The 72,089-nt window shown below is 44.0% G+C and overlaps 2 protein-coding genes across 3 annotated transcripts; one reads left to right on the top strand and one right to left on the bottom strand.

Moving 5' to 3' along the window:
• Positions 1 to 22,317: 22,317 nt before the first annotated feature.
• On the bottom strand, positions 22,318 to 38,674 carry LOC115469403 (DNA-directed RNA polymerase III subunit RPC4-like). Its single transcript, XM_030202006.1, has 9 exons — positions 38,595 to 38,674; positions 37,982 to 38,162; positions 34,302 to 34,345; positions 33,336 to 33,484; positions 33,114 to 33,238; positions 32,771 to 32,939; positions 28,982 to 29,253; positions 23,240 to 23,392; positions 22,318 to 22,440 (listed from the first exon to the last, which is right to left on the bottom strand). The coding sequence occupies exons 2-9, from the start codon at positions 38,147 to 38,149 to the stop codon at positions 22,318 to 22,320; spliced, it is 1,203 nt and encodes a 400-aa protein (XP_030057866.1). The 5' UTR covers positions 38,150 to 38,162; positions 38,595 to 38,674.
• An 8,451-nt stretch (positions 38,675 to 47,125) lies between these two features.
• Positions 47,126 to 61,164, top strand: LOC115469405 (phytanoyl-CoA hydroxylase-interacting protein-like). Of its 2 annotated transcripts, XM_030202011.1 has the most exons (6): positions 47,126 to 47,201; positions 48,679 to 48,768; positions 56,709 to 56,892; positions 58,037 to 58,211; positions 59,492 to 59,609; positions 60,585 to 61,164. In XM_030202011.1, the coding sequence occupies exons 3-6, from the start codon at positions 56,728 to 56,730 to the stop codon at positions 61,117 to 61,119; spliced, it is 993 nt and encodes a 330-aa protein (XP_030057871.1). In that variant the 5' UTR covers positions 47,126 to 47,201; positions 48,679 to 48,768; positions 56,709 to 56,727; the 3' UTR covers positions 61,120 to 61,164. The 2 variants fall into 2 exon arrangements, with proteins under 2 accessions (XP_030057871.1, XP_030057872.1); XM_030202012.1 differs by lacking the exons at positions 47,126 to 47,201; positions 48,679 to 48,768 and adding an exon at positions 51,123 to 51,138.
• Positions 61,165 to 72,089: the final 10,925 nt, after the last annotated feature.

Here is a 72,089-nt window from a genome sequence, read left to right as displayed (position 1 = left end):
TGGAAAGCATGGTAATCAAACAACTTACAGATTGCATAAACAAATTCTCAATATTACACGAATCAGAGTCAGGCTTTCGCCCCTCCACAGCATGGAAACAATATTACTCACTCTTCTAGCCAAATTCAAGCAGGAAATAGCAACAGGCAAAAACATCCTTCTCTTCCAATTCGACATGTCTAGTGCATTTGAAATGGTAAACCATAATATATTAATAGATTACTAGATAAGTTCGGGATTGGTGGAAACATACTCAACTGGATTAAGGGCTTCCTAACCAAAAGAGCATATCAAGTAAAATCAAATTCAAACATATCATCACCGTGGAAAGCAGACTGTGGAGTACTGCAAGGATCACTGATATCACTGATCCTATTCAACTTAATGATGACCCCACTTGCCAAGTCCTTATCCAACCATAGCTTTAACCCTTTCATATATGCAGACGATGTCACAATATACATTCCTTACAAACCAAACTGACAGAAATCACCAATGAAATCAAGCTCGGCCTGAACATCATGGATTCATGGGCAAATGCATTTCAACTAAAACTCAAAGAAAAAAACTCATTGTTTCATCCTCTCATCCCAACACAGCAAAGACATCCCCACAAGTATCAACACCCCAGATTACACCCTTCCTATCTCAGACAGCTTGAAAATCCTCGGCGTTACAATGGACCATAACTTAACACTAGAGAGCCAAGTGGCATCCACAACAAAGAAAATGTTCCACTCAATGTGGAAACAAACGTGTGAAGCAATTCTTCCCGAGGGAAACATTTTGCAACCTGATACAATCAATGGTACAAGCGACTTAGATTACTGCAATGGCATATTTGCGGATGTAAAGAACAAACCTTAAAGAAACTTCAGACCACTCAAAACACGGCAGCTAGGCTTATATTTGGTAAAACGCGATTTCAAAGCGCAAAACCCGTCCGCAAAAAACTACACTGGATCCCAATCAAAGAATGCATCACCTTCAAAATCTGCACCCTGGTTCACAAAATCATCTACGGAGAAGCCCCGAGTTACATGACAAACTTGATGACTTACCAATTAGAAATACATCTGAATCAACACGATCTTATCTAAATCTGCACTACCCAAGCTGCAAAGGACTTAAATACAAACAACTTGCGCATCTAGTTTTTCCTACATAAGGACACAACTGTGGAACGCATTACCAAAAGCCTTGAAAAAGACGTACGACCACCTAAAATTCCGGAAATCACTAAAAACCAACCTCTTTAAAAAGGCATACCCTACCGATCCAACTTAAATGCCTAACGTCTGCAACGCAACCAAACTAAAGCATGTAATGGACATAACTCTTCTGTTCTCCGATTCCCTAATGTGGCTGTGCCACATGAACTTGATCTTACCACAACATCACCCTGTATTTGTTCACACCAGAGCCTGCAAAGGCCTCTCCGGTACTATGTAAGCCACACTGAGCCTACAAACAGGTGGGAAAATGTGGGATAAAAATGTAACAAATAAATAATTTTTTTAGGATATATAGTGATGACCAAAAAGGTGATGGAGAAGCAATATATGTGAAAATCTATTAAAAAGGCTAAAACACGGAGGGGCCTGGGGAAAGAAGGAAGCAATATGGATTGCCTTGATGGAGAATATGGAACCTCTATACACACAGGTGTAGTTTACAGACACAAAGAGAAGGGGGAGGGGTGATGGGACTCGATATACCACCTTTCTGTGGTTACAATCAAAGTGGTTTACATATCATATACAGGCACTCATTTTGTATGCAGCAATGGAAGGTTAAATGTCTAGTAATGTGTAAAAAGTGGGAGTACGACCAAGGATACCAGAAACTGGAAGATGTTCTTAAATAAAAACTTTGTTTTTCTATTCATGTGGTTTGCATTAAATCATTGACTAATATTATCAAATTGACTAATATTCTCCATATGTATGTGATTTTAACGTTGTAATATATGTATGTATATACATCACAGCATTATGATATTATTATTAATTTTATTTTCAAAATTCATAATTTTAAATGGTCATTTGCTCTTTTTATTATATGTATGTGCACCCTGTATTATTTCACTCTTACTGTTTAAATTTATATGTGCATATACATTTTTTATTATTTACTGTTTTTATTCATATAAGACATGGATGGTTTTTTGTATTGCATTATTATTTCACAAATTTATACACAGTATTTTTTCGTGATAAGTTTATCATATGTATGTGTTTTATTTTTAATTATTATTATTATTTTTTATCTTACAAAATTGCCATATATACTTTTAAAGTCTATGAGTTCATATAATTTATTACATTTATTGTTTTTAACTTTTTCTGTAGATAAATGTTTTATCATACATATCATATATAATGTACTTTTTATAGACTCCTGATGCAGGCCTGACGGCGAAACACGACGTGTCGAGTCTTCAAACCTTTAATGAATTTTCAAACCTTTAATAAAGTTTTTTATTTAAGAACATCTTCCAGTTTCTGGTATCCTTGGTCGTACTCCCACTTTTTACACATTATTGTTTTTACCGTGGGGTGCTTGAGTTTTCCGCTTGCTGGTGGATCTTCTCTCAGGTTAAATGTCTAGCCCAGAGTCACTAGTGGGAATCAAACCCAGTTCCACAGGTTTTCAGGCTGCTGCACTAACCAGTAGGCCACAATGGTTAAATTTATTGCCTACAGTTATGATAATGGAACATCACAAGGTTAGGTGGAATCATCCTGCACAGTAGAAGCATTTTCAAAGGATTTGGGAACCTTTGTGGAGTGTAATACCACATAAATTCGTAGTTGAATTTTAAATTGTTAATTGTGATAGTTATTTTGTAACTCACACACTTATCCCTAGCAGAATTTTCTGTTTACGTTCCTCCATGGTGTGGATAAAAATAAACCAGGCTTGGGGAGATTTGGTAAATTGGGTGGGGGGTTATAACATATAATTTTTGAAAAAAAAGTATATTGTTTTTTCACTGTTGATATTGTTTTTCTTTTCTTAATAAAAATGATTTAAATAAAAATTGGTAAATCAGTGCCCAGTCTAGCAGAATAGCATAACTGCCCCCACCTGTTATTCCTAAACATCACATTACCAAGCATGTTCTGCATCTTGGTAGGAACATGGTTCTAGTTCCCAATGAGAAAGGGGGATTTAGCTTCCTATAGCTTATGTAGCCCCTTCCTACCCAGATTAGTCTTAGGAAGGTTACATTACTTAGAATATGAATTTTAGGTTGGCGAGTCCAGTTCAGGAGCTGTATCACTGGGGTGGGGGCAGGGGGCACTGGCAAAACAATAAATACTCTCCACTGGCACTCTAACTCCATCCAGGCCAGAATTGGGGGTCTGAACCAAAATAATTTACTCAAAGATAGTCTTTAAGCAAAAAATACCAGAACCACCACCACCAATAACAGATTAAGCAGGGAGCAAAAACAACAACAAAACACTTCCAGTCACTTATTTCTCTTTCAGGACTTTCCAGATTCTAATAGACACCTCTTTCTTTCTTTTTTTTTTTTTTTACTTCTGTACGTTTCCAGAGTTGTGTTAAACCCAAATGCGGCCACTGCTGTTGTTTGTCTTCATTACTTAGCTCTTTGCTTCTAGCCCTTTCCTGTATACTCAGGGGCCCATGTAGAAAGGCCCGTGGTAGAGCCCTGTACGGAAGTCTGAGCATGTGGCTTTCTACCATGAGAGTAATACCATGCCATGCGAAAGGCTACTGCCATTCAAATTTTATGAGCGGAAAATATCAGCACTTGTTCTTCTGCACCTAAATATGAGCCTCAGAAAAACTGCTTTAACATGAAATTTTTGCAAGACTCTTATTTGGGGACAGGAGATCAGGCAGGCACTGACGGGTGCTTTCACTTTTGGTTCCATTTGGACATGCACCTTTGTCACCTTGTCTGCCTTTGAAACTTGAAGGGGCTTTCTTCTCTTGCAAAACAAGATAAAACTAGCAGTTAATCTCATAAACTGACAATAAATCCTCTCCACAAACCCTTCTATTCTGCCAGGCCCTGGTGAAACATGTCTCATGTTCTGCGTGTCAAAGGCTCTCTGCATCCCATAGAATACTCTCAGCATTGCACAGAATACTTAAATAAGCTCACTACTAATATTTTTAATACAGCGCTCAATCCCTCTCTGCATTTTGCACCCAATAATAGGCGTGCACACTCTGTAGTGATCGCGCAGTTTGGTTTGTGGTGGCTTTGTACACCGGCCCTCAGTGTCCCCTGCTGTTTTCCAGTTTATCCAATGGCTCAACTCCTCTTCCTTCTTAGAAACAGTGGTATGTTGGTTCCCTGTTCCAGATCACACACACCGAAACAAATGCAGAAGCTTCAGCAACCCAGTCACATTTCACTACTTCTGTACTCCTGGTAATATGGTTGAGTTAGACAAAGTTTTTGATTCCCTCATAGAACCATGTCCAGTGGCCAGGGTATCAAAGACAAAGAATGCAAAACAGGGCTGGGGTTTTATACCCTCACCAACAAGGTCTCCTCCTAAACATTACTCACCAGTGAGGAGAACCCTCTCTCCTTCTGGACACTAGGGCGTATTCATCACAAGTACACTATTATAGAACACCCACCAGAGGTCTCTGTTATCCTGACAATGAGAAGCTTTGAGGTCTCTACACCTGTTTAAAATGTATTTAGTTCAGCAAAAAAAAAAAAAGGCTATCACGTCACATTCTTTATTTTATTTATTTACCTCTAATTTATAGTCCCCACATTGTAACTAAATTGTCTGTCAAATGTTGGCCAATTCACACCAAGGCACTACAATGTACCAAAAAAAAAATCTACTTATTACAGCAGTTATTTCCCAGAATCGCCAGTTTCACCCAACCAGAAAAGCCTGGGAATGGATTCACTGCCCTCCAGTGTCTAAGCGGAGCAATAGGAACAATCCAGAAAGAGCACCTGCAACCATGCGCGCGCACATTCAGCAAATAATTACAGCCTGAGACACACTTGCATACAAAACAAAGAACTGGTGTGGCTTGAAAAGATCTTACACTATTATTAGCACACGTTCACCCATCAAGAAGGAAATCAAATGGAGAAAGAGCACATTGTATTGTTATTTATCTGAGCTGTGTGATTTCTGTCCCGACTACCTCAGCAATGGCACATACCAGAAAGTGAGAGAAGCAGGAGAAAGATAAGAGGGTTGTAAGACTTTTTTGGCCTGCCCCGGCGAGTCCTGCACCCTTCCTCTCACTCCCCTACTTACTTTTTTTTTTTTACGGACTCGGCAGGCAGGCAGCGCAGTGATTGAAAGAGGCTGGCATGGCAGCGTCACAGCTTCCCTCTGCGAGTCCCGCCTATGCGGAAACAGGAAGTTGAAACAAAGTAGGCGGGACTCGCAGAGGGAAGCTCTGACGACTGACGCTGCCAGCCTTTCGTTTCAATCACTGCCTCAGCGTTCGCGCAGCCGAGCGAGTCTGACACTGGCAGCCTTTCTTTATCGCTTCGCTGGCAGGCAGTGGAGGAGGATGGGCAGGGGAAAGAAGAATGGCTGGACAGATGAGAGTAGGGTTACCATATGGCTCCAAAAAAAGGAGGACAGATTGAGCCAGTCTGGGTTTTACTTCCATTGCTTTCAATGGAAGCAAAACCTGGACTGGATCAATGTGTCCTCCTTTTTCTGGAGCCATATGGTAACCTTAGATGAGAGGGGAGGGCAGGGGGGAAAGGAGAATCGCTGGGCATGGATGGAGGGCAGGGAAGAGAGAATTGCTGGACATGGAGGCAGAGCCGTAGCGAGGGGAGCTGACACCCGGGGCGGGTCGCCGCTGCGCCCCCCCCCCCCCCCGGGTGCAGCACGGCGCACCCTCCTCCCGCTGGAGCGCACCCCCCCCCGGAGCGCATACCTGCGGCGAGGGACGGGCGGGAGGGCCAATCTGTCCCGACTGCACGTTGCTGGGGTGTGTCGGCTCCGCGCTGGTTCACTGCTCTCTCTGTCCCGGAACAGGAAATAACCTGTTCCGGGCAGAAAGGGCAGTGCACCAGCGCGGAGCCAACACCCCCCAGCGGCGTGCCTCCGGGGTGGACCATGCCCCCTTTCCTACGCCACTGCATGGAGGGAGAGAGGTGAATCGCTGGACATGGATGGGAGGAGAGGGCAGGGAACAGAATTGCTGGACATGGAGGAGAGAGGAGAATCGCTGGATGTGGAGGGGAGGGAAGAGAGAATTGCTGGACATGGATGGGAGGGGAGGGCAGGGGAGACAGGAGAATTGCTGGATGGAGGGGAGGGAAGAGAGAATTGCTGGATGTGGAGGGAGGGCAGGGGAGAGAGAAGTATTGCTAGACATGAATGGCAGGGGAGGACGGGACAATCGCTGGACATGGGAGGGGAGGGCAGGGAGAGAGGAGACATGCTGGACATGGATGGAGGGGAGGGAAGACAGGAAGGAGATGCACATGATGGGAGGGCAGGGAGAGGGAGAAATGCTGGAATGGATGGAGAGGAGAGCGGGAGATAGAGAGAATTGCTGGACATGGATGGATGGCGGGAGAGAGGAGAAATGCTGGACTTGGATGGAGGAGAGGGGAGAGACAATTATTGCTTTATATGGATACAGGGGAGGGAAGAGAGGAGAAAAGCTGGACATGGATGGAGGAGAGAGGAGAATGCTGGACATGGATGGAGGGAAGGAAAGAAAAAGAAGATGCACATGGATGGAGATGAGGGAAAGGGAAGAGAGGAGAAAAACTGCACGTGGATGGAGAAAATAGGCAAAAGCTGGATCCACGTTATACCTCCTCCAGTCAATTCCACGAAGGAGGACCCAACTTTTACTTATGGATGTAGAGCAAGAAATGAAGAAGAAAGGAGGAAAGTAAAGAATAAATGGAAAGGAAGCCCTGGAAATGGAGTTAAAAAAACAGATAGAGCAGCAGAATCAGAGACAGGGACCAATATGGATAGAAAAACAAAGTCACCAGACAACAAAGGTTGAAAAAAATCATTTTATTTTATTTTAGTGTTTGGAATATGTCCAGTTTGAGAATTTACATCTGCTGTCTTATTTTGCACTGGGTATACTAGAGCTGTAACAGCTTACAGAAAGTATTTAATGAAAAAAATCACGTTATTTTTTTCACCTATGCTAGTATAACATTTTCAGTGATGTCTCTTTATATGCGTGTAAGGGGTGTGGCTAATATGGGTGTGGCTATCACAGGGGTGGGGCCATGTGTGGTGACCCCGCCCATAATGAGTATGCACCTTTTTTTCCACAAAAAAGCACTGGTTGTACCTCAGCATTTCAAACCCCTCCTGCCTCTGTTTCAAAGCTCAGCTTACTGAAGCAGAACAAATGAGAAAACTCACATCTGGAATTAGCACATTGCCCTGCTCCCACTTCCCAAACTTTGATTCTGAATTTGGTTCCCGTGTCCCCAGATTTGCTCATATCATAGTTTATAAACCTGTCCAGTTAATCCCAAGTCAAGTTTTCAGGCTATCCTCAATGTATGCAAGAGATACGTCTGCATATATTACTTCAACAATGCATATTACTACATCTCATGTATATTCATTTTGTCCCCCAGAATGCCTTAGTTCGACACCTGACACTCAATTAGGGTTACTTTCTTGGTCACAAAGGATCCTGGGAAGCACTATTCCTATGCACATTTCCCTGCACTGAAAACCTCAAACCCGCAACTGGGTTCTCACTTATCTGTAATTAAATACTTCCCGGGTGAAAGGAAGGATCTTATTAAAATTTGTAACAAATTATAGTGGATTAAGAAACAGACTGATTTTTGTTGGCCCATTAAAGGATCCTTGATCCTAAATATTATTTAAATTAAGTGAATACAACGCGACCAAGAAAATGGCAAATCTCGTCTTAAACATTTACAGGCAGTTAACAAATGGATCCTAGTCGGAGACAAGGAAGGAGAATCCAAATCCTTGCCCAACCTTTCTAAATTTCCTCCACCGGAGACTTCAGCTCCTCCCCCTATAACGACCCGATTTGCCCTGAATCCCAGACACAACTAAACTGTTACCCTGTGGCACAGCAGTCGGTTATAAAAGTTTATATCCCGATTTACAGCTGGAGTCAAATTTTCCTGTTGCTTTTGAAATAAATCAACTACAGTCAACATTAATGGCGTTGTTGATATTACACCGTTAAACAATTCTGGACAATCCAAAATTCCTGAAACCATATACGATCGAGAAACCAAACTGACAATATCCTCTCTAAGGATCTTGCACATATGTCACAGGTGTTAGCAGATCTAGAAAATAGCCTTAAATTATCCTCCTCTCAACCTTCAATGGGTGATGAGGAGATACACGAGGGTCCAATATCTGATCGTACTAGATCCCATACCCTTAAACCTGAGACTGGCGCTGATACTCAAAAAGACGTCAGATGGTCTGTCTGGTATACTTAAAAATAAAGGTTTACCTACTATGTATTGTGGCTCCGCACCAACCACACCAAATGAATACGTAGCCCAAAAAGAGCGCTCTTGGTACTTTGTGGTACCATGGGTCGATACCTTAGCCACATGGTCTGACTCCTTGTGGCCACAAGCTGATAACTTTCCCCATGAGGGATCCTTGACCACCAATAAACTTAAGCTCCCTAGGGACCTAATACATTCATACCCCGACCCCGGCTGGGGTCCTAGGGTTAAAACATATATGTTAGAAGGACTCAAGATTTGGGAAAAATATGAGAACAAATTTCCCCAAACAAAATCAACATTTTTCCCTTACTAAATAACAAACCGGTGGTGTCCCCTATACTGAATATACCCCATACTCTGATGTTGAATTAACTAGCCTAGCACAGCAATTACCAGACCTATTTAGGGTGGGAGTAAATGGATAAAGAATTGACCATGGCGAGAACCTTAGCCATAGGCGATGTTAAGGCATTACTAGGGCGTATTCCTCAAGCTAATGTATCAGATCTTTTTGCAGCCGCCAGTTTCGGCCGAGCTGCTACAGAAGATATTTTTGATGGCTCTGAATTTTCCATTATTAAAGGTAGTATCTTCACAGCTATCCGTACTCGATTCCCCATGTGTAAGGATTTAAGTCCTTACCTCCCAACGCTGTGAACCCACTGAGCCTATTGAAAAATACATGCTGAAATTACAACAGTTATATAGAGAAGAGACAGAGGAGCGCTTCGATGCCCCTAATAGCCTCCCTATCTTTTACCATCTATTTAAAGGAACCTTACTTTACAAGATTAAGGACACTCTTGACAATACCGTAGGGATTTCTCAGAAACCTTGGCCAGAATGAAAGAACATATTTTACACCAATGTAGAACTTTCTTGAAAAACACCCAAAGCAGAATAGGGAAATGCAGAAGTTACAGACTCACTTGATGTCCCTTCAAATTAAACAAATTGAGACACAGAAAAAAAAGGTTAAACCTACCACACGACAAATCACAAGTCACAATGAGTCCTCCTTGGATGAGGAGGAGGATTTCTCTAAGGAGCCTTCTCACTGGGATGACCCCAATGCTGTCTGGTCACCCATAGATAGTCAGAATGTTCTTTATATGAATAACAGAGGTAGAGGATTTTCCAGAGGAACTTTCCGTGGTAGACAGAGAGCCTTTGGGCGTGGTAGAGAGTCACAACCTAGCCCTTCACGCTGATATAATCCAGTGTTGGTAGTGCCACATTATGGGCCATTATGCCTTTGATAATTATCACTCGCCAAGACAGCCTTTCCCTGTATGGAATCCCGAGAACCAAGGACCCCCACAATGACTAGGTGTGGTACATACACAAGCAGGATACAATGATCCTATGGTAACTGTACAAATCCAAGGCATTCCAGTTGACACCGGTGCATCACGTTCGGTGCTAGCCAGCGCCCCCTTCTCAGTTACTGAAACGACTAAAATTGTCCAAGGACAGTATTACCACAATGGGTTTTAATGGAATTCCTACTGATACTCCTATGTTAAAACCCATGCAAATTGAATTTGCAGGTCAAGAAATACTTGCTCCTGTGTTATATGCCCCATTGTGCCCCGTGAATTTGTTAGGAAGGGATTTATTGACATGATTTAAATTTCGAATTCATTTTGATATCCCCGAGCCAACTCAGAACAGCTCTTTGATATTTGCTGTGACAATCTATGTTGAACAACAGGTATCAAGCACGTTACAAAAGCTACCGCACTACCTTTGGGCATCCCCTGATGCACCATACGGAGAGGTTAAAACGAAAGCTCACTGTATTGAATTACTGCCTCAATGCGATGGACCTAAAATAGGACAATACCCACTTAAACCAGAGGTGATTCAGGGTGCGAAGGAACAAATTCAGCTATTATTAGATCAGGGAATTATAGAAGTGTCTCATTCCCCTAGATCAGGAAATTATAGAAGTGTCTCATCCACACAACACGCCGTTGTTTCCTGTAAAGAAAAAAGCCAGGACAATGGAGAATTGTACAGGACTTACGTGAGTTAAATACCGTGGTGAAGCATATTTTCCTCAATGTAGAAAACCCTACTACTCTGTTACATGGAGGGGCATAATTGAACGTCACCGGCGATCTATTTTGGCGGCAGCGCAACAGCTGGCCGGAACTGTATTTTCAAAAGATGGACGGCCATCTTTTTTTTTTCGATAATACGGTTTAGCCCAGCCAAATGCCAGAGTTTGCCGGGTTTGTTTTTCAGTGATAATGGAAAAAAATGCCGGCCATCTCAAACCCGGCAAAATCCAAGGCATTTGGTCATGGGAGGAGCCAGCATTGTAGTGCACTGGTCCCCATGGCATGCCAGGACACCAACCGAGCACCCTAGGGGGCATTTCTAAAATGTTTTTAAAAATACACAAATAGCTCCCAGGTGCATAGCCTCCTTACCTTGGGTGCTGAGCCCCCCCAAATCCCCCCCCCAAACCCATTCCCCACAACTCTACACCATTACCATAGCCCTTATGGGTGAAGGGGGGCACCTACCTGTGAGTACAGTGGGTTTTGGGGGGGGGGGGTTGGAGGGCTCAACACTTAGCACCACAAGTGTAACAGGTAGGGGGGGATGGACCTGGGTCTGCCTGCCTGAAGTGCACTGCACCCATTAAAAACTGCTCCAGGGACTTGCATACTGCTGTCAGGGAGCTGGGTATGACATTTGAGTCTCACATACAGGCTGACAAAAAAGTGTTTTATTTTTATTTTTTTAGTGTGGGAGGAGGTTGGTGACCACTGGGGGAGTATGGGGAGGTCATCCCCCATTCCCTTTGGTGGTCATCTGGTCAATTGGGGCACCTTTTTGAGGCTTGGTCGTGAAAATTAAAAGATCAAGTAAACCCGGCGAAATACTGATTAACGCCACTTTTTTTCCATTATCCGCAAAAGCCAGCCATCTGGTAGCCACGCCCATGCTCGCCCATGTCCCACCTTCGCTTCGCCGCCGACACGCCCCCTTGAACTTTCGCTGGCGTGGCAACGGAAAAGCGGCAATGGTGTCAAAAACGCCGCTTTCGATTATACCGACTTCGCCGGCCATATCCCGATTTATGTCGGAAGATTGCCAGCGATCACTTTTGAAAATAAGCCTGAAAGTGTAACTTTGCAAACGTATCATTCCACAATTGATTTGTCTAATGCCTTTTTCAGTATCCCACTTCATCCAGACAGCAGCCCTTGACAGCTTTTCAATTTGATAACGTTACTTACCAGTGGACACGATTACCACAAGGTTTTACTGATAACCCCACTATCTTCTCACAGACCTTGGCCAAATCATACACATTTGCTACAATATGTGGATGATATGTTGATCACTTCTCACGATTTTGACACTTGTGTACAGGTTACCTGTGATTTTCTAGCCTTTTTAGCCGACAAAGGGTACAGAGTTAATAGGAAAAAAAAACTAAAGGTAGCACAGACCGAGGTTACGTTTCTTGGACACGAGATTGGTGCCCAGAAACGAAGTCTTGGTCCTGATGCGTTAAAACATATCTCTAAATTATGTATGCCTTGCAATGTTACTGAACTTAGAGCTGTGCTAGGTATGCTTAACTTTTGTCGTTTGTGGATACCTAATTATTCAGAAAGAACTAAACCCTTTTACCAAAATTTGCTGGGTAAGCATAATCATAAGCGAGATCCCATAGACCTCACAGACTGTGATAAATTAGCCCTGAGTCTTGTAAAAGATGTAATGAAAAGTTCCCCACTTGCTACGGTTGACGTGTCCCATGAAGTGCATTTGTGGATAACTCATGATGAAAATTCTTCGGCAGCCCTGATAACTCAGCATGATGATGATATAGTTTGTGGGTATTTGTCTGGCACTTTTTCCCCAGTTAAATTAGGATTTGTATCCTGTGAGAAAGGACTGGTGGCTACTGCTATTGCTGTTTTGAAATTATACAGCTATATACCTCATCTTCCAGTAGTTATTCATAGCTCACATGATGTTAAATACCTTTTGAACAAACAGATTAGTCACATGACTCCGAGACTGCAAAATATCAAGTGGTATTACTTAGTATAGTACACCGTATACAGCCCCTCACCTCAGCAGAATTACAACGTTTAGACCCACTGATCTCCATTACCGAAGGAAAGTGGGTGCTATTTCCTCACCAGTGTACTGCCTAATTACCCTCGCCTGCTTCTTTGAGCATTCAATTTGAAGTTTTGCAAACCGGACCTGTTTGGTTTACAGACGGTTCTTGCCAAAACGGCAATGTTGGCTTTACTGCTGTTCATTACACTCCTGATGAAATTCCCATTGAAGTAATACAATACAGGCTCCCTGATACTTACACGGCTCAGACCGCTGAATTGACAGCCGTATTATATGTCTTGCAGTTTAAAGCATTGCAAGAGGACTTATCTATTGTCACTGATTCTAGTTACGTTTTTTCCTCACTGCACTCACATATTAAAAAAAATGGAACCAGAGAGGACTTATTTCCTCTACTGGACACCCCCTGAGCCATATTACTTTATGGAATAAAGTCTTTGAAGCAATACAGGAATTTAGATTGTAAGCTCTTTGAGCAGGGACTGTCTCTTTGTATCAGGTGTTCAGCACTGCGTGCGTCTGGTAGCGCTATACAAATGCTAATAATAATAAGACCATAGAAAAAAGTTACTACAGCTATTAAATGGATTAAAGCTCATCAGGAAACTGTGTTTTCATTTGAAACTTCTACTGATAATATTAAAGAAGCGATATTGTCTGTAGATGCTCCCAAATCTCAAGTTTTGGACGGAAACCAACTTTACTATATGCTGCGCTTCAGGCATCTGCTACTCAGGCTGAGTTCAGATCCTGGCAGCAAGCAGGATGTACACTGAATTCACAAAGCTTGTGGGTGCACCCTGCTGGCCAAATTTGTGTGGCACAACCGACCTTGTCCTTATTGTTACAGTTGTTGCATTACCCTTTACATCTTAATGCAACTACTATGTATGATAACCTTTCTACCAAACTTTGGGCACCACAAATGCTGTCAATTTGTCATTCTATAGTTCGAGGGTGTTATAAATGATTTTTGAACACCCCCAAACGTGGGAAGATGGTCTCAACTGGCCAGTTACCCACTGTACAAGGTCCAGGCTTACAGTGGTATTGTGACTTTACTGATATGTTGATACCAGTAAAAGGAAAAAGATTTTTCTTGGTATGTGTTGATGCTTTTTCTAAATGGGTTGAGGCGATTCCCTGTACCTGTGAAACTGGACAGGTGATGGCACAGGTGTTGTGCAATGATATAATCCCCAGATTTGGCATTCCTTGTAAAATCACAACTGATAATGGCTCACATTTTGTTAATGAATTGATTCACACAATAACAGCTAAATTACAAATTACTCACCGGATGGTGAGCATTTATAAGCCTGCCAGCAATGGTTTGTTGAAAGGTATAATGGACTATTAAAAACAAAACTTCGACAACTCATGGCAAACGTCATCAAAACCTGGCTAGATGCGTTGCCTTTAGCACTACTTAGTTTGCGCGCTACTCCATCCTCTGCATTGAAATTAACCCCTTTTCAACTGTGTACTGGACGCAGAATGCGTCTCATTGCTGGTAACCCTGACCACCACCTGCCCGACACTTCGGTGTACTGGGAACAGCTACAATCTGTAATAACATGTCTGTCTTGCATTTCACAGGAATTGCCAGGCAGAAGGGGGGATAGTACAGGAAAGGATGGTACAGAAAATCCTAAGGCCTTGAAAATAGGAGATCTACTAGTCCATAGAAAACATTACACCCATAAAACCTGGAAGGATCCTATTTATGTTGGACCATACTTCCTGGGTTCACCTCAAAGACATTCGGGTTTTTCACAACAAAGGTTCTAATGACACTGCCAGAACAGTAAGTCCAACTCCAATCTGACTGCAACTATACAGAGCAGCAAGTCCCACTCCAAGCTGATTGATGTGACACTGATGATTGGGGACTTACTGTTATAGAACTCTTACTCTTTTTTTTATTCACTTTGACTCTCCTTTTTGCCATTATATTGTTTCTGTTTATAAGACAATATGTATGCTGTTTGCCTACTGTTTATTAGCTTTGCCAGTATTATTGATCTTAATGATACACAGGACCTAGAGATTAAGGACAAGGACGAGTTGTATGCAAAATTAGGGAACTGGCCAATTAAGACCACCATAAGACTAGCCCTCACCAATGATAGTTACATTACAATTGGATGTTTGCAGTATAGCTCCATGTGGAAATTTAGAATGGCAACGATATTATTCCAAAGACCCGGTTTATATATGTGCCAGACCCCAAGCGCTGATAAGTATACCCATTCTCGTTTGTACATGCATTCTCCCTGTGTAGACTGGACACATATATGGTGGTATACCAGATCTGAGGGATACCCCAAGCCCTCACATGAGGCTTATAATAATCCCCTACGCAAAAGTATTAGTATTTTTGAACCATGGGTTAACACTGCAACTTGTGGCTTGAATGCGTGTAACCCTGTCATAATCACTTTTAGGGGAATAACCAAGGATACACATCACGCATATGGTATAGGTATAGAAGCCCCTAACTGTTGCGCTATGTTCTCCTACATGGCTTGCATTCCATAGAAAATACTCTCATTTGTTACCTATCTGGGAGGAATGGCACCTGTATAGAACCACTCCTCTAAATCCACTATCTCAACCAGTACTGTGCCAAGCCGCCTCACACTTTTCACAATTCAGCAGAAATCTTTTCACTCCACTCTTGTGCTAGCAATCTCATCAGGGCGTACAGTGTCAGACTTAAACACTCTGAAAACATCAATTCATTCTACTCCCTTTAGAATTCATCAAAGCTAATATGAAAATCAGTTCATTGCCTCTTCAATACCTACTGGGACACATGGCAGTACCTGGATATGAAGTGCCTGTTTTAGCCAACTGTTTGCATCATTTAGCTACAATTACAAATAAAGCTCCTCAGAGGTCTTTCAGTGTTCCTACTTTTCCATCATATACCACAGTGTGGCTCTACCTTGAACAGCACCAAAAAGGCCCCACTTGCACCTGTGTGCAGTCAGGGTTTCTATACTGCCACTGGGAGGATCCTTTACATTAATCACCTACAGATTTAAGCAGTATTCTTTGCTCACTGCTTTCAGCTCCTGGACAACTAGCAAGCTTGTCCATGTACAGACTGCCAACTAAAAGACAATGTTTAAGGGACGGGGTTGACCTGCTAACACTAGTAAACCTTCCAGGCATCCTGAATAATCTGGCAAACTGAGTCCATTTCTCCAGTCACAATAATGTTCACTCTCTCGCAAGCAGTCCAAAAATGGTATGGGATTTGCATTGCAAACCATATGAGAGACTTGTGGACCCAAATATGTATACCTTGGAGAAACGGTGACATGATACAGATGTTCAAATGTTTGAAAGGTATTAATCCGCAAACAAACCTTTTCCAGAGACGGGAAAGCAGTAGAACTAGAGGACATGAATTGAGGTTGAAGGGGGCAGACTTGGGAGTAATGTCAGGAAGTATTTTTCACAGAGGGTGGTGGATACATGGAATACTCTCCTACGGAGGTGGTGGAGATTAAAACAGTAATGGAATTCAAACGTGTGGGATAAAAACAAAAATCCCTGTTTATAAGGAATGGATCCACAGAATCTTAGTGGAAATTGGGTGGTGACACCGGTAACTGGGAAGCAAAACCAGTGCTGGGTAGACTTCAATGGTCTGTACCCTGATCGTGACTGAATAGATATGGATGGGCTGGAGTGTAAATTTTAAGGGGGTTCGACGTTAGCTTCAAAAATTTTAGTACAAGAACAGTGCTGGACAGACTTCTACAGTCTGGGCCCTGAAAATGGCAAGGACAAATCAAACTTGGGTATACATATAAAGTATCACATACCATGTAAAATGAGTTTATCTTGTTGGGCAAACTGGATGGACCATACAGGTCTTTATCTGCCGTCATTTACTATGTTACTACTATACCTGCTTTTTGATATGCTGTAAAACCTAAACCAGACTTGTGGAAAGCTGTGCAGTCCCATGTTTAGCCTTTAATCCCATTTGCTGTCTGGTATTACTGCATCAAATATTGATAGCAATTCAATCCATTTACTGGACAAAACTAGCTCCACTATATTTCTTTCCTTATTTGTTTGTATGATACAAAGACTGAAGTGATGTAAGGCTAAACAAGCCTTAATCCCTTTCTGACTTCAAATATGCTTCCAGGCTGGCTAGAATTCAGCCAACTCCATCTCATCGCAAAGGGATGCTTCTTTACCACAACTTCACCATGGGTCCAGCAATGCCCATTTTCCCTTTCATTAACCCCATCATTACCACTCTACTGCTAGCATTGGCTATACAAAAGCTATGGTCTATCCTCTGGCTTTAAAGGGTCACCATTCTGCCTAAGTTCCTATAACAAAGGGGTCTGAGTTACACCTGAGTCCACCAGTACCATTGCAGTTTTCAGTCTTTTACAACCCTACATATTCCCACTTGGTAGTTGCTTGGTTGAAGAATCCCCTTTCCATGTTGTCTTTTCTACAACACACAATCAGTCGATCTACAATATTCATTCTTCTTCCTCCATTACATAAAAGGCAAAAGTATGGTACACATCTTAGCTGTAGATCTGCACTGCCACGCTTCTCTGCGCATGAGCCTAGGGCCAGCATTAGGGTGTGGCAAACAGGGCAATTGCCCTGGGCCCTCAAACCTGCCTCAAGCTGAAGTAGGCATAGACTGAAGACCAGCTTTGGGCCTCCTTCCCCGTTTCTGCCCTGGGTCCTTGAATGTCTAAGAGCAGCCCTGCATGAGCCCACAGGAAAGCATTGCTGCTATATGGGGCCATTCAGTTTTCCCTGAAGAATTTGCCAAGACGCTCTTTCTGCTTCCTTCTTGATGGTGTTGCATTCTTATATGTACGCGCACCTTAAAAGGTTTCAGTTGGAGCGAACACCATGTCAATAAACAATTTCCATCATCCTGTTCCTATATTTACAACCCTTGTTATGCTCTCCCTCCTGATAGGTTGTCTCTACTCAGGAGATTAGCATGCTGGATAACCAGAGTCTAGAACACCACTGTGAAGACACAGAACTCTTGAACCAAAATCTTCTTTAATGCAAATTCAAACATAGGGAAATAACTTACAGTTAGATGTACTGGACAAGAGGCTGTACCTTGCAGAACTGGGAGTTTGTTCTCTACTAGATCACCCTGTATATCAGGGGAGCCAGATCTCGGCACCAAGCTCAGAAGAGTAGATGTTGTGAATACTAACTAGTAAAATCTTGGTTGGTTTACAATAGCTTGACAGGGGAGTACACAATAGGTACAGCAAAATCAGCCCACAGTTCACAAAAAACCATGCTGCACACACACTTTCAACCTCAAAATGGAAGAGAATGGGCAGAAAACAGCTCAGAATACACAGGGACAAAAGGCAGCCAATAGGAAAAGTCACACAAGGCATGGGGAATGAGGCAGGTGCTTGGGAAGAGTCTATCACAAGAGAACTACAATTTCATCACTTTGTAGTCCTATCCTACTTAGAGTACAGGGACAAAATTTGGTTCTACCAATGTCTCATTTATACAACTAGCACAGTCTCCATAAATACGGGGGCAGAACAACCCTGTATGACTAGGGTCACTCTCCTCCAGATCTAAAAACTTGGGACATGCTCGTCTTCCAGAATCCATTCACCTTGCTCGTTTCAACCTACCCCAGCATGGTACCTGGGTACAAGGCCTGCGCATTAACAACGTAAACATTATTTGCCTTTGCAGCCTCAGCTTGGGAGTCACCCAGGTGTGGGTGATATCTTGTTTATCTATGGAGAAAGCAAGGCCACTTACCAGAAGTTCATTGTGGGTAGCAGGATTAAGCAGCCACACAATTGCTCCTACCTCCCCTCTTTTTTATTGTAAACTGCCAGATGGCCTATCAATGGGCAGTACAAGTACTACTCATAAACTGAGGAACCAAGCAGTAGACTGAAGAGGTGCAGCAATGGGCACATAGGCAGGAATACAGGCATATGCACAGAAAGCCACTTACTTTCTCTGGGTGCTAGGACAGCAAATCATACTGATGTCACCCTTCATGTGTAGCTGATGTATCCTGCTGTTCACAGAGAACCCACACCATATTCACAAGGTTTTACTTTTTACAATTTTTGTCTGCAGTGGGTAAACCCACTTAGTAATTTGGTGCTTTATTTTTGATAAACCAGCAGGGGATGGCATACAGGGTGCAAGAGATGCTGTGAATTTAAGTACCCCCCCCCCCCACACACACACACACCGATCGCAGGGTTCTACTCCTCTTATGCTAAATTTTGTCCAGTTTCTTAACTGGCATTATGCAGGTCCTGATTTTCATACAGTTAATGCATGTTACATCTATGAATTCTGTTTTGCCTGCTCTGCCTTTCCCCTATGTACGTCCCACACCCTCTGGTCAATGAATAGCAAATATAGATTGATTTCACTGGCTCCTACTGTGGCTTGCCTGATTTTGAAATAAGCCAGACAAATCAACAACGTACTAATGTCTGTATTAAAGTAATGCACAGGCTGTGCTGATTAGTTTCTGTTACCAAGAAAAGATAAATAATAGAGACATTAATGACAGTAAGTAAGGGCCAGGTTTTAAGGATATATATTCATTGGGGGTATGACAGAGATTTGCATACAAATTTATGTCATGCATAGTCCATTGGGGTATCCTGAAAGCCTGATTGACTGGGTGTGTCCCAAGGACTGGGTTGAGAATCCCTGGCTCAGGGTGAAGAATTCCATTCCTTGTCCTCATACTTCTTCATGAGCTATTCCTTGAAGGCTAATGTCCAACAAAGGTATGCCATTCAGTAGGAGTGGCCACATGCTCCCGAGTAACCTGGGCTTTATTGGACAGCAGGGTTTGGGGCTGTTGACACCAGCACCCTTGGTCCCTCAATACTCTCAGCACTATCGCTTTGAAGACGTGCTATGTTGAGGCATCCCTGTCTCCACTTGACCTACCAGAATCACGATCTCTTGCCACTGATAAAGATAAGGATGAATCCTTCCTCTTCTTTGGGCAGGAATCAGATGGATAACCAATCCCACCAGCCTGTCATGCTCAATACTGTGAACTCTGCAGACCAATGCTTCCAATGGCAATAAAGATGAAACTGGTCTTACCTATGCCAAACATGGTACTTGTGCTGCTTTTCAGAGCCACAAATCCTCTCTGACATATATGAACACAATAGAGGCATCATGGTCAGACTCCCAACTATTGTAGGCACCAACTATGTTTATCTATAATTGATATAGTCCTATTGCACTGGAAGTGTTTTTTTGAAAGTGCTGGGGGCCTTCTTTTGAGCCACTGCCCAGAAAAATTGCATCAGTGAAATCAAATGACTTATGATGAAAACACAGTTGCTCAAGCCTTCAAGAGACCTACATGGGAGCTGATACAAAAATAAATGGAAACTTGAAAATGACTGAAAAAAAAAATCTACCTAGGAAAAGACTACAAAAGCAGACTACCATATGACAGTGGCAGGACTTAACACAAAATTTTCACTTCTATTAAAATTCATCTGAGGAGAGCATGCTGAAAAGACACAGCCGATCTGCGAAACAGAAAATGAATGACTTATGTGATCCCATGCAATAGCAGCAGGTAGGAAGAAACAAGCATGTAGAGTTGAGTTGTCTCAAACGCTCTATTCTTCTGTGCTGAGGAAAGTTCCTGCAAAGAAAATACAGTGGATATCATCAATAATGTGAGGATTTTATATTCTGCTTCTCCTTAGTGAATTACCTTTTCTTTTTTTTTTTTGGAAAGTCAAGGCACTTTATTTTTACATGCTGGTGGTCTTTTCGTTTGAAAGTGTGAAACTCAACTTCCAAGACTAAACTCAACTTCCAAGACTAGTGAAAGTAAAGTGGTGCTTCAGCCACTTTACTATTACATTCACCTCTTGTACAGGTAGTACTTAGATTCATGTTTGAAATACAAGGCCTTAAGGATACTCACTGTAAGTGAACATATACAGAACAGCTACAAGAGAATACCAGCATCCATATTTCCATAGGCAGAAAATGAGACATATGTTACTGCTACTGGCACCAGATCAGACAGGATACAGTGCAAGCCAAAGGTCACTCCAGTCTTCGTTTCTTTCCATAATCAAACGAGTAACCTTGCATCACTCTCAGCCTCTCTGGCTGGGATTAAAGTGCAGAATCTCAGCCATGAGCTAACAACAGTTTCTTGGCTTTTTGGCTGAGACTGAGAACATATTGCTATCTGATCTCATTAGGGACACAATGATTTATACCATTACAAACACAAAATAAATAAAACACCTATAAAATAATAAAATTGGTCAGAGTTAGTGAGCACCTGTTTCTTGCTTTTCAGGACAGGACTTGAGCCTGTTCCTTAACTATAACCCACTAATCTACAAACATTTATCCAATGTGACCACCTTTTACACCCAAAAAATCAATTAGACCTGAAAATGACGAAGAAACAAAATAGCAGATTATCTATGCCCCTTCCCCCCTCCATACACCCAAAACAGAAAAGCAGCAGTTTAGGGACAGTGAATCAGGGTGTGCTCAAGGTCCTGACCCTGTTCACAAATATTCAGTTTAACAGGAAGCCCACAGTGAAGGCAGGACCATGTCTGTGAATGTGAAGATAAAATGGTTCACAGCCTACATACTAAGCACCAGTACCGGCACAGGTCTCAGTGGATGAGCTATTTCTGTGACCCTATCCCATTAGGGAAGCATGACCCACAATTTGAACATCCCCAGGTGACTAACATGGTTGGTAAACTGTTATGGACAGCAGGCAGATTAGACACCCCATGGGCAGCCTAGGGGGAATGCAGGGCCAGGTGCATTGATACATACTAAAAGGCAGTAGGGGCCACATACAAAAAGCAAAGCCACTCATGTTACTCTGTTTTACAATGGCTACCAAATAGCAAGCATTCAGTAACCTCCCACAGGCTGGACCTCTTCCCACACCCACCAAAACAATTATACAAGGTTCTAATATTTATCAGAGTTAGAGGAACTGAAATTTTCTTGGGAGACTGTTATAAAATAGGGAAAAACCTCTGTAGTTGTACATAAGGACTTACGGTATCATATGTAATTGTACATAAGGACTTAGGGTATCATAGCTAAACTAAGGCTAGTTCTGACTGAGCTGGAAAAACTGCCTGACCAAAAAAAAAGACAGCTCTATCAACAATGATGTTTTTTTTTTTTTTCAGCACTAAGGCCAACATACAGCCAAACAAACAGAATGGCATGCAAAAAAAAAACCTCATTCAACAACTGAGAGTCATACCACAGGGGGGAGGAGGGGAGAAATACAGCATAAACAGAAATTAAAAGGCTAGTTTCCATCTATATATATACAGCATTTACACCACTGTGTATACATTCACATCATGTACCAACAAGAATGGTGATATTCAAGTCTACCCTCAATAACTTCCCTTGCTTCAGCGATGAGAGGGACTGAGCTTGGTGGAATCCCACCCTTCTTCCAGGAGCTTGCTGACTGGAGTAGTAGCACATAAAAACTGAAATTTACCAAGTGATACTGAGCATCGTTCTCATTCATGTGAGAATTTGCTACCACTTTGGAACTGTGGCCAGTATTTGCCATGTTCCATCCATAATAGATAAGGAAACTTGCTTCACTATAAAGGAAGTCTTTTATGCCGATGCATTGAGCATTTGGCCCAGTTCTATCGTTGTTTGTATTCCAGGAGAGACTCAAGTCTGGTGAACACACCAGGTTTATGCTTCACGTGGCCCAGGATCGTCATGTCCCCACTGTGTCCATCTCCAAGACTTAAAGAAACCAGCTCCTTCAAGAGATAAACAAAAAGAAAATAACCGGGGGGCATCATGAAGAAGCAAACATTTATCCATGAGAACTGCAGGATGAAACTCTCTCATTGACATTTACTGAAAAAATAATTTACTGCAGCGTTTGGGACCCATGGGTAGACTTGGAAATACTCTGTTTTGATTGTGGCTGGGTGTGGGAAGGCAAGTGCTTGTGTTAAGAATATATGCCAATTAAAAGCTTGATAGCAGTATACTGCCTTTAGGCATCTGTGTGTTTATTCTGGTTTATATATTTGTCATGTGATAATGTTGATATTGTCTATGTCTTTATTCTGTCTACATGATTGGTTATGTGGTATTGGGGGGGGGGTTGCCTTAAGAAATTAAGTTTGAAGTATGCTTTTTTATGCTGTTTTGCTTGTAATCTAACTTGGTGTACAGGTATCAAATAAAATAGTGAAAAAAAGAGGGCTGTTTCTGTGACTGTTTGGAGTACAAGAGGTTGAGGGGAGGGGGCACAGGAAATCATTTGCCTGCACCTCTTAAGAGGGAAAATATATAAACAGTCTGATGTTCTAACCAAAGTAATGATGCTCAAAGTCAATATCCACTGAGAGAGTACTGTTTGGGGTCTGAAGGATTTGCTGTATTGCCTCATTTCTCATGAGATCAATAAAAATCTGAAGTATCATACTTGCAGAAAAGATGGCTGTTTCTGGCCACCATTTAATTATAACCCTCCCCTACAGATTCACCTCTAGCCCCCCACCACCAGTCATACTACCTCACCTTATATATAGGCTCTAATGTATTTACCTGCAGAAAGGAGCAGGAGGTTCCCATGGTAACATCAAGTGTCACCTTCCCCAGCACCAATTGGATCTTCCCAGACTTACGGACCAACAGTTTGCCCACCTGGCCCTCTAAAAGGTCCCCCAAGCAACAGGTATTTTCTGCTAATACTGCCTCCTGCAGGACAAAAAGAAGAAAGTAAAGGCAAAAGAGTTAGAAGACACTGTATTATTACCCCAGGTTTCCTGACAATAGCAATCCCTCTTTACCCTGCACTTTCTATGCTATAATGATACTTTGCTACATATGCATATTTCATTAGCCTATGATTATGGCTACAGTTACATTTATTCCCTAGACTTTTTTATGGTATCAATACATTTTTATTAAACAGTTTTGAAGAAAGTAATAATACAAACAGTATGTCAAACCAACAAAAGACCCAACTATATAGCAAACCAATTGTGCCCTCCAAAACCCACCCCCATACCCTCATCCATACAGGTCACGGCCATTGTTTCTTCAGCAGATGATCCTTATACTAACCACCCCTCCCCCCCCCCCAATCTTATCTGGAGCACTCGCCCAGTCTAGCAATTGGCTTAACTGTGGAACCCAATAATACCAGAACAAATCTGGGACCCCTAACCCCACCCCCACAACATTAATTTATCCAGCCTAGGGGCTAAATCATGCTGTAAATTGGAAAGCAACCAGACATGGACCTCAACAGGCAGTGTCTGAAACAAAATTAAAAGTCGGGGAAGAACATTCATCTTAAGGGCTGCAATGTGCCCCCACGAAGATAATCACTTCCCCATCCACCTACCCAGATCCCACCATTTTTATGAAACAGAGACTCATAGTTGCAAGAAAGGAATATAACTGGAACTGATTGTCTGGGATTCACACCTCCAAATACTGAAAACCCTCAGCTGCCTATTGAAAAGGAAATTTCTGCTGCAGAATATCCTCGTCCACACATGGGGTAGTCACTCCCATCAACTCAGACTTATCTAAGTTAAATCCTGAAGAATTATCGGTTATGTGAGAATAGGTTGTTCCATGTACAAGAGGGCATCAAAAAGAGCAAAAAACCCTCAATGTCCTGATTAGCCTGGATCCTCTCAGCAAAAATGATCCACTGATAACTCAAACAGCAGAGGGGAGAGAGGACAACTCTAGTACAAATCCTGCTCAATAGAAAAAGATTCTGTATATCCCCTATTCACCTGAACTCACGCAGTAGGCTAAGTATAAAAAGCCTCTATCCAGGAGCAAAAAATTAGGACCAAAGTCCCACCTTGCGCAAAACCTGCCAAAGATAGTTCCAGCGGACCCTGTAAAGACCTTTTCCGCATCCACAGACAGAAGAGCCAGCCTAGACAAGGTCCGCTGGGCTCCCAAAAAAGAACATTTAAAGTGCACCAAATATTATCTGCCATCTGGCGCTTAGGTATAAAGCCCACCTGATCGGGGTGAACCAGATCAAGCAAAACCCAACTCAAGCACATCACCAGTATCTTAGCTAGAATCTTGACATCTACATTTAAAAGCAATATGGGGTGATAGGAGTTGTATGCCGGAGGGGCCCTGCCAGGTTTCTGTAAGATCGAAATACTAGCCTCTCGCATACCTGGAGGAATAAATGCCCCACAAACAACCTATTACCTACCCTACACAATAAGGGTCCCATCTCATCAGCAAAAAGCTTATAAAATTATGCCGAGAACCCATCTAGCCCCGGATATTTGCCACTAACCTGGCTCTTAATTGCCCGGGCAACCTAAGAAAGTTAAAGAGGAATGCCTCGTACGTATATATAAAATATCCCCACCCTTTAATTTTTCCCCACTAAACACTCCGCCCATTGTTCACAAAGGGGCTGAGCCAGCAAAGTAACCCAACTTATTAGCAAATTCAAAGCATTTTTGGTGAAGCTGGTGACACAAGTTGATGTTGACCTTCTCAATCTTCAGCCTGCTCAGGTCACTACATATCCAATCAATTCTGCCAGAAGGGCTGGAGCTAGGTCCACCTGGTGCCTGCATTCAAGATACCTCAGTCTCTCCCAAAGGTGCAAATGCTCCCTAGCCTGTTTCCTATGTGCCCCCCACTTGATAAGTTGTCCTCGCACTACAGCCTTCATAGCATCCCATAGATAACCATCAGAAACCTCCCTATTATCAATAACCAACAATTAATACCAATTATTCCTTTAACATTCTCACAGACCTGATGGTCTCCCAACAATGTTCATTAAGTCTTCAAAAGCTCATACAGGACTATCTCCTTAGATCACCCAATTCAAACTAGGGAATAACTGTAAACTGAAATGGGATATATAGCACCGTCACTATGACCAATAACACAATATAGAGTCTACTCTTGTATACGTGTCCCAGCGGTCAAGAGTAGTAAGTGTATTGTGTGTGATAATAGACACACCAAACATCTAATAAATCCAAGGCACCAATAATCCGTAAAAAGGTCTGTCGATGGGCTCTCCCACTTCCCCCCTACCCTTGAATGATCCACTGAGGGATCAGGCACAAGATTACAACCCCTCCCTAAAAGAACTGCCCCAGTTACAAAATCCATTTCATTAGGAGAACAAATTTTATTATAGTTACCATGTCCCTGGACTTTCCCCTTGACCACTGAACATCTACCGATGAGATCTCGATAGACATCTTCACTACATATGCACCGCTAGAACGGATTAAGATGGCTGCTCCTCCTGAAGTCCCATCCCCTTACGGCCCATGAGTCAAATGTATCTCAAAAGTTTTACTTTGCAGAAAATGCTGGTCCCTCTTCCTTAAATGGGTTTCCTAAAGCAGCACTGGAGTCTGCACAGTTCATTGAAAACTACACTTCACTTGCCTTGGTCATTGAGCCATGTACACTCCAGGAGCCAAATTTATATGAAGTCGTCACTGTTTCCCCCACACCCACTACCTGCCCCCATTCCCTCCCCCCACTAACCCTCACCCTGACCAGCCAGCTGATCCTATATACGGAGGAGAGCTACTCACCACCAAGGAACCAGAAATCAAAGGTCCAATGACATCTTCCCCTGCCCTCCTGTATCACTCCACTCCAACCAGCATTATATCTCTCCTCCTTCCCATACTACCTCCTCTAACCCCCAAGTATGAACCCGATTATCAATGCGTAAAGAAGTGCTTAGAACACTCATACTGTGCATCGAGCACTGGACCTCTTTTCCCAAAGCAGAACACTGGAGAGGTACAAGAACAGTGAAAAAACTGAAGCACATGCTACAAAAGTCAAGTGGTCAGGGCCTCTGCTCTCAGATTTTTTAGAGCAAGTGCTTGGAACCTGCTGCCAACCTATAGCCTGTGAAGTTGAGGGGGACTTGCCCCCATTTCCACATGGAGGCAGATTCTGCCATCTCAGTGCCTCCAATGCTTGCCATGCTTCGCTGCCGGTGCGTACTCTTTTGAATGGCCTCTGATAACTAAAAGTCCAAAAGGAAAGAGCCAGCGGTAGCGATGATTAGCAGACTGCAAATAGTGTCACCTCTGAGTTCCCAACGCTTGGCCAAAGTTATTCCTGGCCAAATCTTGATAAGACGGTGATTTTGCAGTTGTCCCATATAATTTCTTTCTGGCTCCGAGCTCTATGCAGAACGTCCTCTTTGAGGTGGAAGTCATGAAAGCATACCAAAATATCCCTAGGAGACAGGTCTCTGCACGGGCCCAAACTCCTATGCACTCTGTCCAAATGTACAGTTGTGGAGCACTGTGGCTTCCAGCCAAGTCAGACCCCTCCAGCAAAAAACCATACAAATTTGAGTGGCCACTTACCTGCAATCCTTATAAGACTGTCTGTGGTATCCCCTTGAACCACAAATCACATCACCTAGACCTATTCTCCTGGTCCTCCAGCAGATCAAAAGCAGTCTGATGCTCCTGCAAATGCTGCTTCTCTGTTGTCTGTAGACCCTGCATGTAGCTCTCAATGAATCTAAACAGTTGTCAGCCTGCTGCCGATCTCGCAAACATCCTCTCTGATCTCTGTTAATGCAGACTGAATATCACCACGAACTGTTTTTAATTCAGCCTGCAAAATCCGGAACCATTTCAGTACATCCCTCTTAGTAAGTTCCTCATCATCCCCGATTCGCCTGCAGATCATCATTCTCCATGTGTCTGTGCCGTCGCCATTTGTAACACATGTACTCCCACCTTGTCTGTCATTAACCACTGGCAATCCTCTGCCTCCAGAACAAATTTGAATTTCTCCAGGCACTTATGAGTTGACATCCCAGGGCTTTACACAGGACAGAGTACATCAAGGAAAAAATTCAGAGGAAGAAAGATGCACTTTAATTACTGCCTCCACGGAGCTGTGCGGTTAGACTGCCATTTTCCCAGGGCTGACATCACTTCCTCCTATTACCTGGACTGCCAATGCTATTAGTAGCAATTCTCATTACCCCATATTTCCTGTACTCCAGTACCCATTTCCAAGTGGCTACCCAAATAACAATTTCAAGGTAGATATTCAGGCTGCAGAAGTCAGCGGTTTTAAGTCACTACCAGCTGTAGGCTGAATTCTCCCCAGATATTCAATGCAGGGCCACTTCCAGGCTCCGGCACTGAATACGTATGGGTCCACTAAATGTTAAAAGGGCACTGTCAGTATTCAGACCATTTCCCTGTAAGCTCAGTGGATAAAGTTAGGATAGCAAAAAAGGGTGTCCTAACTTTAGCCAGTTAGACCAAATATTGCCCACCAGTTAAGTTCCAGCTTTGCCCCCCGAACTGCCCTGGCACTAAATCAAACAGTGCCTAGGCAGTCCCAGGCAATGTTCAGCAGCTCTACCCACTAAAATGCCGCTGAATACTGCTGCGTGGCCAGCTCACAGGATTTAACTGGGCAAGGTTAAGCCCTTTTAAATACTGGCCCTTCATGGTCAATTCCCAGTGCTTGTCACCATGTCATGACTCTCACAGTGCACCTATCTGCATTATAGACACATTCTGTCAAGGAAAAAGCTCAAGTAGTGCCAACATATGAGAGTCCTACAAGCTTTACATACATGGTGTGAGCTGCTATGTATACAAAGTACATGTCCACGAGTTCACATATGCAGAGATCCGACTTCCAGCACATGTAATCTCAGAATGAAATGGGTAATCCAGCTTTTGAAGCTATGTGTGCAGACAAACCACTGCTTTTTCCCCATCAGCCCCAAAACCTGTGTTAAACTGAGTGTAAAGACAATCCAGCCTATATTTAAAACCATTTTAGCAGCCAGGAATGGCACCTGGCTAGCTATTTGGCAATATTCAGCCAGAGATAGCCAGCTCTCTCTGGCTGAATATTGCCGGTTGGCACTTAGCGGCTAGCCGGTTATATCACGTGATATAACTGGCTATCCGCCAATATTCAGTGCATCGCCAGCCAAATTGGCCACCAAAATAGCAGGTATATCTTTTGCTGGTTTAAACTTAACCAGCCAGTATCAAATATCAGCCTGGCCGGTTAAATTTAAACCAGCCAGAAAATACCCAGATAGTCAATGCCGGTCACTGGAAATGAACTGGCACTGAATATCCAGGCACAGCGCCAACCATGGGAGGCAGCCCCACTACCACCTGCGGTCTGAATATAGGGCCCAATGAGATTTTAGTGATCTAGTCCTCTGAGTGTTATGATACAAGTGCTAATCACATGTTAGCTATTATGCAGAGACAAAGAAATGAGAAGAATCCATAAAGTGCCATTTGTGACCTGGCTTTTCTCTTGCTTCATCAGCATCATCTGCCCATCCTCACTCTGTATCTCTGTTTTGATTGGTTTGGTGTCCTGTGAAGGTGGCTGTCCTGGAAGTGTGTCTGGCAACTGTAAAAAGAGCAGCTCCTCTTCCCCAGACAGGCTCAAGGTTTGTAGCAGCTCTACCAGCGAGACATCTGGTGGTGGGCCTGGGGCCTTCCTCACTTCTGTCAGCTTTGCAGCTGAAACAGCTTCCTTCAGATCTTCATCATCTCTTGGCTCCTCCTTTACTAATGGAATGAAAAACAAAATGTAAATAAAAAGGAAGTGGTGTTACTTTATTCCACCACATGCAGTATCTTTCTAACCCACCATGTCATGCCTCAACACAACTGTACTGATTAAAAAAGGCTCTCATTTGTTAATCTTAAGTCAAATGCTTTGTGGTTGAAGCATTACCAGGAGATATTTCTCGACATTATTCTCTCAGATCAGGGTGAGTTGCCAGTGGAACAGTCAACCAGAGGGCTTGGAATATACTAGATCCTTCAATATCACAGGAATCTCAGGTAAACAATTTGTTCATGAAATTCTCTTTCAACCTTACGCAACTTAGCAATGTTCATTCATATTTTAATGAAGATCATTTTGCTCTGCTAGTACAGAGCTTGATACTATCTCACCAGTCGCTAGCTTTGGTGCAGGAACTGAAAAGCTCTTTACTGCACGCTTGGGATTACTAGGCAATCCGCTTTGAAATGTCCTGTACACCCACACTGGTAACAAGGACGTTCATGCCTAAAGTCTTTAGGTTTTTGGGGAACACTGGAGGGTTTGCTGACAGTCTGAGGTTGCAGGGATATTGGCTTAGGGCCCTGGCTCCCCTTAGATCCTGGCTGCTGCAGATAAGGACGGCTTCTCTTTGCCAACCAGGGACGGTTAGCCATAAAGATGTCAGCCAACTCAGCTGCCTTCTCTGGAGTATGGGGCTGGTGATCTTGAACATGTTCCCTCACCTCTGGACGACAACGCTGAAGAAACTGCTCCAGGACCATCAGGTTTGGCAGTCCTCCAGGGATTTAAAACTCAGCTCCACTGAGCCACCACTGGTATCTTAACTGGATCACAAACTCGCTGTGTCATCCGTCCCCTTTGGAAAGTCCAGAACTTTAGTCTGTAGGCCTCAGGGGTAATAGCATAATGGTTCAACAAAGCTTAGTGCAGCTCCTCAAACTGGGAGTATATCTCCATAGACAGTCCTTGGAATGCCTCAAGTGCTCCACCATTGAGCTTTCCTCCCAGATAGAGCACCAGGTTTTTCTGAGGAATCTCACTGAGGCGGTAAATTTTTTCAAAGGCAGTTAGATATCCATCTATGTCACCTTGGGTATCATCAAACTGCGCAAACAAGTTGGGCCCAATCCGAGCTGTGCATCCTGCCTCGGGCCTTGGCGCAGGGGGTTGGGCTGGACCTTTGAATACAAACAATTTACATCTCCATCTTTCATTTCTGCAGCTAGAACTCCCATTCCTCACGCTGCTGTTCCCGCTCCTCTTGCCTCTGTCAGTCACTCTTCCCATTCCTCTCGCCGCAGCTGCTGTTGGTCTAGCTGCTGTCACTCTAAGATATAGATCTGACAGAGCTGAGCTGGTGTGGCATCTGGCCCTGCCAACTCACGGGCCTCTGCTCATAAGGGGTCTGCATTTCCCCCAGAACTCTGCGCAGGCCGGTCCTGCAGCTTCTCCCCACTGAAATCATCCAGTCACTCTAGTGTTAGGTCAGGCATATCCAGTATCTGACGGCTGCTACCAGTCTCCATCAGCAAGCTGCTAATCTCCTAAAACTACCACAAAAAATTAACAGGAAGGGGACCCTGTTACTGCTGCACTCATTCACTGTGCTCTGTGTCTGGAAGTTACAGATAAAAAAAACTCTGAATCAATCAGTGGATGGTGACCCTCACGCCACACACTGAGCCCGACAATCCCACTGCTGCTACCATAAAAGATGGACAAGGTCTGTCACGAAACGCCTTGCCACCCACCTTGGGCTACCCCTGTGGCCACTCAGAGGGTCTATCCCCAGAACAGCTCAGGTCTGCCTGCACCTGCTGCTTGTGCTCTACACTAACACCCTCCTCCCACCGACTGGGTCCCAACCACCTCTAGACGAATCTCCTGCTCTCAAAATTATCCCCAGTGATTTCTAGGTTACTGGGGGCCACAATCCCAATGGTCCCACAGTTCCCAGAAAGCACTCACACACCCAACACACAAACTACCAGGATTCTTAGTCGTCCAGACAAGCAGAGGCAATAAACTAAAAATGTTTAACGTCATGAAAAATTACAACAATGAACAGAAAAGATGCAATCAGCAAACAAATAACAGGTAACTGAAATAGGATTACTTATAAAACTATCTAAATAATACCTGAGGAGTTCAGGACATACAGCTCACAGTTATCAAATATAACTATTCACAGAGCCTCAGCAAAGAGATCTTTCTCTTTCTTCTCCCAAACTGAGACTGGAGAAAAAGCCAGTACATCCTGGCTGAATTTAAGCTCCTGGGCCAATCAGAGCCTAGAACAGCTCATTTTTTATTTGTTACATTTGTACTCCGCGCTTTCCCACTCATGGCAGGCTCAATGCGGCTTACATATTGTATACAAGTACTTATTTGTACCTGGGGCAATGGAGGAAGTGACTTGCCCAGAGTTACAAGGAGCTGCCTGTGCCTGAAGTGGGAATTTAACTCAGTTCCTCAGTTCCCCAGGACCAAAGTCCACCACCCTAACCACTAGGCCTGCTCCTCCCATCTGGCCACATCACTGCAGGTTAACTTCTTCTCTGAGCTAAGGAAGAACAGTCATTTTTCTCTGTAACAGCTTTAAACAAACATGCACCACCTGCTGGCCAAACTAGAGAAATACACTTCAAGAAATAATACGTTTACAGGTTACCTACTGTTTTGTCACAATATACATAATAAAAATGCATTTAATAATAGAGTTTATAGAAAAGATTAAACAGGAAATATTGAGTCAAATATTCCTTAAATAAAAAAGTCTTAAGATATGAAACACGAACATAGGAATTTTCAAGTCTCAAATCCAGCGGCAAAGAATTCCAGTAATAAGATCAGTCACAATTTCTTTTAGATACCAAGGGGTCCTTTTACTAAAGTGTGGTAAAAGGGGTCCCAAGCTAGCAGCAGCGCCTTTTCACTATGCACCTATGCAGGTGAGAATAGTGAAAAATGAAATGGCCATGCAGAAAGTTTGCACTTCCTGAGTGGTCATTTGGGGGGTGGAGGGGGGAAGCACTTAACGCCACCCATTGCACTGTGTCAGTAAAGGCTCCCACTCTAACCCAACGGTAATTGGGCAGCTAATACCGCCGGGTAACTCCTTGCGGAATTATTTTTTCAATATTTCTGCTATTGCCGGAAATGGCGCACGCTGGGAGTGGAACTACCTCCAGCACCCGCATTGGGCCAGCAGTAGTTCCGCGTTGCCATGTGGCAACTCTTTAAGTAAAAGGGACCTAAATGCTGTACTGAAGGATAAAGAAGAACTTTATTACACTTAAACTTGAATGTTAATTGAGAAGACAAACGAAAAAGTAAATCATTCAAATAGGCTCTCTATTTAGTATCAGTGCTTTTTAATTGGCGATTCTTATTGTGATCCGCTTTGGATAGATTCTGGGATTAAGCAGGCTACAAATGCTCAAGATTAGACTAGATTAATGAGTATGATGCATTAGTAATAGAAAGGCAGGAGAGGATAGGTACAGAATTCACCTTTTACAGGATGTGTCTCCACATCCATCTTTTCTTCCTTGGTACTGGACAGCCAGGCCTTCACATCCTGCTCATCACTGTCTTCTGTGAAAAGCCAGCCTGAGTGTGCCAGAGGTAGCTGAACTGGTTTATTCCGTGCATCATTTCTTAAACCTGGGTCGTCAAGGAACTGGAAAGAAGAGGTACCAATAGATAAGCAACACCAAATATAGTGATTGTCTCAAAAGGAGCAGTCAAGCACTTATGGCATACCAACTGTCTACACCTCACAAGGAGCAGGACAAACAGTGTGCTAGATGCTTCTGCAGGAATGTTTTACCCCATACCCTTCTTTGGAACTCACATCATCCTTTTCTAACATACGAAGAATATTCTTGGTTTCCTCTTCCGTCTCCCTTTTCTCTTTCTTTATGTTAATAATGTGCGAAGGCCCCAGGTCTGGCATGTCCACAGAGTTACCCCAGTTGCCTGTACAATGACCAAAATGCAGATAATACACTGTGTCATGGGATAGCAAAGAATACAAACTCCTACATTCCTTGAAGAGAATGGACAGATCACATACCTCGCTTCTGCATCATCTCTGCTGGTCCCTGCTCAAAAATAGAATGAGACTGAATGACCTCTGGCCGTCCTCTGCCACGACCCTGTCCATCTCGCTGCCGGTCCCTCTCTCTGTCCTTCTCTTTCTTTATGGATATTTCCTGTTTTGGCCTATTAAAGCAGATGAGATACAAGAAGGAAGTTACATGGAAACACTTTTAAAACAAATAGGAGGAAATATTTTTTCACTCAACGAATAGTTAAGCTCTGGAACTCTTTGCCAGAGGAGGTGGTAACAGCGGTTAGTGTACCTGGTTTAAAAAAACAAGTTTGGACAAATTCCTGGAAGAAAAGTCCATAGTCTGCTATCAAGACAAACATGGGAAGCAACTACTTGCCCTGGGATTGTAGTATGGAGTGTTACCACGATTTGGGTTTCTGCCAGGTACTTGTGACCTGGCTTTGACACTGTTTAGAAAACAGGATACTGGGCTAGATGGACCATTGGTTTGACCCAGTATGGCTACTCTTATGTTCTTATAAAAGCAGGCTTAAATATCACCATGGTTATTCTTGCTTGATAATAGCTAATCTCCTGTTGAATCTCTCTTTAAGCACTAGGGCCACAGAGCCACCAGACTTCTACAGCAGCAGTTCCCAAATTTTGGGTCATCACTCCAAATGGGATCATAGCCCTGGCTACAAAAACAATCTCAGACAGCAGCATCAAATCAGCCTGCATGATCTTAACAGATAACAACTACAATGGCATCATCAGCTGTCACTGCAAGTCAACCTGAAGAAGATGCATGGGAGGAAAAACAGGGATGGGCTTATGTGAATTTTGGTGCTATAAAATGAGTACACAACCAGGAAAAGGTTCAGAAGCACTATCCTACAGGCTACAAATGTCTCCCCAAACATGTTAGAAAAAAAAAAACTTGTGCGTACCACTCCATAATCATGACAAGTAAATCATGCAACTTACTCTTCTTTGATCTTCCTGCTAATTATATTCGGGGTGAAGGTTTTCTGGAAAAAAAAACAAAACAAAATGTTTTAACCAACTAAAAATAAATCCAAATCCCCTGACACACCTTAACAACTGCCTGGGTGAAGTGGAAACAGATGCTTCTGTCCGGAGGGAAGTGGTAACAACTCTGTGTACGCCTGCAATCTAGACTGATGCCTGGGATATCTGAAGTCATCTTTTGGGGGCCGGTAACAGAAAGCACCAGTAATAGCTCAAAGCCGTTGGGGCTCTCCCCTTGGAAGCTGCGAAGCAGCTGTGGAGAACTCTTCCTGGTGGGTAAGGGCTTAGATTGCAATTATGGATTGCTTTATATGGTAACTTTCCTCAATAAGGGGAAAAGGAAGGCAAAGGTTCATCATATGCAAACCTCTTCTCCAAAAATAAACAGCCCCATGGATAAAGATGTTATTCAATGACTAGTGGGTAAAAACAATTTTTAGGTTCCTCCCCTGAACTAGTCTGGGAGGGAATATTGCCCCACCTCACCCTTTCACTTCAGCAGTTGGATCTGAAGTGGTTCCATCAACATAAGGAGCCAGTACTGCTTTATTAGGTGAACATCTGAACCAGAATTCCTTACCTGTAGGCCCTGCCTATTTACCATTTCCTCTACCAGTTACTCTTCTGGATAATTCAGCAAGTGATTCTTTAATTTACAATAAAGATGGTAATAAATGAGACAGGCATCAAGTTGAGAGGCAGTTTCTGATCTTTTCCTATTTACTTTTTGAAATTAATTCCATCTCATCCTCAATGATGTAGGCTGAATGCTTATGATTTAATTGTTGTTGTTATTATACTGATTCATTTGTATCATTGCTTTCTTTCTACAAATATTTATTTGGATTTTGCACACACTTTTTCAGAAGTAGCTCAAGGTGAGTTACATTCAGGTACACTGGATATTTCTAATCTACATAAATATTTTTAAATTAAAAAAACTGCCTTCTGTAAACACACAAGCAGGAACCTGCTACTAAAATGTGCAACACAGTCTCATGCCTTAGAGTCTTTCTCTATTTCTGAATAATAACCAATTTCAACACGACATCAGGAGATGACCATAAGACAATGTAATGTTTCCAGCAGGAAACCAAGGAAAAAGTGAAACTTTCCCAGAAGAAATAGATACTTCTGCTACCCGGTATATGAGAGAAACCTCTTAAGTACATAAGTATTGTCATACTGGGACAAACCGACGATCCATCAAGCCCAGCATGCTGTTTCCAACATGGCCAAACCAGGTCACAAGTACCTGGTAAAATCCCAAAACAGTACAATACATTGTATGCTGTTATCCTAGAAATAAGCAGTGGATTTTCCCCAAGTAATTTTAATAATGGCTTATTGACTTTTCTTACACAAAGCAAGCCAAACCTTTTTTAATCCCCACTAAGCTAACTGCTTTTACTACATTCTCTGGCAATGAAATCCAGAGTTTAATTACACGTTGAGAAATACTGCAATGCAGGATAAGGACAGAGAACTAATATATATATATATATATATATATATATATATATATATATATATATACATACAGTACACTCCATTTAAGTGCATGTCGGATAAGCGCATGCTCTGTTTAACTGCATGCCGTACTTCGGTCCCATTTTTGGCACCATCAATTTCTATGGGACAAACTTTGGTTTAGCGCACCACTGATAAGTGCAAGATTCGCTTATATGCATGGTTGAAGACCACTCCTCTGCAGGAAAAGACTCCGCATAAGTGCGCGCAAGGAATATGGAAGTCAATTGGCACGTGACAACCAACGAGATTTACCGCCCCTTTAACTCCCACAGGCAGAATAAGCGAAAGAATGTTGTTAGAGTGTACACTGGGGTCGTCGTCGTCATTGCGGCCGAACTGTAAGACTAACACTGGCTGAACGAATAGAAGTTCTTAAGCATTTAGAAAACAAAGTCAAGCATCTATTGCTAAAGAATATGGTGTCAACCCCAGTCAAATTTCACGTGTCTTGAAGCAGAAAGACCAGCTTCTGGAAGACTGGCAAAACAATACAAATCCACAACGGAAACGAAAACGGGCGGGAAAAGCTGAGGAGGTAGAAGATGCTCTTTTTCGGTGGTTTTCTCAAGTCAGGAGCAGACAGTTTCCTGTCAGTGGTCCACTGCTTATGGAGAAAGCTAACCAGCTAGCTGAAAGGCTTGGACTAACTGAATTCAAAGCCACTGTTGGATGGTTGGAAAGATGGAAGGAGAAGAACAGCATAAAATTCAATAAACAGCATGGTAAAAAACAAGACGTTGATGACTTTGGTGCTGAAAATTGGGTTGTTTCAGTTCTTCCTGCCATCTTGAACGAGGTTTCACCTCGTGACATTTTCAGTGCTGACGAAAACGCTCTCTACTGGCGAGCATTCCTGATGGAACACTTGCATTCAAACATGACGAAACTACTGGAGGTAAAACGTCAAAGGACTGAATGATGATCCTCCTTTGCTGCAATATGGATGGGAGTGAGAAGTTGGAACCCCTCATCATTGGAAAGAGCAAACAGCCCCATTGCTTCAAGAATGTTAAGCGACTTCCTGTGTCATACGAGGCTAACACAAATTCATGGATGACTGGGGAAATTTGGAAGCAGTGGCTAAAGACGTTAGACACTAGAATACGGGCACAAAAGCGTCAGATTTTGTTGCTTTGTGATAATTGTGCTGCACACAGGGAATGATGTCAGGCTGTCTAACTTCAAGGTGGTCTTCCTGCCACCAAACACTACCTCTCTGATCCAACCTATGGATCAGGGCATAATAGCCAATTTCAAACAACATTATCGGGCTCTTGTGCTACGTCGTCTGATGAGCATTATGGATGACCAGACTGGCAAGGATAAACGTGCTGTTGAACTGGCTCATAATCTATCACTGTTGGATTCCCTACATATGCAAAAAGAAACTGGAATCATGTTACACAGGCAACCATTGTGAACTGCTACAAGCAGGCAACCATTGTGAACTGCTACAAGCAGGCAAGCTTTGTTAATGATGTGGAGGGGGAGCTGTTGCAAACGCGTCAGATGAACAGGTTATTGACATCCCAGCCGGTGTTACTGAAGAGGAGTTTCATCGCTACGTAGCTGTTATGATCTACAAACAGCTGACGACAGCACTGATGTTGAGATATGTGCCTACATGCAGGCAACAACAGCTGATGATGAGGAGGATGAAATGAGCAGCGAGGCACATGCTGACGAAAGTCAACAACCTCCTCCTGTCACTTTTGCAAGAGCACTGGAGAGTCTCAACACCGTGTGGGCCTATCTGAAGGTCACTGGATGTCAGTGCTATGATAGTTTTTACTGTTTGGCAGACATAGTCTACGGAACTCACAGACCCAATAGTGTACAGAGGACTATAACTGATTACTTCAAGTAAGCCTGTCAGTTAATGGAGACTGTATACTGTATGTATAATAATAAACAGTACTGTACATATGTTTACCAGATGTCAAGCTTCTTTGGGTCACAACGGTTAAGTTCACGCTCCGGTTAACTGCATGCATTTCTTTGGTCCCAGACCCTTGCACTTAAGCGGATATACACACACACACACACACACACACACACACACACACACACATACATACAGGATATATACCAAATGCACTTGCCTTTTTTACACCTCCAAGGGTAAGATCTCGAGAACGAATAGAGGGCAGGCGCCCGGGAGTGATGGGCGCATTACAAGGCCTTCGTCCAATCAGGCCACGTGTCCCCGTAACTGAAGACCGGGGACCTCCAGGAGCCCCAGAATCACGGGATGATCCTCCATCTGACATTTTTCATTTGGACCTAAAAACATTCCCAGAAACGAGACTGCTTACTGTATATTAATGTGAATGCCATTGTAACATTTTGTAAGCCAGATTGAACCTGCAAATAGGTGGGAAAATGTGGGATACAAGTGCAGTAAATAAATATATCAACCATCCCCAGTCAAGTTCCAGGACTCTATATCCGAGTCATTGAATCCTCTCATTACATCTCTTCTAACGTCTTGACCACTGGAGTTTCTTCACATTACACACGCCAAAGATACAAAGTCACACGCATTCGGCTGCACTCACACTCTCACACGCCGAGCACTCCTCCTCATACGCATTCTGGGGACGAGCACCCCTCCCCGTGGCCAGCCATCTCTCCCTCTCTCCTCCCTGTCTTCGATGTGGCACTTCACCGTCAAACTCATACCAGGGGTTGCTCACCAACAATCCTGCAACGTACCTTCTCCGGTGCCCCGTTCCCTAAGACACACACAACTTTCCGCCCTCTCTGCGCCCGCCTTGCTGGAAACAAAACAGGAAGTTTCATCAGAGGAGGGCGGGACACCGGAAAAGAAAAACTGTGAGGCCCAAGGAGGTTTGATTGAAAGGAGGCGGCATGACGTCAAAACGTTGAAGCCACTTAGCTTAGTCTGTGTTTCCCTTTCCCCGCGCAGCCGTCGTTCTGCATATACTCAAAACAAAGTAAACGAACATAAGAGTTGCTGTATCCACGTTGTCGTTCTTTATTGGTAGCATTTTTATTTAATCTCACTTATATTTTCAAACATGCCAACTTGTGTAGCATACGGATGTACACAGAAGAAGTATAATAGGGAAATAACTTTTCATAGGTAGAGTAGTAATTTGTTATAAATCGTAATCAGTGTGTCATTTGGAGGGGCTGGTTATAGGGACACCCTAGCATGTGTTATATTCGTGCAGAGGTTTTTTTTTTCCTGGTAAAGGGCCACTAAAACAGATATCATGTTATGAGAATCAGGTGCTCAACATTTTAGAGTTTCTATCTATTTATTTATGACATATCACACATTAAACATGAATTAGGGTGAAACCTTTGAGCATTTAAAACAAACAAAAAAAACATTCCCTGTGCCTAGATCAAAATAGAAAGATGGTTTGTGGGAACTTGCTCCTTTTGTTTTGTGGAATGCAGTGATATATTATAAAAATGCACTTAATAGTGTTTATTACTACTATTTAAAAGAGAGATATTCAATAATAAGAGTAAAATGTGCCAATATATTCCAGGTCTGTGATATATATTTATTTCTTCTTCAAATAATTTTTCAACAGCATTTTCTCAGTTATTACCCAAATGCGAACGCAATTATAATGTTAATATATTTTGGATATTACTGAATTCTATTATTCTGTCTCACTGTATTTCCAGTTTTGGCACAGTATAAGTCAACACAATGACAAAATGTAAGAAAACCAATGGACTGTATTAGGGACTCAATTAGTTATGCTTAAATGAGAGATCTGCATGAAAGAAAATAACTATTTTTATTATTTTGACTTATGCAAACCTCTTGTCCCTGAAACATACTGAAAACAGAATAATCCATTTGTACAAAAGAGATGAGGTGAAGATGTGATTCTATGTGCCCCAACGAAAGGAGAGTTTAATTTTACTTCCCATCTTTATAACACTAGGCTTTCCAAGGCAGATTACAATAACAGTTAAGATGAACCCATCAGTAAACAGGATATCCTCACTAAAATTTGGCCATGTATTACTGTACTGTATAGAACAGTGTAGAAAAATTAGCACAACATACAGCCTTTATTAGTGCTGTATCCACCATCTACAATATTTTTAAAGCTGTTTGGTGATATTCAATTTTGATTTCATCATATTTATATTTACATATGGGAAACTTTCAAATAAATTAAAAAGTTGTCAAATAAGTTTAAAAAATATTTTGTCCTCCACCTTTTAAGGCACTGTAACAGTTTTTGACGTTTTAGGATGGACCACGCATAGGCAGTCCATTATTTCTAATCATCTTTACTGTTGTTTTCAATAGTGTTTGCTATTGTTTTGGGTAAACCAGTGTGATGGCAATTTCCGCCTACTGCCAGCAAGCTCTGCCTACTGGCTTCAACCCATATAATGGGCTAGATAGCCTCATACCGTTTCCTGTTCTCAATCTAACTTTCTTGGGCCTGCCTGTTGTGTGCAATCTCAAAGACAGGTTGGAATGGAGTTTACGGGAATGCCGTAGGGCTGGAAGTCGTTCCTGCAGGGTTCCCTTGGAAATGTATGAGACTTTCGGTGATCAACTACGTTCCCAGGGTTCAGCAAAGATACTTAACTATAGCAGGTATTCTCCATGGATAATATGATCATCTAGCCTCACAGCTGAAGTGATTCCATGGTGACATCACTGACCCAGTCCCTTTAAAGCACAGAGAACTGAAGAGTTTTCTGCTCATGTGCTAACATTCCTGACACTAATAGTATCCCATTCAGTTTTATATTTTCTGTGCTAATGTACACAACCAGCATAGCCCTTTTTTACTGCTGTCACGAAAACCGCCACATTTATTCATTCATATTTTCTTTTTCTATTTTTCTTTTTTTTTACATAAGTCAGACAAGGAGCAGAGCTCACAAGAGCCAGGAAGCAAACACAGTAGAGAAAGAACTAAAGCAGGCTAAAGAGAAAGGCTGCTTCTAATACACAAGGCAGCAAAGCAGTAGTGCTCAAAAGAGCCAGGTAACAAACACAGCACACAAAGGGTAAAAGCAGATTAAAAAGAAAAGCTGCCTTTAACTACAAAAGTCAGGAAAGGGGCAGAGCTTACAAGACAGGGGCGTATCTGCGTGGGGCCTCAGGGGCCTGGGCCCCCGCAGATTTTGCCCTGGACCCCCCTACCGCCATCAACCCTCCCCCGCTGCCGTTGATTACTTTTGCTGGCGGGGGACCCCAACCCCCGCCAGCCGAGGTCTGCTTCCACCTGCCGCTGCCTTAAAAAACTTCTTCTTCAGCCGGCGGGGGACCCCAAACCCCCGCCAGCCGCCCCGCGGTGTTTAAAATTCATCTTCGGCCTCCGTGGCCATGCTGCTGTGATAGGCGCTGTTGAAATCCACTTCGGAGTCTGACGTCGTTGTACGTTGTACGTGCTGCGACGTCAGACTCCGAAGTGGATTTCAACAGCGCCTATCACAGCAGCACGGCCACGGAGGCCGAAGATGAATTTTAAACACTGCGGGGCGGCTGGCGGGGGTTTGGGGTCCCCCGCCGGCTGAAGAAGAAGTTTTTAAGGCAGCGGCAGGTGGAAGCAGACCTCGGCTGGCGGGGGTTGGGGTCCCCCGCCAGCAAAAGTAAGCAACGGCAGCGGGGGAGGGTTGGCGGCGGGAGGGGGGTGGAGAGAGTCATTGGTGGCGGTGGGGGCTCGGCGGCGGCGGCGGCGGGGGGGGGCTAAAATGTGCCCCCTCCCTCTGGCTCTGGCCCCCCCTACCGCCGGAGTCCAGATACGCCCCTGTTACAAGAGCCAAAGAACAAACACTGCACACAAAGAGTTAAAGTGTAATCCGTTGGGTTGGTCGTGAGCCCTTGGGCCCTGGCCAAGGCCAAGGGGAGACCGACCCACTACCACACACCCCAGCTATCCAATACCCCTAAGCTACCCCTCCCTGCAGTCCCTCAGGAAGAAGGGAAATAGGCATACAGGCGGGCCTCGTGGCCGAACCAGAACCCACGCACACAGAGCCACTCGTGCGAGCCTCACGGCTGAACTGGAACCCAATCACACACAGGGAGGGATGAAAGAACCCAGAGGGCCCCCCGGGCCCCAAGATGCCAGACACGCGCTGAACACCAGCAATAGGACAGAGGGAGAAACAAAGGGCCAGAGCGGGCCACGCCCACCCAGGGGACTAGCGCAGGACAGGGGAACTACCCACAGCAACACCCCCCCCCAGGGTAGGAAGCCCCAGGCAGAAGCCAGAGGAACCAGACACAAAAGGAAAGCAGAAAGCCTTTGCCTCAAACCCACTGTAGACAGAGGCAGCCAGAACACAAAGGGTTAAGCTTGTAGAGCCAGCAGAGAGAGAGTTCCATAAATCAACAAACAATCAGAGAGAATGCTTCCCTTCCCTGAGAGGGAGCAGGGCACTCAGCCCAGAGCCCCGGAGGCTGAGCAATGCCCAGTCCCCACTAAACAAACGAGCAGCTGACCCTGATTACAGAGCTACGCATACACACACAGCAGCAGCTAACCCAGAGGGAAGGAAAAGAATACTCTAACACAACACAGATCCCTATCAGAACCTAGAGCACGTTCTGAGAGAAAACTATCAGGCTTTCCAGTTACCACCAAGCGTAAGAAACACAAAAGCAGAGAAACTCTTCAGCAGCAGGCTAAAGTACTATCCCCTGACGTCAGCACAACCTCTGGCAGCCAATCAGAAGAGACGTCCCCCCCCTCCCCCTCAGCCAACCCGGCAGAATCATAACATAAAGCAGGCTACAGGGAAGACTAACAAACCAAGAAGCAATGTGTTTACCAGCACCCACAGCCGGGAAGGAAATGGAGAGGCAGCAGACACAGCTGCACAGCAGTGAAGTAATCGGGGATGAGGCAGGCATCACAGACTGTCAAAACAAACTGACAAGAACTACACATGCCCAGAAACAGTACAGGCAGAACTTGAAAACAAAGCTAACTGAAAAGTAGTCCATTCAGGTACAAACAAGAACCACATACACAGGGAAACAGAACAGAGTATTGCTGGAGAGCACAGCTAACATGAAAGTAATCCATTCAGGTTTAAACCAGAAGCACACGCACAGGGAAACAGAACTGGGCTCCAGAAAGCAGGAACAGAGCTTGGCTTGGGAACATGGAAAAAAAAAATAATAAAACTTAGAAGTGGGGAAAAAGAACCTAAAACAGTAAGGGAAGGGGTTGAAAAAAACTCCCCCAAAAAGAAAATATACCAAAAATGGGCAAAGCAGATACCCAAAGGAAGGTACAAACACACTCTAAAAGTAGGAATGAACCAGAAGCTGTGAGGAACCATGAACAGCTCATTCTCTCCTCACGGTGGTTGAGGAGAGACTGCTGGTCCCGCACATTAGCACACCCAGAAGTCTCTTTTCTTTTTCTGAATTTACTTTATTGAATAAATAAGGCTGATAATGCACCAATGCCTGAACTCTCCTATCCTTGCTGAAGTGAGGGCTACAAGGAATACGGTCTTCCATGAAAGGAATTACAGAGATTTAGATTGTAATGAGTCAAATGGTGGCCGCATGAGGGCTTCTAAAACCAAATTAAGGCCCGATGCCAAGTTGGGATGGCATATTGGCAGTTTCAGTCTGAGGAAACCCTGGAGAAAGTGTTTCACTATTGGATGCTTGAAAATAGTGAGATTATCTGTGACGTCATGGAAGACGGACAATGCTGCTACATGAACCCTGACTAAAGAATATGAAAGACCCGCTTGACTTAAGAAAAGGAAATAGTTCAAGCCAGACACTAGAAAGCTTGACAGGAAACTGGATTTAGGTGGCATTGCCGGCACAACAGCTGAAAATGATGCCATTTAAAACTGTAGGTAGCTTTTGTGGATTCTTTCCTTGATGCCGTTAAAACTGTTAGCGCTCCTGGTGAGAAAATACCTTCTCTCTTCCTGGTGGCAGAATCAGCCAAGCCGAAAGGTTCAATGACTTCAGGTTTGGGTGTGATATTTGGTCTTAATTCTGAGACACTAAATCTGACTGTTGAGGCAGGAATATTGGTGGTTGAGGTGACATTCTAGTCAGTATTGTAAACCACGGCTGTTTTGGCCAATGAGGTACTACTAAAATCATTGTGGCTTTCTCTTGTTCCATTTTCTACAGTGTCTTCAATATTAATGGGATTGGAGGGAATGCATAAAGAAGGTGAGTTTTCCACAATAGTTGAAACACGTGGAGGGGCAGGGGCATTTTTGAAAGCGACGTCCATGTTTTGATATGGACGTCCTCGCAAAATGTCCCGATCTAGGGGCGGGGAAACCCATATTTTTGAAACAAGTTGGACGTCCATCTTTCATTTCAAAAATACCGTCAGGGATGTCCAAATCCTTAAATTTGGTTGTCCCTAGACTTGGTCATTTCTGATTTTCGGCGTTAATTGAAACCAAGGACGTCCATCTCAGAAACAACCAAATGCAAGCCATTTGGTCATGCCAGCATTTGTAGTGCACTGGTCCCCCTGACATGTCAGGACACCTACTGGGCACCCTAGGGGGCACTGAAGTGGACTTCATAAATTGCTCCCAGGAACATAGCTCCCTTACATTTTTTTAAATTATTTGTACCCCGCGCTTTCCCACTCATGGCAGGCTCAATGCGGCTTAGGTACTTATTTGTACCTGGGGCAATGGAGGGTTAAGTGACTTGCCCAGAGTCACAAGGAGCTGCTTGTGCCTGCAGTGGAAATCGAACCCAGTTCCCCAGGACCAAAGTCCATCACTCTAACCACTAGGCCACTCCTCCACTTGTGTTCTGAGCCCCCCAAAACCCACTACCCACAACTGTACACCACTATCATAGCCCTTACAGGTGAAGAGGGGCACCTAGATGTGGGTATAGTGGGTTTGTGGTGGGTTTTGGAGGGCTCGCTGTTTCCTCCACAAACGTAACAGGTGGGGGGGGGGATAGGCCTGGGTCTGCCTGCCTGAAGTGCACTGCACCCACTAAAACTGCTCCAGGGACCTACATACTGCTGTCATGGACCTGAGTATGACATCTGAGGCTGGCATAAAGGCTGGCAATCAGTATTTTGAAAGATATTTTTTGAGGGTGGGAGGGGGTTAGTAACTACTGGGGGAGTAATGGGAGGTCATCCCCGATTCTCTCCAGTGGTCATCTGGTCATTTTGGGCACCTTTTTGTGCCTTGGTCGTAAGAAAAACACGACCAGGTAAAGTCGTCCAAGTGTTCGTCAGGGACATCCTTGTTTCTTTCGATTATGGGTCGAGGACGTCCAAGTGCTAGGCACGTCCAAGTCCCACCTTGCTTACCTGTAATGGTGATTCTCAGTGGAAAGAAGATCTTCAGCCACACAAACCCGTCGCCCACCCAGAGTTGCTGCCAGCTTCAGGAGGCCACCAAGTAGAGGGTGGGCTGTACAGTGCATACAGTAGAGCGGGAACATGGGTGCATGCACAGGAAGCTGTTCTAGAGCTTTCTGAGCTTTGAAATGGCCAGGTTGGCTCCATCACCGTGACCTTCCCCAGCTGTGTGGCTGGAAGACCTATCCACGGGAAATCACTGTTACAGGTAAGCAACTCTATTTTCTCCAAGATGTCCAAGTACCGCTTCCTCTTCCCTTCAATAATTCAGTGCAGCCGCACTTATTCTCTGCCCGGGCTGATGCAGCAAGGCCCACACTGACACATACACAGACCAGCAGCATCAGAGGTCTCCTGATCTACTGGTGCATGCGTGTGGTGACCTCCACGTGCAACCAGATGCTGCACGGGGAGGTCGCCACACCCACACACCAGTAGATCAGGTGATGACTTCTGAGATCGCTGGCCCATGCGTATGTCAGTGTGAGCCTCGCTGCAGACAGCAAGTGCGGCTGCGCTGAATTACTAAAGAAAGGACTCATAGGACTTATTGCACATTGCTATGATTGCCACCAAAGTAAGTGTTAAATAATGCACCGGGAGTTATTTTCTTTATTTCTTTTTTAATTCGTGCCGATTCTACAAATAAATTTATGTGTAAAATGTATGCATAGACCTGGGGGCGCAGTTAAGGTTAGACTGGGGGCCAGCATTGGTAAAGCAGGAAATTAAGCGGCTCTGAATCTAACTTAAGCCAGCTAAATAAAAGGTCTCCCTTGTATGCATGAATGGTGACAAAGTTGCCACTTATATGGATTAGTAGTTCCATAAAAAGAAGTATCACTTTATGGTTTTTTTTTGTTTGCTTTTATTTTATTAATGTCTGTTGCCATGCTTTAAAATAGACTGACAGGCAATCACACCACTTTACTCATGTATAATGAATATAGCAATTTTAACGAATGGAAACACTGAATATTTTCATTTATTGCATTTGTATCCCACTTTTTCCCACCTACTGTATTTGCAGGCTCAATGTGGCTTACATTGTTCCGTCATGGCAATCGCCATTCCAGAGTGAGAGATGTAAGTGGTATTACATAGAGAACATGAATAACAAAATAAAATTAAGCAAACAGGTATAAAGAGCATATGAGCATAAAGATAAAAGCTAGTGGTACATAAAGAAATAATTTATAAAATAATAATAGTAATAGTAAATGAATTTATAAAGGCAAAAACAGTGCCAAGTTCTGGCCTGGTGGAAATATCCAACATATTTTATTGCCATAGCTGCAGTTCCTTCAGTTTCCTATAGGATTAAGAATTTAGTGCGATTCCGGCACAGCAAAAGTGATGAAGCCCATGCAAGAGAGAAGCTGGAAGTATTTCAACAACATGGGCCCCACTTCCACCCCTAAACAGCAATTTCGATGGTTCCACCCTCCACCCCCCCCCCCCCCCCCCCCCCTCCTCAGCACTGCTCAAATACTGGAAATGCAGCCTCGCTAGTCTTCTTCCTCAGGTCCAAGCAGCAGCAGTAGAGCAGCGATGGCAGGCAGGGGGTCAAGGTGGCGGTAGACAGCAGTGGTAGCGGAAGGCTGGCAGTGGTGGTAGAGACAAGGAGCAGACTCCGGCTGGTGGCCGTAGCAGCAGCAGGGAAGGCCAAAAAAATGAACATGGTAGACGCTGAAGCAGTTTAAATGCTTCCGTGTCCTGCTCCTCCCGGCAAGGCATGCTGGCATTGGATGTTGGGTGTCTAATCACAGTGTGCCTTGCTTCAGCGTGTCTTCTGGGAGTGGCAGGGGTGGTTCTACAGTGCTCTGTGCACCTATCAGAGGCCAGAGGACCTGGGAGGAGTGTCAGTGTTGGGTACATCAGAGGAGGAAGAGGGAGGAGGAAAGCACTAAAGCTGCCTGCACTTCCTTTCCAGTGCTTGGAGTTGGGACTGGGGACAGCTGCTGATGAGAACAGTGTAAGTAAACAGAAAGAAGCTAAGCTTAACCTATGGATCAGTGATGTCACAGACTTGGGCATTTGGTGCCCTTTTGTACCGGCACCCTGGACCAGAGCCTCACCTTCCTTGTCCATAGGTTAAGCCGGCCCTGTCTGCTATTACGTGCCTACAGTTAGGCGACTAATTGGTACCCAACTTATTATGTAGAATTACCCCCTATACCCTTAGTGGGGAAAATTAATAATGAAAGGTAGAAAGGTGGCAAGAACAAAGAGACTTTGTTAATGCTGTCTGAATATGACCTTTGCCAAAGTTGTTGCCTCTGTCCTTGTTATTCCAATTAATTCCATAAAGCTGGGATTCTCAACCCAGTACCTGCTAATTTATCTCATGCATATTCATTGTGGGTATCCTGAAAACCTGAGTGGTTAGGTGTGTTCTTATGGTCTCCCAGCTTTGGAATAAACTCCCTGAGCCCATACGCTAGGCCCCTTCCCTGCCCATCTTCAAATCCTTGCTCAAAGCCCACCTCTTCAATGTTGCCTTTGGCACCTAACCACTATACCTCTATTCAAGAAATCTAGACTGCCCCAACTTGACATTTCGTCCTTTAGATTGTAAGCTCCTTTGAGCAGGGACTGTCCTTTTTGTTAAACTGTACAGCGCCTGCGTAACCCTAGTAGTGCTCTAGAAATGTTAAGTAGTAGTAGTAGTAGTAGTCCCAGCCTTGGTCTCAACCAATAAATGTGTACTATATCTGGGCATATGCCAGGATTCACCTTACACATGCATGGCAACGAGTGAGCTGTTTTTATCTAATGAAAATTAAATGCAATAAAATTAAGCTTCTAAAAATCGTGAATAAGATCAAGTACCCTGGCCTGTAGTTCATAAAACACAGTTTCAGTACTGGGCAAAAAATAGGCTATTTAGTATAACATATGCTGCTGCTTTCATAATTAAATTAATTCCTCCCCAGCTACCTTGATTTCAGAAGTCTTCTACTTCCATGGCATACTGCACCATTATTGACAATCACTTTTGACTTAGACACAAACAGTAAAGGATGGAAAGTAAGTTAAAGTGGAACTACACAAACTCTGTCCTACCTTATTCATTCTGCACTAGTCAAACTTATTTGTACTTATACCTAATTTGTAACACATTTTTGGTATTAAAAGAGGCTATTAATCTCAGCTCCACTTGCAACTGAATCTCAGTTCTCCCTGCTGCTAATCTCAGCTGTCATGCAGGCCCTCATGCACCATTGGTGATACACTTGCACTTTTTTTCCATTGCTCCTTTTATTTATGCATTTCCCCTTTTGCATTTCCCAGCCATGGAAATGGAATTCACACCTGCAAAGAGCAGCCCCTGAGGGAGCCGTGAATAACAACTGCACTGGAAAAGAAGTACTACCATTTAAAAGGAGGTTTTAGCTCCCCTCTCAGTTTAAGATTCAGCTTCAGCTCTTTCGTCTTCCTTCTCTTGTCAGACTCAAGCCTGCTGTTGTGCACAAGGCATCAGGCGGACTTGGAATCCTTCTCTAGCGTGGGATATCTCTGAGTTTCAGTCAAAGAGCCAGGTAAGATCACCTCTCTCCCTGAGACACTTTGGTCTTCTGCATCCCCGAATTGCCAGATCTATATTATACCTCTAATAGATGGATGTCAGGAGCAACTATGCATGCACTGACAGTGCAGCCAATTAGAAGGGATGTCCAGGAGCAGCAGGGAGCAACTGACTTGTCTGTCGCTGCCCTGGAATATCTCTAGAAGGGTCTGCTCTAGGGCTGCAGAGGATACCCTTAGTTCCCCATCTCCAGTATTCAGTACAGTAAGGAATAGGTGTATATATCAGTACTCGTGTGGTTCTAGTATAAAATGTATATATTTGTTGATGTATTAAAACAGGGATATGTATGAGAATAGGAATGTGTACGTGGATATGCCTGTGAAGCAGTGTGTTTTTTATCTAGCAAAAAAGGTGCCGGTACTCAAATGCCAGGCCACCCTTCAGGGGTCGAGTGATCACTGACAGACCCACCCCACAACAGCCAGGCCCCCTGAAACCAGTCACAGAATCTATGACAAGGCAGAATTGGTGTGTAGAGCCTGAGCTCTTTCATTAAAACTTGGGGTTCATAGGTCAATTTTAGCAGACAGTGAAAAGGTGCCGGTACTCAGTACCCCCAAGTACCCCCTCAAAAAAAGCCCTGCTGTGAAGAGACAAGACTTTATGTTACTAAATGGGAGTAGCTTACATGGCTGCTGTATGTACATGTGAGTGTGACAGTTAAAGGCGCTATAGGAATGGTGGTTATGGAGGTGGTGATGCAGAGCAGAACTGAGATGCATTGGCAGAGTAATGAGAAAGGTACTGGAATAGCACACATTGCTACAGGGGATGAGTGAGGTACATTGGAGAGGTGTGTTGAGGGGCTGTCACTAATGGAATAGTAGGAAGTGCTGCTGGGGGGGGGGGGGTGAGATCTCAATATCAGAAGAGCAGAATGTGCTGCAGGGAAGGATTGGGGTGCTCTGACAGAGCCATGTGTGGGGTCTTACTACTGGGTACTGAGCCGGTGGGGGGAAGAGGGGTTGGTGGTTGGGAGGCAAGGATAGTGGTGGGCAGACTTTTATACAGTCTGTGCCAGAGCCAGTGGTGGGAGGCGGGACTGGTGGTTGGGAGGCGGGGAATAGTGCTGGGCAGACTTATACGGTCTGTGCCAGAGCCGGTGGTGGGAGGCGGGGCTGGTGGTTGGGAGGCGGGGATAGTGCTGGGCAGACTTATACGGTCTGTGCCAGAGCCGGTGGTGGGAGGCGGGGCTGGTGGTTGGGAGGAGGGGATAGTGCTGGGCAGACTTATACGGTCTGTGCCAGAGCCAGTGGTGGGAGGCGGGACTGGTGGTTGGGAGGCGGGGCTGGTGGTTGGGAGGCAGGGATAGTGCTGGGCAGACTTATACGGTCTGTGCCAGAGCCAGTGGTGAGAGGCGGGACTGGTGGTTGGGAGGCTGGGAATAGTGCTGGGCAAACTTATACGGTCTGTGCCAGAGCCGGTGGTGGGAGGCGGGGCTGGTGGTTGGGAGGAGGGGATAGTGCTGGGCAGACTTATACGGTCTGTGCCCTGAAAAAGACAGGTACAAATCAAGGTAAGGTATACACATATGAGTTTATCTTGTTGGGCAGACTGGATGGACTGTGCAGGTCTTTTTCTGCCGTCATCTAGTATGTTACTATGTTACTGGACTGGGGATTATGCAGGACAGGATTGAGATACATTAACAGAACCATGTGTGGGGTTAGACTGGGATTTTGCAGGACAGGACTGAGACACATTAGCACAGCTGTCTGTGAGTACTAGAATATGAGAGGTGCTACAGGGCAGGAGTGAGGTATATTGGTAAAGCTAAGGGAATCTCAGTACATAAATATCAGGAGTGCTGCAGGACAGGTGTCAGATACATTGGCAGACTGGTGTGTGGAAATCTCAATACTGGAACAGAGGGTGCTGCAGGGCAGGAATGAGGTGAATTGTCAGAGCTGTGTGTCTGAGTCGCAATACTAGAATAGCTGAGGTGCTGTAGGGCAGGAGTGAGATATATTGATAGAGCTGTGTGGATTATTGAGGGGTGGGAGATACTGCTGGTCAGGGGTGAGCTGTACTGTAGACCTGTATGTGTGTTGGGGGGGGGGGCGAGAAGGAGGTGTGGGGGGGGTCTTAGTTCTGGCATAGTAGAGGGGGAGTGCTGTACTGATCATGTTATTGCTACTTTCTGTTTCATTTGGCTGCAGTAACTGTAGCTTTGCTATTACACAGTTAAATCCTGATGCATCATGTTTTGAATAAGGTGGTGTGTGGGCTGCTTGTTCTGAGGCTCTAGATAAAAGCTTCTACTTCATAGATACAAAAGAATTCATCAACAGAAAAGCCGAAAAGCAAGAAGCAGAAGGTGGTGAGTAATGCGACCTGGGCTTTGGCAGCCAAAAACTGGAAAATGGGAACTGGGAAAAGAGGGGAGTGGGGGGGGGGGGGGGGGGGGGGTAGTGGAACTGGAAGGAAGGAATGAGGGTAACAAGTGGAGAGAGGGAGCAGTTTGCCCATGTGGGTGTTACAGAAATACTGGGGGGCTGATGCAGAAACCTTGCATTAGAGCGGAGTGGTAACACTTAGCATATGCAAGTGCAGTCACCAAATAGCATGCAAACAGGCCCAGCGCAAAAAATTTTGTGAGCTAGCATAGGAGAGCACACGGGACACATAAACACAGAGGTCTGTGCTGGCAGCAGCTTCATCTTGTGCCCAGATCGGCACCCAGAATTGTATGTGCATGCATCTGCACATATGTTGGAATACTATTCTGCGTATAATATTTTTGGAATACCAATATTTATGTGCAGAATAGCATTTCAGCATATGCACAGATGCATGCTCCTGCAACTCCCGGTGCTTTTGTGCACACACCCATGCAGCTCACAACAGCCCTAGCACTATTAATGTTTGTTCCAGAACAACCCCTCCCACCCCCGTTCTGTCTTTTTTCTTTTTTTTACCCATCCCCTTTATGGAAGCCAGAAAAAAAAGTTGCGGGTCTTATATGCAGCAAAGAGGGAAAACCGGCATGAAATCCTCACTAACTCTGCCACAGAAGAACAAGCTAATCTTGTACGCCTCCTCAGACCTTGTGTTAAAGCCCTGGCGGTATGTTCAGTTTTTTGATGCTCTGTTCACTTATCTGCATCTGCTCTGAATAGCTAATAGTTTCAATAGAGTGGATTTAAATGTGTTGGGCTCATGTGCAAAACTCATTCTTACACTGTGTACCCTCAAAATTGTGCACTAAAGATAAGATAACTGGTGTGCAAAGCCTAGGGCACTTTATTGCATCGCCCCCATGAATGTTTGTTACTGAATTTGTACCTGGAAGAGATTGTGTTTCAGAGAGGAAGTGTGGTGGCATGAGATGTGTTAGAGAAGGACTGTGTGAGTTATGTGTGTATTAAAATAAGTGTGTGTGTATGTATAATTTGGTGTCATTGTGACAGGCTGAATCCCTCCTGTTTTTATTCCCAGTGCATGTATGGACTCCTTGCTGCTTTTTATTTTCAAAAATGTTGAATCCTGCTTCAGTGGTACGGAGCTGGCTGTGAAGCATATGGTGTGGGAGAGCTTATGTGCCTGCATATGTAGGGAATACAGACAGAGGGGAGCCTTCAAGAGGGTTGAACATACAATGTGACTCATTAATGATTTTGTAAGTTTTAAAGTAATAGGTGAAATGGTATAAGTGTGGGCTGTGCAGCTGAGCTGAGGGTTTATAGGAAGAAAACTGGAATCAGAGGTGCTTTGGGGAGATGGAGAAATTGAAAGGAAAGGAAGGGAAGATGCAAACAAGGACATTTCTTCTGTAGATAAGAGAAATCAAGTTCCTGAGGGTAGGTTAGAACAGATTCCGCTTCTGACGCAATGTGAGAAGCAGATCTTGCATAACCTTTAGGGCAGGTTCTGTTGCATCTTAAGGAGAAAGTTCTGTACAGTCTCAGGAACATATTTTGCAAGAACTTAAGGGCAGATCTTGCAGCCAAAGGGGCAAGTTCTTTGACCTGCGAAGTAGGATCTGCAGATCCGGAGAAAAAGGTACTGCTGCAGCCTGAGAGACAGTTTTGGAATTTGCTAAAGGCAGTTTTAAAGCTGTAGTATCTGCTGTCAAAAGTGTGCCCATGTGTAGGGATTAAGAGGGTTATTTTGCAATTTTATGGAGCAGTTTGTGGGTCCTTAGGTACCTTGTTCTCACAGACCTGCAAACTAATTTCCACAGGAAACTCTCCCCAGAGGTGCAAAGTAGATTTGGTTATGAATGGCCCCACCCCTTTCAGCTGCAGGAAAAAGAAGTATTCAAGGCTGTTTCAGCTACTGAGGGGAGGGTAATTTTTGGGCCAGGAAATTTAGGAGGCTAACTCCTTTGTCACCTAGGAAAATTCCTTTCTCTTAAATAACAAAAGTAAAAAAAAACAAACAACATAGCATTTGCAAAGAAATGTTTCTCTTATTTGTCAGATACTGAAGGCCTATGTTATTACAGATGTACTGTTGGAAACATCACAGGTTTTTTGGGGTTTTTTTTGTGTATGCCAATCCTGTTGTGCTTGTGCTAGGAAGAGGTTCGTTAACAAACTAATAAATACGTAATCCTGGAAAGCGCAGAGCCTTCATCTGCCTACAAGATCATGAGACTGCTAAATTTGGGGGTTGCCTGAGCAACCGCACAAATCTCTAGAGGTGTATGTGGTTTTATGTCATGTACCAACACCCTACAACTCCATGTAGAATGCACCATAGCTTCTTGTAACCTGGGTAGCTGTAAACTCTCTCCCTGCCCCTCAAAACCTTAATAAGCACAATAACGCAACACTTTGGGATACAAGGTCTCAGCTTTATTAGATGTATACACTCAATACATTCCTGACCCATGTCTCACATATTATATTCATCTGGATCTGGAATACCCACCCTCAGCCCACCACCCCAGTCTGGATGGTACAGCCCTTTCCTACCAGCCCACAGCACCAAGGTTTGAGCCTCCACCTGGGTCCCAGACAGGGGTGACCTTTGATCTCTTGATTGCCTGCACACCATGATGCATCCTGGGAGTGCTCTAAGTGTCTCAGGAACCCTGCTGTTCCAGAACACCTCAGTGGCCTTCCCTGCTTCCTGCAAGTTGAAGGTGGGTGGAAGCAGGAATGAAAAGAGGATGAGCCACCTGGCTTGCTCCCTTTTAACCTTTACCTGCAGTCCACCTCCAGGGAGGCCAAGGTCCACCCTTGACCTTCCCTGGCCAATTGTCCGGCTGCAATGGTAGTCACTCTTGCCCTTAACAAGCCACGAGGGGGAAGAAAGTGGGAAGGAGACCCTCCTCCCTAATGCTCCTTTGGGGAGGGGCAACGGCACAAGGTTAGCCTTGCTGACATGTGCGCTCTGGCCCAGAAGCTTCTATTATGCAGCCTTTAACAAAGCACCATCACTTCCTGTATACAACATGTATCAGGATACCATTGCTTTCTGTTATAAAGCATGCACAAAAATACAGCCATTTGCTGTACATAGTATGTACCATCACTGCCTGCTATACAGCATGTGCCAGAATACCATCGCTTACTATTAAAGTGGTTTCCAAATCACCGTCACTGATTGCATAGAGTTTACCATTACTTTCTATTATGGACTGTATACTATAACTTCTTGGCACTTGATACAGAGTCAGCTAGTCACCTGGAGCCTCTTCAAGCAGTGCTCCAACTAATGCCTGCTGGCACCACACGTACCTCAGTACCATCTGCTGAGAATCTGTCCATTTTACACCCAGAAATGTGCTCATTGGCACTGCCATCTGTACCACAGCATCTGCTCCGGGAAAGCAGGAGTGTGAAGTTTATTAGATTCAGGAGAAAAAAAAATAATGTTTGGGTTGCAAAGAAAAGAAGCTTGAGAAAGAGAGAAGAGAGGAAGGGTAGAGAAATGAAGAAGGAGAATAAGAATAGGTGATATAATGAAAATGAGAGGGAGAAAGCAGAGAGAGAGAGAGAGAGAGAGAGAGAGGAGTGAGAATGGGATGGAAGTTAAGAGAAGTGATTTGAGGAATGCAGCAAACGATGGTTCGGTCACTGTACATCTGCACTGAGCCTGCAGAGGGCACTGCTCACTTCTTTGGCTGCCACTGCATTTCAGTGGGAAATGTCTAAGCACTGGCGGTTGTTTCAAATGAATGTCATTTGTTGATAAGAGTGTGCACTTTTCTTGAAGAACACATGCTATTTGCACATTGTGCACACTCTTTCCTGGTAGCAGGGGCGTATCTGGACTCCGGCGGTAGGGGGGGGACCAGAGCCAGAGGGAGGGGGCACATTTTAGCCCCCCGCCACCGACCCCCCGCCATTGTCAGAACCCCCCCCCCGCCACCAACGACTCTCTCCACCCCCCCTCCCGCCGCCAACCCTCCCCCGCTGCCGTTGCTTACCTTTGCTGGCGGGGGGCCCCAACCCCCACCAGCCGAGGTCCGCTTCCACCTGCCGCTGCCTTAAAAACTATTTCTTCAGCCGGCGGGGGACCCCAAACCCCCACCAGCCGCCCCGAGGTGTTTAAAGTTCATCTTCGGCCTCCGTGGCCATGCTGTTGTTGATAGGAGCTGTTGAATCCAGTTCGGAGTCTGACGTCGCAGCACAGCTCCTATCAACAACAGCACGGCCACGGAGGCCGAAGATGAACTTTAAACACCTTGGGTCGGCTGGCAGGGGTTTGGGGTCCCCTGCCAGCTGAAGAAATAGTTTTCAAGGCAGCGGCAGGTGGAAGTGGACCTCGGCTAGCAAAAGTAAGCAACGGCAGCGGGGGATGGTTGACGGCGGTAGGGGGGTCCAGGGCAAAATCTGCGGGGGCCCAGGCCCCTGAGGCCCCATGCAGATACGCCCCTGCCTGGTAGTATCTGCACGCGTGCAACATCAGGAATGAGGGTGCACTGTATGCAAATAATGTGCACTGTTGTAGAAAAGTGTGCAGTACGCGTGCATGGTGTGCATTCCTAACAACATTTGTTTCCAACTAGTGACAAAAATGAACACAAAATAAAAACTTTCTGGGTGCCAATCCCTAGAAATGTTGGGCAGCATAACAAAAGCATTATATCCCAACACCTATCCTCTCTCTCCCTTCTACTTTGCTCCCATTTCTCACCCAAATTAACCATATATATTCTCATGCCAAACCACCGTACATACACCATCACCTCCACACCCACACTTGCATCCTTACAGATGTTACTGCTGCCCACCACACACGTATCCTCGACCCAACCTCACCAAGAGCACCTTGATCCAAACCCACAGTACACAGCACTTAAATAACAACTACCATGCACCACATCCGCAAACCTCTTTGCCCCTGAACACGACACAAACCTCATTATCTCCAAACCTCTGCATTCCCACTTTCTCACTGTCGCCTCAAGACATAAATTCCCCCCCCCCCCGCCCAACCACCACCCCGGAAACGCCCTTACCTCTGTACTACTTGCTCATGACCAGTCCTACAGGTACATTCTCACCCTCCAACACCACACATGCTCTTACCTCCATGCCTCTGTACCCACACGCCACCATCCCAACACAAAGACCCTCACCCCCTAACCACCACATGATCCCTTATCCCTCTCTTTAGGAGTGGAGGAGTGGCCTAGTAGTTAGCGTGGTGGACTTTGGTCCTGGGGAACTGGGTTCAATTCCCACTGCAGGCACAGACTCTGGGCAAGTCACTTAACCCTCCATTGCCCCAGGTACAAATAAGTACCTGTATATAATATGTAAGCCGCATTGAACCTGCTATGAGTGGGAAAGCGCAGGGTACAAATGTAACAAAAAGTAAAAATACTCAAACATACACCTGCATCCTCCCAACCCCATATGCGGGCCAGGGTTTTTGCCGCAGAGTTGGCTGCCTTATGACTTCACTGTCCCTGTGTCTCATTTTGTTTCGTAGTGGCTGAGCAGCTTGGAGCATGGAGCTGCTGTCCACCCCTCATAGTATACAGATCAGCGACATCACCTGTGATTCTTTCCGGATCTCCTGGGAAATCGACACCCCGGACCTGGAGAGAGTCACTCACTATTCATTGGACCTGAACAAGAAGGAGAATAAGAATGCTAACAAATTCAAACACAGGGTGAGGCTGCAGGCAATCACAACCCCACCTTTCCCCCAGATATCCCTCTCCTCTTCTTTCCCCTCCCCTCCTCTCCCCTCACCAAGAAGTTCTTACAGTATCCCTTCCTCCCTCAGCAGTCTTTACAATCAGATCTCAAGCACCATTTCCCTCCACAGACAAGGTCAATCCCTCAGTGTCTCTCTCTATCTTGCAGAGTCCACTGTACCCCAACGTTTTAATACTGTGCTTAGCAAGATAGGGGGAAGCCCTAGACCTGAGAGGAAGGAGGAGGTGATATTACCTTGAGAATTTCACTTTAGCAAAGAGAAAAATGAAGCACCGACTCTCAGCTTTGAACTGAAAGCCCCAGTTGGTTGCTAGCTGTCTCCCTCAGGAACTTGCTCCTTCTGCAGAATGAAGGTTGCTATGGTAATGTTCTATTATATATTTTTTTGGCTATATGGTGTTTGTCTCTTGACTCCACCGTGTTCTCCGTTGCTGTGGGAACAGCCTGAATCTCGGAGGTGTTTCTGGGCTCCACTTATGAGATGAGGGAGGAGGTGATGGTGATGGGGGGGGGGGGGGGGGGGCAGAAACAACCAAAGAAAAGTTTCCAGTATCCCAGGGAAGCTCCCAACCCAAATTTATGTATTGTTTATTCCCATGAGGGGAACGTCTGTGCCTCATATTCTGATAATAAAGAGAGGGATTTAAAGAAATTGGAAGTGTTCTTGGACTTAGACATTGTAAATCATATGATTATATATGATCTCAGGCATGAATATGGGGCTTGTAACTGAAGAGCAGGTCTATGTATGATCACTGACCTCCAGTGAGGGTGCAACCTTGTGAATATTTGCAGATCCGTGTCTGCATGTGGCTGTGTGTCCTAAACCCAATACACACAGACAGTGGATCCCCAAGAGTCCTCTCACAAGTGGTGTTTTCTCAAACAAGGTCTTTATTTCAAATCAATAAAAGCTTTGAAATAAAAGATTTGAAATAAAGACCTTGTTTGAGAAAACACCACTTGTGAGAGGACTCTTTGGGATCCACTGTCTGTGTGTTTTGGCTTTCGGTTCTCCTGTGGAGAGATCCCCTTCTGTGGGTGTTGGCTTCATTCCTAAAGCCAATGACAGGCTTCTCTTCTGGTTTTCTGCAGGATGTTCCCACCAAGCTGGTAGCCAAGGCAGTGCCGCTGCCGATGACAGTGAGGGGCCACTGGTTCTTGAGCCCTCGCACAGAGTACAGTGTGGCAGTACAGACTGCCATTAAGCAGAGTGATGGCGAGTATCAGGTGTCAGGTTGGAGTGAGACAGTGGAGTTCTGCACTGGGGGTGAGTGAGTTTGCACATTCTAGATAAACAGTTGGGCAGGGAGAAGGAGGGAAGGGAGATTACAAGACACTATCCTGTTTTTTCAGCCTTATGTCCTCCCTCTCAATTAAGAACATAAGAATAGTCATACTGGGTCAGACCAATGGTCCATCTAGCCCAGTATCCTGCTTCCAATAGTGGCCAATCCAGGTCACAAGTACCTGGCAGAAACCCAAATAGTGGCAACATTCCATGCTACCGATCCCAGGGCAAGCAGTGTCTTCCCCCAAATCTAGCTCAATAATAAACTATGGACTTTTCCTCCAGGAACTTGTCCAAACCTTTTATAAACCCAGATGCACTAACCATGGGCGTAGTCAGACAGCAGATTTTGGGTGGGCCTAGTCAAGAAGTGGGTGGGCACCAAGTGTTCTCCCCCCCCCACCCCCCCATGTGATGAGGCCAGTATCACAGCTTAGGAAGCTTAGACTGCTGAAGTGGAGAGCAGTGTTTTCAGCACCATCAGGGTGAGGTCTTCAGCTGGCGGAGCTTGGGATCCCTACTAGCTAGCACTAAATGAGTGGGCCTGAGCCCTAAGTGGATGGGCCCCGGCCCACTCAGGCCCACCTGTGGCTACGCCACTGGCACTAACTGCCGTTACTACATCCTCCAGCAAAGAGTTCTAGAGCTTAACTATTCGTTGAGTGAAAAAATGTTTCCTCCTATTTGTTTTCAAAGTGTTTCCGTGTAACTTAATTGAGTGTCCCTAGTCTTTCAGTCTTCTAATTTGCCCCCCCTCCCCATTTTATCATGCCTTTAAATATTAGACTTTGTTTGGTGTGTGTATCTATAATGAGGATAGTTTTCAAAAGCAATTTACCAAGGTAGGTGGGCTATTTGAAAATTACGCCCCCTTCCTGCAGGTAAAAGCATGCGCTGACAGTTCTTTGAGTGTATTTGGCTGTCAGGATGTTTTGCTTTGACTGCAGCTGTTGTTTGCTGCCCTCCCCCCCCTCCCCCTAAAAAAAGGTGTTGCCTTAGGTGACTTCCTAGTCTTGCCTAATGGTTGGACTGGCCCTGTTTGTGAGTCTGTCCATGGCTTAGTGGGGAAAGGAAGAATCAATACTAGACCAGAAATTGTACTGTAAGACCCAGGCCCCTCCCACTGGAGGCTCTGCTACATTTCTGCTTTCCTTTGATCCACCCCAGGACCAGTTATCCATTTCAGTCAGGCATGTGAGTTCATAGGTGACTCAGTAGACTGTGCTGTGACTTTCCATCTCTCCTGCCTTCCTTTTCAGATTACGCAAAAGAGCACCTCCAGCTGCTTCAGGAAAAGGCAGAGATTATGGCAGGACGCATGTTACGTTTCTCTGTCTTCTACCGGAACCATCAGCAGGAGTACTTCCAGCACATCAGGTAAGTTTGGGAGACCCCGGGAGGAAGGAGTCATTATAATACGATAGAGAACTGTGGAATATCACCGAAGTACTTCCAACCTGTTAAGGGTACTTCTAGCACATCAAGTGAGTTTGGGAGACCCCGGGAGGAAGGAGTCATTATAATATGATAGAAAACTGTGGAATATCCCCAAAGTATTTCCAACCTGTTACTTCCAGCACATCAGGTGAAAGTGGGGTGGGAGATCCAAAGAGTCCTTTCAGCATGTTTGGAGAGTATGGGAGACTCCAGGGGTCCTTCTAGCATGTTTGAGGAGTGTGGGAGATCCCAAGAGGACTTCCAGAATGTCAAGGGAGCTCGCGGGAGACGAGATATTGTCCAGCAGTTTGATCCCAAGAGTCACAGGCCCTCTGCTGACATCACTGTACATTGACCATCTACCTGTTCAACTCAAGCAGCTCGAGAAGGATCCATCCTCAAATCGTGTAGCTTTTTCACTGTCAATAACGAAGCAGACGCATAAGTAATACATTAGTAATTGAGACTCTATAGTACTGGCCGTAAAACAGGAATCCCAAAGTTCTCCTTATACACAGTGAAGTGTTTTGAGTAAGGGCAGAAACTTCAGGTGATACTGTTGTCTTCCATTGAAGCAGAGGGATGCTGCCTGATGCCGACAAATTCTCTGTCTCTTCTTGATGTTTTCTGGTCTTTGTCTGTGTTTTGCTGGAGACATCACCAGCACTAAACCCTATTGCAGATGCTGGGAATTGCATGCTGCTAACCCAGAAAGTGTAATTTTTCCCTGGACATGGGATTTTCCTACTGAGAAAATTAACTAAGACAATAAAATGTAACAGGATGTTGAAAAGTCCCATTAATGATAAGCTTTCATTCTCTCTGGCCTCTTTTTTTTTTTTTTGCATGTTTCCTTTTCTTGATGTCTTTCCCTGCTGTCCTTCCTTTCCCTCTCTGATGTCTCCCTACCTCTAGGCAGCACTGTGGGAATGTGATGCAACCCTACCTGAAGGATAACAGTGGCAGTCATGGTTCCCCCATCAGTGGCACACTCCGTGGCATCTTCTTCAGCTGCAACACTGAATTTAACACTGGGCAACCACCACAGGACTCCCCATATGGTCGCTACCGTTTTCAGATCCCCGCACAGCAACTCTTTCATCCCGGCACCTGCCTTTACTTTGCTGACCTATACTGCATGTACACAGCCTATCACTATGCTGTGCTAGTGCTGGCACCCCGTGGCTCCCCCGGGGACCACTTCTGTCGCACACGTCTCCCAGAACTCGACATCACCTGCAACCGCTTCCTGACATGCACTGCTGAAGGCCCAGAGCTTGTCTTCCGCCATGCACAGGACCTCATTCTGGAGATCATCTATACAGAGCCCTTAAACCTGGCACTTGGCTACCTGGACGAGATCAGCGGCCACCAGCTCATGAGCCTGTCCACAGCTAATGCTAAGAAGGACCCTAGCTGCAAGGCTTGCAATGTCAACATGGGCCGCTAGCACAGCTCGGGGAAAAGGGCTGGGGGTAAGAGGGCCAGGGCATAGGCAGGGGGCACTGAGAGCACAGATGGGGGTATGGGGCTAGGGCCACTAGGAGAACATTCAGGGGTACAGGGTGTGAGGGTAACGGCATAGGCAGGGGGGGGTGCTAGGAACAGAGCCAGGGATATGGAGCAGGGGATGTGAGGATCAGGTATAGATAGGAGTCATTAGAAACCCAGCTGGGATATAGAATGGGCATGTTAGGAGCACATCTGGAGGTATGAAGCCGAAGGTGCTAGGCACATAGCCAGGGATATGGGGCATAAGGTATGAGAACCAGGGGTGTAGGGAGGGGATAATAGTAGCACAGTCATGGGTATAAAGCTAGAGACATGAAGAAAAAGGGTGTAAGTAAGCACTGTATTAGCACAGCCAGAGATATAGAGAAGGTGGCAGAAGGATCGGGTCTGTACAGACAGCATTAAGACCAGGGATAGTGACAAGGGCTCAAGGGGTGGGGTTTAAACAGGAGTAATTTAGATCAGAGGCACAGGCAGTGGGTGAAAGGACCAAAGAGATGGAAGTGGGGGCATTAGGATGGCAGAGGGTTCTACAATCAGGGCATGCAGGCTGGGGATGTAGGTTTGGTGGGCATAGAAAAGGGGGTTCCAGGATCAGTGGTGATAGAAATACAGCTGGGGATAAGTTTTAGGGATAGAGTGGACAGGACAGGAAATGCTTGAAGAAGGGGAGAGAGAGAACTTTGTTGTTTGGGTGTTTGCTTGTTTTTTTCCATTGGTCTCAGTCTCTCTTTTCCTCATCTTTATGTTCTTTTAACTCCTTTCCCAGGCTCACCTTTCCCTTTTACTGTATGTCTGTCGTCATTTCTTCCTCTCCTTACTTGACATCTATCTTTTCATTCCATTTTCTTTAATTTTTCTCTTCTTGGCCTCTAAATATTAGAAGCAGGGAGCACTAGGAGCAGAGGCATGGGCAGAAGGCACTGTGACTTAGGGACTGAGGCATAGGCAACAGAATATTTGTGTTTATTAAGACTTGATAAAAACCGCCCTTATTACAAAGCAAGTCAGAGTGATGGGAGCTCTATACCTGGGGGTGCAGATGAAGGGGTGCTATGCCTGGGAGTGTTGGGCAGGTGGTGATCGTATCAAAGGAAAGGATAGTGCAATGTGATTGGGAGTGCAAGGTAGGGACTGAAGACTAGGGGGTCAGAACTCTGTCATTAGTTGTGCAGGGGAAGAGGCAATAAGATCACAGGAAGGAACTTTGAGACTGGAGGTGCAGGAGAGGGGAAGATAGGATTGAGGGTAGGGGAGCACTGTGACTGAGGGTGCAAGGCAGATGGGTGATAAGACTTGGGGCGGCGGGCTCTGTGACTAGGAGTGTGAGACAAAGGACAATAGGATTCGGAAGTAGGTGGACTCCATGATCAGTGGGGTGAGGAAAGGATCAATAGGTTCAGGTGTGGTAGGGCTGTGTGACTAGGGGTGCAAGCAGAGGGTGATAGGATCAGGGCTAGGCAGGGCTGGTGTTAAACATACAAAGGCCTAGGACAAAAACTGGGGAGGGGTCCCCAAAGCCCACCTTCTGGCTATGCCTCTTTCAGCTTGAGACAGGTATGTGGTCCCCTCTGACATGTGGGCCCAGGGCAGTTGTCCTGCTTACTACCTTCTAATGCCAACCCTAGGGCCAGGTGGGTGGGGTGGGGTCTTGTGATTAAGGCAGAGGATATTAGGATCAGGGGCAGGGGGGATTCATTACTAGTGGTACAAGTTGGGGGGGGGGTGATAGGAACAGGGATGAAGGGCTTCATGATTAAGGGTGTGCGGCAGGGGGCAATAGGATCAGGGCAGGTGGAGGGGCAGAGACTTGAACAATGAGACATTGAAAACAGCTGGGAAACATTTCCATCATTGGAGCTCTGTTTATTAAAAGTAGCGATGTCCTGGAGAATCCTCCTGGAAGAAGAGGCACAGTCCAGCTGAGATGAGAGTCCTTGATATGAAAGAAGAGAAATTTTGTGTCCATTGGCAACCTCCTCTGACTTTAGATATCAGCCAGCGTGACTCTAGGATTAAAGCAACTGGACTGGAGATCTCCTATCCACAAACACCAAGGCGAAAAAATTATTTATGTAAACCTGGAAAAGAACATTAATTCCTGAGAGCTAGATATCTCTCTCTGCAGCTCACAGCTACAATACTGAGCTTAGCTCCATCACCTTAAACCTTTTTCAAACTGCCCATGCATGTGCTCGTCAGAGAAAGTCCCCAGAGAGTGCGACTGGATGCACTTACAGTATTCACATTCCTTATCTGTACAGAGAAAGGTGATCAGCGTGACCCAGACCTTGGAAAGAGTTTCATACCACAGAATATTTAGCATCAAAACTTCCTTTTTATTAATATCGCATGTATGAAGGCATCAGATGTTTTTCTTTTTCTGTTTTTTATGATGTATTAGTACAATGATGAACTTTGTTGTAATTCCTAGACTTAAATCTCTAAAACATGCAATATAGATATCAGCTCAGCAAGGTATCCCAGGACATAACTCTCCATTGAAGCAGACCCTGTGAATAGAGATCATGGAGTCACCTTCTGCTCTCCAATACTGATCCTGGGAGCAGTGATCTTGGAGTCACCTTCTGCTTTTTGATACTGACCCCAGAAGCAGTGATCATGGGCTCACTTTCCATTCTCTGATAGTGATCCCAGGAGCAGTGATCTTGGGGTTACCCTCAGCTCTCTGATACTGGTTCCCACGAGCAGTGATCTTTTGGTTACCCTCTGCTCTCTGATACTGAACCCTCTCCTCCCCCTTTTCCCCCCATTAGCAGTGATCTTGGGGGTCACCCTCCATGTTTTCTCTGGTGATTAGGAGAGTTTGCTTACAGCTTCTGCACTAATTTCAGTAATGTGGCAATCTATGTGCAGTGAAACTGACCCCTATGCTCAATGAGTTTCGAGACGGCTCAACTACTGATTCAACAGTGATGTCGGGGTCTGTGTGTACAATGTACGCTGTTCTTACATTCATTCAGAAATAAATCTCACAAACAAGCAAGTTATTCTGTTATAGTCATTAATGTTTCCAAAAATCTTACCATATACAGAGTTGGCAAAAGCGTTACGGAGAACGGAGATTGCCAGATAGAATATGAACCAATACCAATATGATGCTTATATCCCGCATATATCATAACAAGTTCAATGCAGTTCACAATTAACGAGGCATACCTAGAGAATTACAGATATAAAATATAAAACACCACTACTAAAAGTATTATAATAAATTTTTGAAATAGCCAAGTTTTAAGTTTTTTTTCTAAACGGTAAATAATTTATTTATTTATTTATTGCATTTGTATCCCACATTTTCCCACCTATTTGCAGGCTCAATGTGGCTTACAAAAACCTGTTATGGCATCGCCATTCCAGGGTAGCAGATACAGTTGGTGTTAGAACAAGATCAGGGATGGGAAAAAAGATCTATACAGACAGTTATAGAAAGATGACTATCAGAATAGGGTGAAGTGGTGAAGTTTTATGATGAAGTTATGGATTCCCATTGTAGGCCTTGTTGAAGAGACAGGTTTTCAGACATTTGCGAAAGTTAGTTATTTCATTAATCGTTTTCAGGTCAGTTGAGTGAGATTTCTAAGATTGCCTGGAAGATCATTCCAGATCCTTGCCACTTGATAAGGGAAGATAGTTATAAAGACTCTTGTACATTTAACCCCTTTTCCATGTGGAAAATGAAGTAACATCCAATTCCTTAACCTTTGAATATTGCTAAAAGATGGTAAAGGTACCAACAAAGACATATATTGGGGTGACTGGCTACAACTTAGAGATGACCCTGTACTGCTTGACCTATGCTCACTGGGCTATAAAATAATACACATTAACAGAACCAAAAAGAAAGGAGGTGGGATTGCCTTAATATATAAATCCTTTTTCACAGTAGAGCTAATAGCCGAACCCATATCCTCAACAATTGAAATTTTGGCGTGCAAAGTCACTGACACAACAATAACTGGCCAACTATGCTACATACTTTTTTATTGTCCTCCAGGAAACTGGACTGATGCTCAAGATGACTTCATGGACTTTATATCAAACATCTGCGTTAACCAACATTAAGACCTTAATAAACTTCCTGAACCAATGGAACCTGAAATAGCACAAGCTACTTCTTCTCACGTAAAAGGACATCTACTAGACATACTAGCTTAAAGGTTCACCGCTAAGAGCAACCATATTCTAGAAAACCATAAATGGGACGAGGTCATATGGTCAGATCACAGCAAACTTGCATTCACACTTCAATGGCAAAAGAACGGTAAGAATAGGGAACACACAACCACAACAAGAGGCAAGGTCGATGTTCAGAGCTTTTGGCTAACAGCAATGAAGGATCAAACAAACATATCATCCAACAACAAACAATTAATGAAAAACTGGGACGAACTAAGCAAAAAACGCTGAACAAAATAGCACCCACTAAAACAAAAATAAGTAGCAAAAGACAATCACAACCATGGTTTAACAATGAGCTATTAAAAAGTATATAAACTCATGAACAGTGTATTAAATACACAAGCCTTATTAACAATGAACAGAACACCAACAACAGCAGATGCACTGGCACAATACTTCGAACAAAAAACACTAAAAATAAGATCAAATCTTACAACAACACAAACATCCCCTCTCAGACTTCTTACACAGATATGAAATTGACACTGACCACATCAATGCATGCAGAATCTGGTACTCCTTTAAAATACCTACAACCAGCTCAGTTAAAACACTGCTGATAAAATACACACATGCAAACTGCCTATTAGACAGGTGTCCTAACTTTATGATGAAAAACCTACCAGACTGGTTCATAGGATGCTTTACTGAACACTATCGAATGGCCATTTCCCTGCCAAGGGTGACATTATACTTACACCAGTACCCAAGAATGCCACCAGCAAGATCAGTGAACTCACAAACTAAAGACCAGTAGTGTCAATTCCATTACTGACCAAAACGATAGAGGGTCTAGTAGCACAAGAACTAATGGACTACCTGACACACTTCTCAATCCTTCACAGCTCTCAGTCAGGGTTCAGACATCATACAGCACTGAGACAGTCTTAACTACCCTGATTACAAAATTCAGAAGAATAATACGTCAAGGACAGAACATCCTACTACTACAATTTGATATGTCAAACGCTTTTGACCTAGTAGACCACACAACACTAATGACCCTGCTTGACAACATAGGGATAACTGGGGCTGTGGCAGCCCAGTTTGATGGCTTTCTAAGGACCAGATCCTACCTGGTAAAGATGGTCAATCAGCTTTCAGCCTCCTGGATCCTGGAGTGTGGAGTGCCATAAGGTTCACCAATATCACCCATATTATTCAACGTAATGATGGTTCTGCTCAGCAAAAAATTAGAAAAAATGGATTTAACCCATTAATATAAGCTGATGATGTCACTATGTATATATATATATATATATATATATATATATATATATATATATATATATATATATATACACGTCACAGAAATACTGGATAGTTAAAAAAGGACCGGACATTATGGAAAACTGGGCTACGACTTTCAAACTAAAAGTATACAAAGATAGAACTAAATTCCTAGTTCTATCTAGACAACACAATCCCACTTCTTACCTAAACTTCAAGATCGATCAACAAACATACCCAATTGAAACACAACTAAAAGTATTAGGAATTATACTCGACAAACATCTAACTCTAGAGAACCAAGTATGAGCAGTCAGTTCAAAGTGCTTCACAACCCTATGGAAACTGAGAAGAATCAGAGATTATTTTCCAATACAATCATTTTGGCTATTAGTACAATTGATGATAATGTCCCAACTAGATTATTGCAATGCAGTATACATGGGGTGCAAAGAAAACACTCTAAAATCGCTTCAGACTGTTCAAACACGGCAGCAAGACTGATATTCAAGAAGTCCAAATATGAAAGAGTAACCCCACTACTGATAAAGCTTCACTGGCTACCAATTAAGGCCAGACTGTTTTTCAAAGCTAGCGTTCTTATTTTCAAAATACTGTTTGGCATGTCTCTTGACTACATGCTAGGCCTGATTGAACCATCATCAAGAAATGCAAACCCGGGAACCAGAAGCTACCTACTGCTTCACCTACCAAACTGCAGAAACATAATCTACAAATCCATCTATACAGCTGGATTCAGCTATCTGGATTCCAAATGGTGGAACTCAATTCTCAAGATCATAAGAAGTATCACAAACTACCTCCAATTCAGAAAAGAACTAAAAACATACTTGTTCAAGAAATATTATGACTAATCACACAAATTACTGGTGCAAGCACTGCTCTGCTAATGTAATGTAATGTTTATTCGCACTCCCTTCTAACATCATTGTAAGCCACATTGAACCGAAACTTGTTTTTGTATAACTGTGGGATACAAGAATTAATAAAAATAAATAAAATAAATAAATATCACCACCTTGGGTGAATCTCTTCATAAAGGCAGTTAAGATATCCCATTAAATGAAAAAAAAAATATATATATATATAGTAGGTGAAAAAACAAACAAACAAACCCATAGTACATACTTTAAAGATTACACGAGCCTGAATGGGCAACCAATGTGCTTTATGAAATAGGGGATGTTACCCTCTCAAACCTCTCTCCTCCTAACTGAAGTTGCCTGTGCACCCAACTCCAATGACCCTTGGCCAAATAATGTTACTGTCACAGCAAGCTAACAATGACATGATAGGATAACAAGGAGAAATTCCCAGCTCTTCTCCAACCTGATTGTATCTGAGTTTAAGACCTCTCTTTCTCATCATCCTCGGAATGCAGCTGCAGTAAATTTCAACTTGGCTGGGAGCAAAGCAACTCCCTAACAACTTATTGTTTCAGCTGTTGTTCCTTGCCATGTAGGCTGTGACTACCTATTTCTTCCACCTGCAGCTGAGTCTCAAATCCATCTCCAGTTTGATTATTATCTGACACCATCATGTCACTCTCACACACAAATTCCATAAAATCAGCATTGATCATATATGATATTGTTAAATGTGTAAAACTGATTGAGAATTGGATCACATCTTTTCAACGGAAATTAAATTGCGAAAAAAAGCTAAATTTGTGTGACTTGGCCCCATGTACCTCTCTATGTACCCTCAACAGTTCACTATTGGCAGTAATATTTTTGCGTTTGAATTTTGTTCCAAAATTTTGGGTGTGGAATTAGATGGGTTTTTTAACTTTTAATACTCATGTAAAATCATTAATAGGTAAGTCTTTTTATATGTTGCGAAAATTGAGGACAGTTGCTATTTCGAGCCTGCTAAGTTTAGGGTACTGCTTCTGGTTCAGTCACTCATTCTGTCTAGACTTGACTATTGCAACATTGTATACATTACTTGCTCCAACACCCTGATTAAACAACTTCAGCTTAATCAAAATGCTGCTGCAAGACTAATATACTCAGTAGACTCGAGTCAGCTGACCTGCTACTTAAGGAATTGCATTGGCTGTTTGTCATGGCTAGGGCACAATTTAAGTTGTGTACTATTATTTTTAAGATTATGTATGGGACAGCCCCTCCCTACCTCTCTACCCTCATCTCCCCTTACGTTCCTACCCGCAACCTCCGCTCTCAAGACAAATCCCTCCTTTCAGTACCCTTCTCCTCCACCGCTAACTCCAGGCTCCGCCCTTTCTGCCTCGCCTCACCCCATGCTTGGAATAAACTCCCAGAGCCCATACGCCAGGCCCCCTCCCTGCCCATCTTCAAAGCCTTGCTCAAAGCCCACCTCTTCAATGTCGCCTTCAGCACCTAACCAATTTACCTCTATTCAGGAAATCTAGACTGCCCCAACTTGACATTTCATCCTTTAGATTGTTAGCTCCTTCGACCAGGGACTGTCCTTCTTTGTTAAACTGTACAGCGCTGTGTAACCCTAGTAGCGCTCTAGAAATGTTAAGTAGTAGTAGTAGTACAGCACCACCATTTTTGGCCAATTGGGTTACTATCTTACATAATATTGCAATGGGAAAGACTCACAATTAGTTGTTGCTAGGTTACCCTTCAGTGAACCAGATTGAAATGAGAAAACTATTTGATTCGTCTCTTCACTATCAATCTGTATCAGTATGGAATTCTCTGCTTCCAGAGATTTGTGTACTCACTAATAATCTGTTGTTTTGTAAGTCTTTGAAAACTTTTTTATTTTCTAAATATTTAGTATTTAATAATTTGTTGTATTACTTGTCATTTTTTGTAGTTATTAATGAGCATGCCCAAGGGTGGCCCAAGGCAAGATGCTGCCTGAGGCAAGAGTGAGATACAGTGCCCCCCCCCCCCCAGGCCAACTTCTGGCATCTCCCCCCTTCCTTCCTCCATTTTCCTCCTTCCCCGATTTTACTTTCTTTTTATGTTTTTAAAAGCTGGCGGTGGCAGCGATTCCCATACGCTGCCCAGCCGCTGGCACCGGCCTCTTCTGTACTGCGGCCACCTCTGAGGAAACAGGAAGTTACATCAGAGAGGCATATCGTAGGAGGTAATGTCCTATTGTGGCTTAAAGACTGGTTAAAAGATAGAAAACAGAGAGTAGGGTTAAATGGTCTGTATTCTCAATGGAGACGGGTAGATAGTGGGGTTCCGCAGGGGTCTGTGTTTGGACCGCTAATTTTTAACATATTTATACATGACCTAGAGATGGGATTAACTAGTGAGGTAATTAAATCTGCTGATGACACAAAGTTATTCAAAGTAGTTAAATCGCAAGAGGATTGTGAAAAATTGCAAGAGGATCTTACGAGACTGGCAGATGACATTTAATTTAATTTCCAACAGTTTTTATTGATGACATTTCAAAACAATATCACAATCCACAGTCTGAATATACAGAAATTCAAGAGTGAATTAACAAACAAACAAGATTATTTGCTACTTACAGTCATCAATTTTTATCATTATATCCCCCCCCCCCACATCCTCCTTCCATTTATGTTTCAACAGGTAAATAGTGTAACATTTACTTCTCCCCCATTTAGGATATTTCAACATTAGTATGGTGGAGATATCAACAAAATATAATATTAACTTCATGCATAATGTGCATTCAACTTGTCACAGCAATTACTCTGCTCTAGGGCACAGGTAACAGTTTCAACCTTATGGTACTCTCAATCCCTTCTCCTCCCTTACCCCCTCCCCCCCTTCCCTATAGTTCATCTCCCCCTCCCCCCCAATTAACCCATATCTACCCGATACATTGTTATTATCATACCTTATATTATTATAAGCTATTAACAATGAGACTTCGTCCTTGCTGCGTCATTTTGTCTAAATAGCATCCCCATATTTTAAGAAATCGAATTTTCCTTTTGCAGTACCCCTTAGCTTCTTTCACCTCCCAGACTAACAATTGATGCACCCGATTACGCCAATGCCAGAAAGTCGGTGGGTTGGTCGTAGTCCAATGTTGCATGATACATTTCCGCGCTACTAGACATAATTTTTGATATAACAACATTCTGTCAGCATTCAGGTGCAGTTGTGGCTCTTTCGAACCTAAGACCAGGTGCAATGGATTCATTTCTATTCTACTGCCCAATACATAAGAAAGATAAATAATTATGTGTCTCCAGTATCACTGTATTAATACACATCCCCACAACGCATGATATAAGGAATTATCACATCTATTACACTTCAAACAAAGAGCTGTCTCAATACCCCCTGATTTATATAATTGCACTTGCGTAAAATAAGCTCTATGAAGCACCCTAAATGCACATTCCCGATATTCCGCTCCACTTATTATGTGCGGTATATCTTTGAGCTGTGCCATAATATCCCAAGATTCTAAATCCCACCCTACATCTTTTTCCCATTTCTGTCGAAGTAGATTCAACTCCTTCTCAGGAGCCAATCCCCATATTTTCTGATGTATATGGGATATAGATGGAGCGTTGTCGGAAATCTCACCAAAGAAATTTTTAATTTTTGTACCCAATTTGATGTTCAGTGTTTCCTTATTTAATGTTTGTATGTAGTGTTTAAGTTGGACATACGCATATGTATCACCCAATCCCTGCACTCCTTGAACCAACAGCTGCGACAGCGGTTTTATATCCCCATTCTCTCCCAATGCATCTGCTAAACAAATCACTCCTAACTGCTCCCATCTATCGAAGGTTTTATTCTCCAACCCTGGCACAAATGCCGGGTTTCCTTTAATGTTTATAAATTCCGTTATTCTCGGATCTCCTCCTAGCAATGTCCCTAAAAATTGCCACGCTTCTCTGATGGGCATGAGCAAAACATTATGTCTAAGTCTAAGTGGGATTTCGTTTTTCTGCAGATGTACTAACGTTATACAATGATATGGACTAAATAGCGCATCTTCAATCTCAAGAGGTGTGTATGCGTGGGATTGGAATATCCTGTCTCTCACTTGACGGAGAAGGCATGCCATATTGTAATATCTGATATTGGGGATGCCCAAGCCCCCTTGTCTCCAGATGACATTTAATGTGAGCATCCAAATGGCAGATGACATTTAATGCGACTGAGTGCAAAGTGATACATGTGGGAAAGCGGAACCCAAACTGTAGCTACGTGATGCAAGGTTCCACATTAGGAGTCACCGACCTGGAAAACGATCTAGATGTCATCGTTAATGATACATTGAAACCCTCTGCTCAGTGTGCAGCTGCGGCTAAGAAAGCAAATAGAATGTTAGGTATTATTAGGAAAGGAATGGAAAGTAAAAATGAGACTATTATAATGCCTTTGTATTGCTCCATGGTGCGACTGCACCTCGAATACTGTGTGCAATTCTAGTCACTGCATCTTAAAAAAGATATAATAGAATTAGAAAAGGTACAGAGAAGGACGACGAAAATGTCCCAGTATGGCA

Source organism: Microcaecilia unicolor, chromosome 4 (genome assembly GCF_901765095.1).
Source record: "Microcaecilia unicolor chromosome 4, aMicUni1.1, whole genome shotgun sequence".
NCBI classification, from domain to species: Eukaryota; Metazoa; Chordata; class Amphibia; order Gymnophiona; family Siphonopidae; genus Microcaecilia; species Microcaecilia unicolor.
This window is presented reverse-complemented; position numbering and strand designations above follow the sequence as displayed.

Bases quoted from the DNA above. Each gene is read 5' to 3' on its own strand.
- LOC115469403 (XM_030202006.1), bottom strand. From the start codon at position 38,149: ATGTCAGATGGAGGATCATCCCGTGATTCTGGGGCTCCTGGAGGTCCC. The intron at 34,346-37,981 runs GCAAGTGCATTT...TTTTTTTTCCAG, and splicing joins CCCTTGGAGGTGTAAAAAAG to AAAACCTTCACCCCGAATAT. The intron at 23,393-28,981 runs GTCACAAATGGC...TTTGTCCTGCAG, and splicing joins TGAAGCAAGAGAAAAGCCAG to GAGGCAGTATTAGCAGAAAA.
- LOC115469405 (XM_030202011.1), top strand. From the start codon at position 56,728: ATGGAGCTGCTGTCCACCCCTCATAGTATACAGATCAGCGACATCACC. The intron at 56,893-58,036 runs GTGAGGCTGCAG...GGTTTTCTGCAG, and splicing joins CTAACAAATTCAAACACAGG to GATGTTCCCACCAAGCTGGT. The intron at 59,610-60,584 runs GTAAGTTTGGGA...CCCTACCTCTAG, and splicing joins GAGTACTTCCAGCACATCAG to GCAGCACTGTGGGAATGTGA.